The 66,112-nt window shown below is 38.9% G+C and overlaps 1 protein-coding gene across 5 annotated transcripts; it reads left to right on the top strand.

Annotated features, from left to right (window-relative positions):
- Positions 1–37,451: 37,451 nt before the first annotated feature.
- On the top strand, positions 37,452–54,545 carry otud7a (OTU deubiquitinase 7A; the record flags this gene model as incomplete). 5 transcript variants are annotated; one of them, XM_079252434.1, is made up of 12 exons in its annotated part: positions 37,452–37,536; positions 39,666–39,851; positions 39,953–40,171; positions 42,987–43,088; positions 43,572–43,699; positions 44,290–44,402; positions 45,605–45,732; positions 45,821–45,970; positions 50,773–50,887; positions 51,500–51,584; positions 51,905–52,766; positions 52,875–54,545. In XM_079252434.1, the coding sequence occupies 12 exons, from the start codon at positions 37,452–37,454 to the stop codon at positions 53,462–53,464; spliced, it is 2,763 nt and encodes a 920-aa protein (XP_079108560.1). In that variant the 3' UTR covers positions 53,465–54,545. The 5 variants fall into 5 exon arrangements, with proteins under 5 accessions (XP_079108560.1, XP_079108559.1, XP_079108558.1 ...); XM_079252433.1 differs by having other exon boundaries at positions 44,311–44,402; positions 51,905–54,545; XM_079252432.1 differs by having other exon boundaries at positions 51,905–54,545.
- Positions 54,546–66,112: the final 11,567 nt, after the last annotated feature.

Here is a 66,112-nt window from a genome sequence, read left to right as displayed (position 1 = left end):
CATGTTAAAATTTTTTCTAATATTCATCAAAGTTAAAATTGTTGATATATCAAATTACCTTGACACTCCATAGCAGCTCCCTCATAGTAAGTACCAGTAGGGCAGTCTTTGTGGCATGCACCTTTATAGAGTTTGGGACTGAAGGTTGAGCAAGTCTCACAGTCATTTGCCAGGGGTCCTGAACAGCTGCCGCAGGTTGGATGACACTGAGCACAGCGGCCCTCCTCCATGTCCTCATAATAGCCCATGGGACAGCTAGCCTTACACACACCATTCAGCATCAAATAGAGGAAAGTGCATTCTGTAATGATAGGGAAAAGTTGTAACACAATTTGCAGATATTATGGAGCGATACCATACAGTTCGTTTCATGTCGTTAGTCGGCAAAATTTCCAGTCTGAAAGTTGACAACTCACGAAAACAGGTCCTATCGTCGAAGCAAACATCACAGTGTGGAGGACAGCGTCTGCAGGTGCCATCATCTGCTGGGTAGGTCCGCAACGAACAGTTCAGTCTACACGATCCACCTTCTAAGTAGTGTCCATCTATACAAGAAAGGCACTGAGACTTGCTCTCATCACATGTGAGACAGGAGCTGTCACAGGCTTCGCATGAGCCGTCTGAAGTCTCAAAGAAGCCTCTGAAAGTAAATTTATGGACAGCTGATTGGACATTGTACCAGAAGACAAAACTTTATCATTATAAAGTTTTTTTTTTTTCTTCATTCTTTCTAAAACATAGATGATCCAAATGCTTACTCTGGGCAATTTGACCAACACCTCCCCTTGTGTAGCAAAAGTTTGCTGCTGCCTTTGGAACAGCTGATGCAGTTATCACTGCTGTCCACACAGTCCTCACAGTTTGGTGAACAGTCCTCACACAGCTGAGTGGAAGGGTTTGCATAGGAGCCAGAAGGACACCTTACTACACAAGAACTCTCCTGGTCCAGAAAGTATCCTAAGATGCACAGATTCAAACATGCAATGAAGAATAAAAAGTAGGACCATGTTTTTTTTTTTCTTTTTTCTAAATTCTGTATGTTTACCTTTGAAACAAGAAGAACAATCCAGGGCCTGTGGGCCAAAGCAGGTCTTACAGGACGCATCGCATGTTAGACATCCACCATATTTCCCTGAAGTTAAAACAACGAGCAAAGTGCAGAATCTGTGTTACCTTCCTCTGCCATTAGAGGGAAGCATAACTGGCATTAACAGAAGTGTCTTTGGAGTACAATCAGGAAGTGGTCAGCAATATAGAGCTTGATATTAGTGATGAGACAATGGAGGCATATGCAGTGAGATTTTAGCGTCACGGTCAGAATGCTGTTATTTGCAGGAACCTGTCATTACTAATGACAACACCTTGCTCTGTCTTCTGATGAAATCACTGGATAATCTAATTCATATAAGTTTTTTTTTATGCAAATGTTCCATCATAACTCTATCAGCAGTCTTCAGACACTTCTACAGCTTGACTGGAATCTAATGAGCCTGAATGAATTCACTGAATTTGATCAAGAATTTAGATTGTAAAGAAGCTTAAAGGGTCTACAGAACTGTTCAAGGATTTGTTGAATAGCATTTTGTCAAGGCACAGATCTAAAGACTGACAAAGGACAAGAACATTTTACAGCTTTGAAAGTGTCCAAAACTACACCATCATTGTGAAATGGAAAAAAGTTGGAAAAACCAGCAGAAGTCATGGATTGTACTGCCAAACTGAGTAATTGGGGATAATTGATCAAATAGGTAACCAACAACGCACTATGGTTCAGATACTTGATAACATTGAGCAGACTCTAATGATGGATTGGTCAGACATAAAACAATCATCTCTTAAAGAGTGTATAAAAGCCAGCTGGTAGTTTGCAGGAATATTTGCCGAAATAAATTCATTTCAGTTGATTAAACAAAGACTGAACTGAAGCATCAGGCCACATTAACCAACAGAAGAGATCAGGAATTGTGACAATACCATAAAGTCAAACATGGAGATAGAAGCATCAGTCTGAGGGGATGATTTGTTGCAACAAATGTGGAAAATTAAACCAATATCCTTGTAATCTGAGGCTGACTGGTAAAATTGAGAAAACTGGAAAGGGCCTTAGAATTCTCTCTGTACTTTTATAAAACTTAAGCATAAAAACATACACCTCGAAGAAGTAGGAGGCAGTTCAGAAACAGACCTCTAAACATGACAAGCAGTCCTGGCAAGGTGTAGCAGTTGAAGATGAGATAATGATTGTAAATACTAAAAGCAATCGGAGATATAATCAGTCGACTGCTTACCTGGGCATGACGAATAACAGCGGAGCATTGTTTACCTGAATTCTTGATGCACACATTATAGGGACAGCGCTTAAGGTGCCAGATACAAGAGGCAGAAAAGTTTTGCTTTGATTCTACCTAAAGGAAGCATCCAGTTTCCCCAAAGTGTTTTTTCTTTTTGTCTTGTCCAGCATTTAAGCAGGCAAAATAGATTTTCTGGATGCTGTATTCTGCTGGGCAAATTTACTTTGCCAAGGGAAGCATCATAGATATAACGCTCCCCTTGATATTCTGGATTTTAATTTTATTTTTCTATTTATTTTGCAGAATTGTTTGTATTACAAAGTTTGTACTGCTGGACGGGACCGGAGAGGAGAGAAGAGGGACAGAAAGAGAATCGAAAAGGAGAAAACAGAAAACACCTTGTAGAGAGAAAAAGAGAGAAAAAGAAAAAAAAAAAGATTGAAAAAGAGAACAACCATACATTTGTGTGTATATAAGCACACTTATATATACACACATCCATATACCTATACACACTGGAGTCATGTTCCCCCTGTGGGGGAACGAAGCCATCAACTATCAGGAAAACCCAGAGCACACAGGACACACAGGAAGAAAACCAGCCGTTGTTAGTAAATGAACCTGCAGGCTACTCAGTGACTGTGTCACATGCGGAACATACAGAGTGGAACGTGTTCAGAGAAGAGTGATCATGCCAATGTGGCCCCTGCCCACACGCAGGCAAGAGGAAGGCCCGGAGAACCCTGAGGCTCGAAAGTGTTCTTGAGTAAGACATTGAATCCCAAACTTCCACGAGTCCATACTGGACTCAACCATCATTTAAAGGAGAACCACCACCATTGACATCCAGGATCAGCCAGTCAAGTAACATGTTATCAGTGCAATTTATGGACAACATCTTGAGTTTTATTTGATGTTATGGTGTTTGCTTTGTTTTTCTCATCTTTTTTCTTTTATAACAGGGAAGTGCATGCACTAACCCATAAAGATCCTTAACACTCAAGGTAAACACTTTTTATTAGCTGGACAACCCAAAGTAAATACTAAAGTACTTCCTTAAGAGAATGCAAATATATACTTGGGAAATAGTATGCTATTTGGCATAGATTATATGTCAAGAAGGAAAACCTATCACTCTACAATCTTCCTCATACAAGTATGTTATCTCATTTTCATGCAAAAGCACTCATGCAAGTACTACTGATTGTTTTTCACTAAGCCCAGGTACCTAGTGGCTTTCAATTTACTTTTGCAAAAATATACCACACTCCCACATTCAGTCACCCGACATATGGATTTTTCCTTTTATTTCCTTGAGTCTTTAAAGACAATAAACTGCTGCGATAAGCCTTCTTTGGTTAATTATTGACCCAGAACACACTTTTCTAATTTCCGTGTAATTTAAGCCACATGAAAGCACCCACTTGAACACAATGAATGTTTCTCCATGAGAACTGAAATTAAATAACTATTGATCTTATATCTTTATATCATGAAGTGTCATTATCTGAATTATTATTTATTTGGAGCTTAGTCGGTTATTTCTGTCATCCCTGTATGTTATTGATGGTGCCTGTCTAAAATTCCCAACAACTGAATCAAGAAAGTTGTTTTGATTACAAATGATGACATAATGCCTCACTTAGGTTTAGTGATTTTGACAGAGCAGCAACTTCATGGTCCAGAGCTATTAATGAAGGCACTAGGTTTCTTTTTATAATTAAATGAGAATTTGTCAGTGGACTGTTGAGCCCTCTTATAGAGAATTTGAAGATACATCATGCTATGCCACATGCTGTGATGGCAGCATCAGAATTAAGTTCTCATTATTTCTGCATATATTGTCATTACATCCATTAGTTTTTTATTATTTTTCCAAAAATGATCAAACCAAGCAGAGAAGATGGATTTTACTGGGAATAGCCCCACCAAAAGCAAGCTCTGCAAACTGATAAATTTGTATTGTGGAGGTATCAGGGACAGTTTTCCTAAAGATTATCAGTCCAAAGACTTTCTCCATAGTGGCCAAATTCTAATGAAATTCTTAGAATCATGATGTATTCTTGCAGTTCTCCCCAAAAGTAAAGAGTAGATCCTAGTAAAGATCAAAGATAAAAGAGACTTAGCTCTTAAAAGAGCTCCCAAAGTGAGATCTGTTAGGAGCAGGTGAGAGGACTTTTAAGAGGCTTCTGAGGTTCCCTAAGCAGAGGAGACAGTTGTGGACAGATGAGGCAGGAGGGATATTCTCCAAACACTGTATGACAGTAAATTAATTAAATGCTACAGCTTGAATCTATGTTCATGGCTGATCTTATTAGTGACAAACTTACTTCTCCTACCAAACACAACAATGCAATATTCCCTAAATTAATGTTTAAATGAAAGCATTTAGCAAAAGCTAAAATGCAAAACATTAACCCAAAGTGGAGTTGACAAGTTGAAAGTTCAAAGTGCAAAAATGACCAATTTGATAAATAAATGTAACAAACATTTATAACTCATGTGTGAATAGTTTTCACATATTTTGTTAGATCATTTCAGTTTACCATTTACTAGGTTACTATTACTTTAACAGAGTTTTTCTCAGGAAGAGAAAAAGGATCTTCTGTCCATTCTTTACTCAGAGTTCTCTGAGAATGCCCTGGAATCACTAAGATAAGACACCTTGTTATAAGCTAAGTTAGGAGCTTAACATTTTTACTATTTTACTTTGTTGTTCAGCTCTTTGTTTCAGCTGGTGTTGTGTTAAAGCGCTCTATGAATAAAGTTGAGTTTAGTTGAGCTCTGAGAGGATTCTCAGACTCTTTAGAAAAACATCCCCTGCCCATCTAACTTACGATGAAAGCAAATTCATAATTCCTACAAATAGATAACACTATGTGTATTTATTAGGGCAACACTCAGTGGGTTTTTTTTTTTGTTGTTTTTTTTTTTAAAATCACTGTATTAATATTAATGATTTTATTTGTTACTTTTGGAAGTCATTACACACATTTGTTTGTTTTTTACTTGTTTATTGTAAAAACAGATTTGGATTCAAAGACTGGACTACAGACTCAAGGCGACTGAATAAAATATGGCATTCAGACAGTCCAACACTCAACATCAACTTTGCACTCTACTGACGATTAAAGCAACATTATTGGCAGATATCAGTTCTTAGCTCTTGGACCCCTTGGCGAAAGCCTCGGTGTCCATCTTTCATCCTGTCTCTTCTCTGCGCTCTCTTCAGACAGTAAAAACTAGTTTAGTGTTGACTCTTGTCCTATTTCTTGTTTCTTTTCTCTTTCTTTTCCTTGTTTCATCTAATAATTTCCTCCAGGGAGTTTTTGCTGAATCGGCCATCATTAAGCATCACATCATGCTCTGGGCTGGAACAATAAGTTGTATAGTGTGGTCTATCAGCCTTGGGACATTGCAGGGCAAATGACAGTTTCAGGAATGTCAGTAATGAATGCTTGTGCACCATGATGGTTTCATGGTAACTTGCTTTTAACAGTCTGAGTCGCTACATCCAGACTTCAGTTTTTGAGCCTTTTGTTTTGCCATGTTTTTCTCCCTTTTCTTTTTTTTTTTCCCCCCCAGAGTTCAACATTTAAAACTAATGCAAGTGCAGTGGTGTTTTTGTAAAAATTTTTAGTTTAAAAAAAAAAAAAAGTATTTATACCAATGGTTAATTCAACAAACTTAGATTTTTACTTCCTTTTTCCAGACAGGGGCAACAAAAGTACCCTTTGTTGTACCTTTATACAGTCTGTAGACGGACTCCTGAAAACAAAAACTCCTTTGTGCATGAGGGTAGGAGATTAGGAGGCTGGAAACTGTCAGACCACAGTAACAGATAGTGCTGGAAGGCTTGAGTCTTACAAATAAATGTATTATTTCAATATAGTGAACCGCATACAACTAATCAGCACTCTTACTTAACTTTTTTTTAATTTTTTGATGGTTTGATTTTATTTTACATCTTAATTATAATAATTTAAAAAAAAAAAGCTTTACCTTACTTGTCCCACTTACCATCAAAATATTGTCCTAGTGGACAGTTAACCTGAGGACACTGCCCATGCAGAGGAAGGTTACCACTGAGGCAAAGGTCGCAGTCTGATGAATGAGGTCCATGACAGGTCTGACATGAGCCATGGCAAGGCTGGCAGCGCCACCCACTGGAGTCACTGAAAGTTTGCTGTGGACATTGTTTTATACACTCTCCTCCTGACACAAGAGAAACATGCCAAAGGGAAGAGACATTATTGTCATTTTATTTTTTCCCAGCATTAATAATCCGGTTTATCTTTCTCATGAAAAAAAGTTCTACAAAAATCAAGCAAAAACAACAGAACAAATAATATATATATGACCTATGATTTAAGTTAATTTTATATCAGGTGATAAGTTTATTAAGTTGAAAGTTTTTATTTCTAAGCTGCTGAAAAAATGCTTCTTTGTTCCTTCTTTTAGTTCACAATTGTTTGGAAACCCTTCATCGGTCTGCCCCTCTAAATTCCATCTGACTGACCAGGCACAAAACAATGACCCAGATCTTTCTGAAACTGGACCTTGTGATTAGAAGCTACATGCCCACAAGAAATCCACACTTACACTAGTTGCTCTTACATATTCATAAAAAAGTGTATATTAGTATAATTTTGATAGCATGTCAGAGAGGATCCTTCATAATACCGGCCTTTTTTATTCTTCTGTTTAAAATGTCAGACTTTCTTCTCAGATACCTATAGAAAACAACACAGTCCTAATTCCTTTTTTGCATAAACCAAACATTTGCATATGTTTTGTCACAGACTTGCTGACACAAATGTGATTTGCAATCCAAATGAAGACTCGGAGTACCATTGTTTGTCCTCAGCAAGAATGACTCACAAGCACACTGATTTAGAGTAAAATTAAAAAAGCTTTTCTAGAGCAACATAGGGCAAAATAACCGCCTGTAAACTCTTATTTGATAGTAGCAAGGAAAGAACATGCATAAATGATAAGCTTTTTGCTACTGGTACCATTGAGGAAGTAACCAGGCTGACAGGCAAGGCAGTATTTGTTGTTCCTGCAGTCTTCACATGGAGCTGGGCAGGACATACAGACACCCCTGCCACGGTCCTCATAGGTGCTCTGAGGACAATGTCTGCGACACTGGTGTCTGAAACTGCACACAAAAGTCCATTTAAAATGGGTTAATGCTCATCAGCATCTTATGGATTTATAATCAATAACAATTACCTAAACTTGATCCATGTGTGTAAAATAGATTTAAGATTGTATGACTTGCAGTTATCACAGACAAGACTATGTTATTTTGCTGAGCATGCATGCAGTGCAAAAATGGCAAACAAATGGCTGCTGAAAATGGTTGTTTTTATGATGCTTTCAAGGCTTTGCAGTACAACAGTATCCGCTGCTCTAGACAGCTTCTGTCTATGACTCAGATGCTAGATGAATGGAAACCCAACATGCTCTGTGTCAGTCCGCAGCACACCTGCAGCTGCATTGTTGACTTCAATACATCTCTCTACCAAAAAAAAAGTGTATTCAGTCAAACAACAGTTATAATAGCAAACAAAGATTATTATAAAAGGCAGGCATCTTTTTGCACTTTATTGTGGTCTTGCCCTCCTCAAAAGGCTGAATTCTAATTCTTTGTTCCAAAGGGGCTTATATATATTTAATGGACCCTAATGGGACTAATAAGAGTTATTAAAGATAATATGGAAAAAAAATCAAAATGAATTGATATTCTTAAATGCAAAGATTTTACACGTTACTCAAAAAAGGCTATAAGCAAATTAGCCACCAACTTGTATAATGCAACATTGTCTACAGCCACTCTCCTCCATGAGAAAATCTAAGTAATGACATCCTGACCTGCACTTCCTACTGTGTTGCCTTGGATTCGGCGTGAGGATGTGGTGGTTGTTTGAGAAAGAACAGCTGGAGGCGCCACACTGAATCCATCAACTCACTCACAATAGCAGCTGTTGGAGACCAGGATTTGTCTTAAGCTAGGAAACGGTACTCCACTTAAGAATCTGTGCGATGTTTAAGAACCCCTCTGTGTAAATATTAGACCGTTCATTCCAGAGAACACATTTGCATGTTCACTGCAACTGGAGCTGAGCTCTTTTTGTTGAACTAATTTGTTAAAAATAGGTGAAATATGCTGTACCTAGTCTCTGAACTTAAAAAAAAAAAAATCAAACAGACAAATTAAACGGTTTACAGCATCTAAATGAATTCAGGATCAGAGTCACAAAAACTTGATTAATCACCAAGGAGATAAATGTATGTAACATTGGAGATAGTAACAATATTCTAAGTGGTAAAAAGGGTACAAAAATAAAATATTTATATTTTTATGTATGTAATAACCTATTAAATAGCAATCACTAACAGTGATGATATTGATGATACCAAGGTGGCTTGGGTTTGTTCATAAAGGACCAATTGACAAGCACATGGAGCAAGTGGGAGGTGTTGTCCAGCATTGTTACAGACTTAAACAACATCTTCCTCTCTGACACCCCCCTGACAGAGTCCAGTTGCATCACCACAAGGGTTCTGACCATACAGATCAGTTTATTGAGCCAGCAACAGCAATATTTCATTTAACTGCGATCACTTGGCACCTTTGGGAGGAAGGTAAATGCCAACAAATACCAAGCATCCATCATACTGGGTTTATTTTCAATAGCGTTTTATGCAACTGTCACATTGGCCTCAAAGATTCACAGTCATGCCAAAACTGACTTTATCTTTTAACAGTTTGTATTACAACAAGAAGAACCTGGAATAATGGAGCTTTTTTTTTTAATTATTTATTTATGTATTTACTCTAGGGATAGTTGGAGTCTATCAAAGCAAGATTGTTTCTCTGGTTTATGATCATCCCATGGTGTATTAGTTTTCTTTTAATGTTTGCAGCAGATGTCATAAGAACTGTGGCTACAGTAATTACTTTGATGGACTTTCATTTTGAATTTCTAAAACCATTGCTCTTAAAGTAAAAGTTACACACCTAGAACACAGTTGCAGACTGAGCATCTTTGTGAACCTCTGCAAAATAAAAAGGCACAAAGCATCCAAGTGGTGGATTTTGCCTTCAACCCTTATTCACACAACCAGTCTCATGCACCTTGTAAAGTCACATAGTGACTCAGTTCTTAGCTGAAATTCAACCTTTTTTAGATTTTCCTGTATTCTTCCTCATAAAATACTTTTTTAGGTCTCCTCTGAGCTCAAACTGGGGCTCAAGTAACAATTTGTGACAAAGAATGAATGGTAACCTGAGTCACACAATACCAGGAGGCCTGAACTCGGGGGAGAAACACAATTGGAGGTTTGTTCTTGCACTATAACCAGTGTTACTCACTGGATCCAGCTGATAAGTTAACGTAAACAGAAATCCAGGGGAAATTTCATTTAGAGCAAAGAAATGAACTGAAATTCAGTTCAGATATTTAGGTAATATATATTTTCTTAGTTGTTATTTATTTAGAAAAACCTGTTAGAAAGACAACACCAAAATAAGAGACTTTTAGGGTTTTTGGTGTTTTTGCCATATATTTCATGTCAATGATTTTAAAAAATGAGTTAAATGATAAATAAGCATTCATCTAAGTTCAGTTTTCTTTTTGTAGAAAAAAAAATCAAATTCTGCTACAATCTGTTGCTTTTCTGAGTTTTCTTTGTAAATTCAAAAACCCTATGCTTTAAACCAGTACCTTAGCAATAAATCAAAAATGGCAAAATGGGCAAAAAGAAGCTGCAATATGCACACATATTTTTTTTTTTTTAGCACAGTAAGAAAACTTGTTGCATTCATTTAACTGATCTTTAAACGGTACATGTTTAATCTAAACTCTGATAGTATAGAGCAGTGGGATTATGAAAAGTCTGTTTATTGAAAGACAGAGGAAGAAAAGGACTCACAGAAAGTAACCTTGAACGCAGCTGTTGCAGATCTCAGGGTCTTCTGCGTATGAAGGAGAAAAGGCGATTAATTAGAATTCCAAGAGGGAGGTGACTGCACACCATCATCATCATCAGGGTTTTAATACACATCAGTTAACATTTCTATAAAAGGCTGATTAATAAAGCATGTTTACCTGTAGAACATGTTTTGCAGCCCACTTCACAGTTAATGCACTCTCCTGTATCAGGATCCTGCACCTGCCCTGAAACAGACCCAGAACAATGAATGCTTCTCTCTTAAGTTTGAGCCCACGCAGAAAAGCTGCTTTACATTTACCTATATCACACGGAGCCGGTTGGCAGACCCCATTCTGAAGTTTGTAGTGTTCCCGACATTTGGCACATATGTTGCCATCTGTGCAAAGTTCACAATTGGCAATGCAGGGCAGACAGGCATAGTGACCCCTGTCAGGATAGAATCCCCTGGGGCAGTGTGTCCGACAACGACCTTGGTGGAGGAAGCGCTCCTGTCCATCTTCATCTGAGGAGGAAGAGGAGGATACAAAGGGCTTATCATAAAGCCTACTTTATTTTCTCATCCTGTGAAAGTGAAAAATGCAGTTTCTTGAGGTCAATAAGGGGATAAAGGCATGACATGGCGTGGTGAGAAGATGATAGGGTGCATTAGCGACTGGAAAAAACAAAAACAGATTAAAAAGCAAGAGACTTCATGTCATTCACAAATTGTATAAATGCAAAGTAAGGATCAGGATTCTGGGAATTGATCACGTAATAAAAAAAAAAAAAAAAGAAAATGTATACAGCTAGTGTATAGATCACAGCGTGAGATGACTTGACAGGTGATGCTCCTCATAAGGGATTTCATGCACAGACAAGAGATCAGAAGTGCAGGCAGAGACCAATTCTTGTTATGGCTCGGATGGGTAATAGTCAGAGCTGATCCATAGCACCTGAAGTATCCTTTGAATTTAGCCAAGTTACAGCAAAGAACATTTTCTGTTCCATCACTGCACAGAAAATTTGTAAGAAAATGAAATTGTGCAGGGGAGAGGCTGCAAAGAAGCAGACAGTCAAGTCCTCCCACCTACAGTATGCACAGAGAAACATGGCAAATGACAGTAAATCAAACAATACATGATTCATTCATTCATTCATTCCTTCATTATTCTAACCCCTTAATCCGATGAAGGGTCGTGGGGAAGCTGGAGCCTATCCCAGCAGTCTTTGGGCAAAAGGAAGGGTACACCCTGGAGAGCTCGCCAGTCCATCGCAAAACACAGTAAATGATAAGTTTTAATATTCAAAGGTCGTTGCAACCTCATGCATTTTTTGTGGCGACATTAATAGTATTCAATCTGAGGTGTGTTTGATAAAAGCAGGGAACTGCAACAACAATAGCCTATTTGTAGCCCAGGGGACTCCCCCCCCACTCTGATTTACAAAGGCCCCATTCTGACATGATCAGATTACACTGAAAAGTTGAAAGAGAAATAGTCACACCTTCATTTTTTTTTTTTTTACCTGTTTAAAAACGTGACCCTGTGACAGAAAATCAACAAGTCTAACAGTTCATCTTAATGGTTTAGCAACAATAAATGGTTAAACAGAGCTGAGTGCTTCTTGCAGAGTACAAAACCCCCTTGAAACGCTTTGCTTTGGTAACCATTAAATAGCCCTCTTTTGAAGAGGAAAAACAACCTGATTAATGAATCTTAATGGGTTTGCTACAACCTACCCCCAAATAAAAAAGAACAAAACCACATACACACAAAATCACGTACAATGCAAACAAAGAAGAAAAAGAAAATTATCATTTTCAGCAATCAATCGATCATATTTTCTACATTTTAATACAGCCTAAAAGCTGGGACTGTATCATAAAAAAAAAAGCATAATTTATTTTGCAGGTGGACATGTACTGTACTATCATGTGCATTTTGAAGGAAATGAAATATGTGTGAATCTGCCTTTCCCATTGCAAAGCAATCAACTTAATATTTATGCTGCGTTCAAGCACTGAGGAAAATGTAAGCTACTTACAAACTCCACAGGTAGTGCATTCAAACAGCTCGTGACCATCGCACTCGGAGCAGGTGGGATGACACAGGACACACTGGTTTTTAAGCATAAACTGTCCGCTTGGACACGACGATGGAGCTTTACATCCAATAAATCCGAAACACGACACGAGAAAGATGAGGAGCGCAGCGAAGAAGCGCATGGCTGTCGCCTACCTACTGTTGGTAAAAGTGAGGGGAAAAAAACACCAGCGACAAAGACGCACTGTTCGTGTTGCAGGTACACCAGCAGATATATGTGGGGCTCCGTGACACCGGGGAAGATAGACTATAACTTGTTAGACCAGTTCACTTAAATGAGGCTCTGGACAATGAAAGGACTGCGGTGAGCTTTCAGTAAACGATCCTGGGAGGACAGCCATGGTCCCTGATGGATAAATGTCTCACACAATGCTTTGCAAACCAAAGTGCTTGATGTTTGCAAACAGGAACAGCTATATAAGGTTAACTTTTTAGCATTATTATTTACAAGCATTTGTGTAGCACCAAAGCTGTGACATATTGTGAGGTGTGAACCAAATTCTGCCACTGAATTATTTGATTTTTTTTTTTTTTTAAATAGCTTTTCAGCTATTTGTCACTACAAAAAATATAATGTTATAGTTTATAATAGGCAAGAAAAGTAAACCTGTCATATGAAATGTCACATATAAAAATGTTTTTATAATGTGGGTGGGCAAGAGCTTTCCAAAACTGTATCAAGACTGACATATTTAGTTTGAAGGATTAACAAAATAATGAAGAGATATATCATGTAGGCTGTGTGTCAAATCAGGGATAGAGCTTGAAGATAGGGGCTGGATTTTAGATAATAATTAACTGGTTATAAAACCAACTAGTCTTAAAAATCAAAGCTAAATTTATTAAAGTAAACGGCCAATAACATTTTCAATTCATACCTGTTAAACTAGGGGTGTCAAACTCCAGTCCTCGAGGGCCGGTATCTGGCAGGTTTCTGTTGTTTCCCTCTTCCAACACAGCTGATTCAAATCAATTGGACCCAGCAGCTTCTTGTCAACCTAATTATGAACTTGTGAGTTGTGTTGGCGCATGGAGACAACGAAAACCTGCAGGATACCGGCCCTCGAGGACTGGAGTTTGACACCTGTGACTTAAACTAATCCTGTATTATATAACTTTGACTAGTAGGTGCGACACAAAGACTGCAGTTCACTTTCATTCATCACATTTGAAGATTTTATTACTTTCACATTCTCTTCACAACATGCAATCAGTTTGGATAAACAAATATTATCAACTATTTAGCAAAATGATGCTGCATTATGATTAAGAACATGCAGAACAATATCTAGAAGTACATTATATATTCACTTGCACTTGCACATCTGAGCTTTTCCCAGAGGAACTTAGTTTACACTAAATATGTATTAGAAAGTGGTTGATTGTTCTTCGTATGGTGCATGATGATCAGTAAAATTTTAGATCTGGCTTTAGTCTCCCAAAGGCCAGGGTTGCTCATTCCGATCCTACAAGAGCCACAATCCAGCATGTTTTCATGTATTCCTGCTCCAACACACCTGACATAAATCAATAAGTCATGCAAAACTTCATAGTCTGCTAAAGACATATAACTTGATATAGGAGTGCTGAACCTACTATATAGACCAGAATGAGTAACCCTGTCTTATGTGCTAGCACTGCCTCTGTTTCAAATCGATCACTTCTACATGTTTAAACCATTATGCATCTCGACAAGGTGTTTTTGTGACACAAAAACTCACATTTGGGACAAAAATTTGATGTCATTTTAATCTCACAACATATCAACTTAAAATAAAAAAAAGAGCTCATCCTCTTTCAATTCAAAGGTTTTTCTTGGGCAGGGTATAATGAATAAATATCTCATCCTTAACAGGTCTTCCAGTTAACAGATGAACAACATATATGTCACAAGACTTTTTTTTTTTTTTTAACAAAAACTAAGAGAAATGAATTAAGAATGCAAGCAGCAGACAACTGCTGTTAATCAAATGGACTTGATCAGTTGATAATGGCCACTTAAATAAAAGTAAGTTGTGGGATGTGGGTTAGCATGATGCTAAGGTAGAACAACATCAGCAGTTTGAGAAGCGATTATTGCTGCTCATTTGTGAAGAGTTACAGTGGCAACTACCAAGCCATTAGGAATCCAATATTTAATAGTGAGAAAGATTTATTACAAATGCCTAATGGACAACATTCAAGATAACAATCATCTAGGAGCAGATGTCCCAGCAAGTTAATCCAAAGATTCAGCTGTCTAATGCTCTGTTGAATATTAGCTTTAATATTAATGTTAATGCTCATGACAGCACAGCTGGAAAAGGATGGAACACTATGGCATGTTTGGAGCAGTTCCCAAAATCAACCACTGCAAATAAGAACACCCCGACCAAACTGCATGATGGTGGATAAATGAAGGCTGCTTCCTTTGAAGCTACAGGACCTGGACATTGAGTTGACCATGAACTCCCTCTTGATACCAAACTCTTGAGTCAAATATGTTGACATTTGTCTGATGTTTTAAGCTTGACAATGATGACATTGGATTGTGTAATAGAATAATGATTCTGAACACTAAAACAAATGTGCGACAAAATGCCTGAAAACCAATTCAAGTGCAATGAAGGCCTGAAATGGACCATTCAGCCCAAACTTTAACTGAACTGACATGCTGTGTAGAAGTCTAAACAAAGCTTTCCATAAATTAAGCTTCTACTCTTTGATGAATTGAAACTTTTGAAGCATTTTTAAAAGAACTAGCCAAAAAATAATAATAATAATATGCTTGATTTAGTTTATACACACAGCTTCTACATTCTGACTCTTTATTTGGTTGAGCTTAAACTTCCTCAGGCTAAATTGAAATAATAATAATAGAATTCGTGAACATTTGATTTTGGGCACTATTGTGCAAAATATTCCCTTCTCTGTGAGAAATGTTGGTGTCCAACAGTGCCTTCATATTGGACAAACCAACTTCCTCTGTTTTCAGTTTTCACTTCTTTTAGTAAGAACTGGGCTATGGCAAAGGTAAAACACTAACGTTGGCCTGAAAAAGGGAGCAAGTGTTCCATGCTTTCATAACACGTTGTCTTGATTATTACAGCGCCAGGCTTGGATCAATTACAATGCTAACTTGTCGAATGACAGGAACAAAAAAAAGAAAAAAGAAAAAAACTATTTTATGCCCATCTTCCATTTCCTCCACTGGCTCTTGGTTTGGCAGAGGATTGATTTTAAAATCGTGTTTACTTTTAAATGTCCTCATATGGACAGGCTCCACTTTATTTAGCTGAAGACTTACATGCTTATACCCCAGTTTGAGGTCTACAGCTTGCCAACCAATTTCCTCTGGATGTGCCCACAACCAAGCAAACAACAAAGACTATTAAACGTTATTAAAGACCCATCTCTTTTTCTTAGCCTTCGAGCGAAGCATATTTTTCTTTTCCTCAAGGATTCAACGACTGTTCTGATGCTGTTTTACGTGTTTTATCTTTTATGTTTTTGTTTTTTTTAGCATTTGTTATTCTGTAAATAATTTGTAAATCATCAGCCTTGGTTTTTCTTGTTACATAAAATTTACTTGACCTAATTTTAGGACCTTTTACTGAGCATGTAAAGTCATGTAAAAAGGTAATAATAATAATAATAATAATAATAATAATAATAATAATAATAATAATAATAATAATAACAATAATAATAATAATAATATATAATTTATAAGCTTATAGATATATGGTCAATTGGTTAAAACATCATCAGCTCTATCAGAAATGGCACTTAACACATGAACAGCATAATAAAAGGATAAAGAGATAAATGATTAAATGATTTTAAAAACCATAATCTCCTGTTTGCTTGAAGCTATACTGAGTAGGAGAATTATAAGCGATATTAGTTCAGTATTCGCATAGCACACAAGTGTTATACACTATCAACTGTGGTTGCATTAATTTCAGTGACACATGAATGTTTTTTGTTGTAAAAATGTCAGAAAAAGTAAACTTTTATTTACTTTCAGGTCTTAACCATTAAATTTAATGTTTCATCCAAGCAATAATAAAAAACTCCAGTAGCACTCAGGCTTGGTTGTTTTTCTTTTTTCGAGCACAGCGACCTCTGGCGGCGTCCCGTTGGATGTGCGTACGAAGGCGCGTGTGAGGAGCCCGTCACTGCCTGACGTCATGCCGCTCGTGGTGGAGGCGTGGCTTTGTTCTGCTGCAGCGGAGAAACATGACATGAGGATGAGCAAGAGGGAGGGAGGGAGTGAGACAGCCTGATAGGAATAAACGGTTCGTCAGAGGTCTGGACTGAAACGTTATGATGGGGACCAATGACTGAAAACGGAACGGTAAGCAGTTTGACCCAATTTGAGTTATTTAATCATTATTTTTATTTCTATTTTCCAATAAGTACTGGAAGGTTTGTGGCTCCTAATGTAGTGAACACAAAAGGCAGCCACTGCAGACAGGTGCACCTGCCTTTATGCGAGTACGTGCCTCGATGCATTCAACTTTAGGTTCCATGCGATTACCTTTCATTTAGGTCGCAGGAAAATCCAACGAGGCCCAAATCTCATCGACGGTTTGGGACGAGACGTTAGCGAGTATTGGAGTGAAATGCTGTAAACATGGGTTTGCATGCTTAGTCACAGACCTTTGTGATGTGGGACCATACAGTATCATTTTAATAACGGCTACAGATCAGACAGCTGGTTAATTGTTGTGTTTTAATCACAATCTGCATGTGTGTGTATATATATATATATATATATATATATATATATATATATATATATATATATATATATATATGTATATATATATATATATATATATGTATATATATATATATATATATAGATATATATATATATATATATATATATATATATATATATATATATGTATGTGTGTGTGTGTGTGTGTATGTATATAAAAGCTCATTAGCATTTTGAGGTATGAGGCCATGAAGGTAAAAGATTATTTTTGCAGACATAGAATATTAATCACAGAATGATTTGGGCCAGATGTCTTCACATGTTGATGGTGATGATGAAATGCATTTACGGCTTAATGTTTAGTCTTGGAAATCACAGCAGTCTCACTTTTGGCTGCTCATCTAAAAACATAGGGAGCTTGACAAGTACTGCAAATACCTCTGCCTGGTCTCATTCTGGTGCCTTTTCTTATTAGCCTGGATCACAATATCTACTGATGTCTGCCTGTAAAGATAGTTAGGCCAGTGATTCATTGCCGTGTTATTTTTAAACCACATTCGTGTCCCCTGACAAAGGCCTACATAATAAAACTGTAACAGCTTATATTGGGGATACTCTACATTCTTCTACTTCGTTTACAAGACGATGACTTACATCAAGTCAACTTTGGCATCCCAACTTTACTACTTATTCAGCCGCCTATTACTCATGTCTCAGTGCTTTACATAGGTTTGTGAGACAGACATTTGACAACAGGCCAGTGTGATTTAGAGATAGCTCGAATAGTTGGAGCAGAGCTACATAAAAGCAGGGCCCGTGGCTGTCATGGCCAAGCCAGGCCATGCCAGCTCCATGGAGGTCTTGAGTGCAGCAGGGCACTGGAAGAGGGCGCTTGGCACCTGATCAGTTACCACAGTGAATTCTGTTCCTGTTGCTGGCATTTAGCAACAGAAAAGCAGAGCAGAGATGAATGTCGTTGAGCTCGGTTGGGCTTTCATGTCACCGAGGCGTTGCTGCTTCGTCAAACTACTCCTTGACTGATACAAAATGACAGCCTTTTGCAAACATCTGTTCCACTATGGCTCCTACCTATACCTCAAAAACATTACCAGAGGGATCGCACTCATGCTAAAAAAATTAAAAAAAAAGATTGAATCTGTCATACCTGACTCTTAAAGTTTATATTTATAGACATTTTGCACCTGAGAACTTGACAATGACTATGTTTTTCTGCTAAAGTGACATGCACCTGCACCGGGCTTCTAACCTCCTGTTATTTTTCACAAGACTCCCACATTCACGTATGTGTCTTATTCCTCCAAAGTGTAGTCCTTAAAGGACATGCAATGAGTCAAGTGCACATGGTAATCATGGCCCAACCACTGTGTAGCTTTGAAGTGGACCCTCTTCTTGAAACATCTCTACAGGAGGGAATGTAAAGTTAAGTGTTTGTCTGTAGGCAAAAGGAGGTCAGCTAGAGGCCATGAAGGCAGGCAGAGGGGCTCAGGTAGTGATCACCTTTCTGGAGTGTCTGTGGTTTCATCAGATGTGAGCCTGTTGTCTTTTATATTGAATTAAGGACAGCATTTTTATCTCCCTAAAACTTTTACACAATTCTCTTTGTTAGACACATTAATAAATGTGAGCCTTGCAAAAGAAGGAAATAAAAGCTACAAATCCTTACATCAATATTGTCTTTAGCACCATGTTAAGAAGAGGTGTTGTTAACAGCTGAAGGCGGAGCATGAACATAAACTTCAGTTCATCATTTTTCTCTTCTTTTGTAAAGTTAGATTTTTTTTTTTTATATTTACTTGAAAATCAGCCCTTGTGTTTTTAATACTTGTTTTTCAGACTTGGACCACCTAGGAATGACACTTAGTTTGTAATTGTAATCTAAAGGAACCGATAGAACTGAAGGGATTTTCTGGAAATTCATTTTAGTCCATGTTATCTTGACTGCTTATTTGAACCATGGTGAAGATATGTAATTGTGGCCGAAGTGGAACAAGAAATATGACGACCTGCATAACAGGCTGCGATAGACTGACATACATAGCCCTGTCTCATCTTCAGTTTGTCTCCTAATAAATAATCTATCGATTTATCAATATAAAATACCGTGGCATTAGTTAATATGATAGAATCCTCATGTGAAATCTATTTTAATACCTAATTTGTGAGGTTTAAAAAATTAGGGCTGAAAATGTTTCCTTAAGTTAATCAAATTTTGTTGAATCCATACTCAAAACACAAAGCAACCAGAAAGACAATAATACACAAACATTTCCATCCAGTATTGGATTTTACTTTTTAGTTATTTATTTAACAGCATAATTACTATATAATACTGTATTTATATGCTATCTATCTATCTATCTATCTATCTATCTATCTATCTATCTATCTATCTATCTATCTATCTATCTATCTATCTATCTATCTATCTATCTATCTATCTATCTATCTATCATATAATACATATAAGATTAATGGCCTTTTTCTTTTTCTTTTCTTTTCGTTTGACTTTTTCTTCAAAATTGTTCATGTCCTGTGAGATGTCAGAGTGCATTTTAAAGCAGAATCAGAGTGGTTTATAAACTGTTTTGGTTGTCCACACTTTCAAGGATTAAAAGAGACCATAGGCTACGTGTTTATGAAAATATAGAAAACATCATCTATTTTGATACTAATGTGACACAACTGGAGTTGGAGGTTATATTGTGTTCAAAGGGTAATTGTCTTGTTACAACGTATGTAAGTGTTAATGCAGACGTGCCCCCTTCACCTAATTTAATGTATTTTGCTTCCCGCATCTGGTGCTGAGTCTGGGAGCAGAGTGGCTGCTGGAGACATCTGCCACTGCAACATTCCCCTCATAAGGCCTGGAGGGTGCAGCCAACCCCTGTCCTGCCTCCAATCAGCAAGGGAGCAGTTTCAAAATCAAACAGAACACTGTTGCACAAGATAGCCTCTGTGACTCAATTTAGATTCATGCAGGCCTACAGCATTGGTCATTTTCATGTATTCAGAAAAATAGGTCAGTTTTTTTTTTTTTCTTTCTCTCCGTGCAATACCCAGCTGCATTTGTTGGAAACTCACTGTGCCTTAACTCTGTCACCTTTATTTCCATTTCAAATAAAAATGAGAGCAGAAACGCTGCTTAGATATAATCTTAAGACCAAAAAGGAGACTGAATTTTTGAATAATTGAATTAAATGTTTTACAAACCACAGTTATGGAACACTGCAGTGCACAACTTAATGCAGCTTTTCTTTTATATTTCTTCCATGTAGTCCCTCTGACAAGATGAAGAAAATTAAACCCAATGTTCCTCAAAAAGGTAAAGAAGTACAGTAGTTTAAAGAGGCAGCTTTTAAACATCCAGCAGCAAATGGAGTGCAGGTTTGTTCTGATTATTTGCCCTGCAGCGTTTGTCTTTTTTCCCCTTTTTTAGTCTCCCACATTTTCTTAGTTGAGTCTGGGCCAAATCTGTGGGATAACTGAACATACCAAAGACTTTCTGAGAACCCTATTGTTACAAAACTTCCTGGTTGAGTTTGAGATTAAGTATTCACAGCAGGATTTTAGGAAGCAGATAAAATTGTGAACCATTTGTAATGATCATAAACAGACATAAATAAGTGTCAAAGCACATAATCTCAAAAGCAAACATGTTTGTAACTTGAGATAAGAAACACACAAATGCAGAAAGAAAATGGATCTTATTGCAATTTTGTTGGTTATTATTGGTATTTTATTTCATTTCATCATTCTTTTCCTTTAAAAAAACAACAACAACAACAAATCTGAAAATAGTAGCTATTTTATATCTTCTTTGTCTCTTGCTCAGTCATTTTAAACATAAATATTCCCTAAATCTGCAGTGGTGGAGGAATTCACAATTTTTTAGTTAGTAAAATACCATTGGAGAAGATTCTCCACTGTGATTCACACTAATTGAAAATTAAAAGTAGTGGTTTACTTCTGTGATCCTTGCTGAAAAATGCCACTTGCCAAAAATGCACAAAATCTTGGCTGTTAAGTTAAATATAGTGTCAACTTTTTGACTGTAAAAATATATTTTTGACTAGTTTTAATGGTACAGGGACATTTATTATGTACATTCCTGGAGTCGTCATTACCCAATCAACAATTCAAGGCTTAGAAATGGGACTTCAAAACTTTTATCTTTTGGACGTTACATCATTTTACAGCAACATTTTCCTTTACAGGACCAAACACCAACAGCTGTATGTCCATGCATGGGCAGTGTAAAACATGCACCTTATCTGATTCGCAAAAAACCCCCCGAAAAAGTGGATTATCAAAGGAAGGGGAAAATGAAATAAGGAAGAGCTGAGAGGACTTAACATCAGACTGACTTTTACTGGTTGGACAGAGCTCAGAGAGGAGGTAGGATAGGAGAAGGATTAGGGCTGAGCAATAAAGAAATTTAATCCACAGGCATATTTAAACTGTATGTTTCTTTTTACTTATAATCAGTTTCTGCTCTTCTGAGATAAAAATATATATATATATAAGTTAGCTATGAGGGCTAAAAATATAATGATGGTAAAATAGTTGCTAATTAATCATAAATAAGGCAACCTGTTCAATAAAGGGTGATACTTATTTGAGAAATTTTGCCCTATCCTAAGAAGGATGTTGAATTTGTTGCCATTATGGGGTGCCTCAGTTAAGCGCTGTGGCTTTCCAACCTGAAATATGACAAAGGGAAAATAAACCAAGTGCCATTATTCAGTCTGTGTAACATATACATCCTAAAAGTCTGTGAATTTAGTGGAGCAAAACTAATATATTTAAATGCAATGTTATGAAAATACAAAGTATAAAATTAAACCACCAAAGTAAAGTGAAATATCACTCCTACACACTCATAAATTCCATGATTCTGATTCACCTATATGGGTTCAGACTGTGGGAGGAAACCCACACAGGGGAGAACCCAGCTAAGGAAAGAATACTGACCACCTCCAAAGAAACCCATTGTAATGAAATTTGAATTGCATACATTAGGTGTTTCTTTCCTCCTGTTAGCAAGTAAATCCTTAACATGAGAAGAAAAAAAAACCTCCCAAAATAGCAAGTATACAGATAATAACTGGTTTCTTAATGGGCATTTATATACAGAAAAAAAGAAAGTAGCCTTACAAGTTTTAAAGCCATTTTTCTTTATAATAAATGAAGAGTTAGGCTATGTAAGGTTGCTCTCTCCACCCACTACTTTATACATCAACCTCCATAATCAATGCAAAAGTGGTGACACACAGTGCAGTGTTCTTATGATCATACGTGGCATTGTCAAAACATTTTCTTCTAGAATTTCCAGTCATTGTGATACTATTTATGAAAGGATAAAGTTGTTCTTTTTTAGGTTTATTTTTAAACACTTGCTTTTTAATGACTGGAGAAGAGCTTTAGCTGCAATGACGGCAGTCATTTTCAGATTAAGTGTCTGAAAAATGGCTATTGTATTGTTTTTAGAATGATGTTCATATTTTGGATTAATGTAATTGGTTCATTGACCATTGATCATTGATATATCAGTGTAATTTGGTGTATTGTTACACTCTTACCATTAACTGACATGAATTGGAGGTATCATGTGAGTCGGTCTGGATTGGCCTGGCTGTGATCTGACCAACAGGATACAACACTTTGCCAAAAAAAAAACAAGTTGACAATAGATGATGAAAGGCTTTCTAGCTGTTCTAGCTAGCAGCTTAGATGTTGACTGTAGTTGTGTGTATGTGTGTGTTTCCAAGTATGATTTTTTGAGATGGAAGTTGTGGATAGATAAGATACATCAATGTAAACTATTAGATTCTTGTTCTGGGTGAAGATGGATGTATCTACTACAGTAAGCGCATACCAAGCGGCATCCTACCGCGGTTAAAGGTGAAGCCTATGCGAAAGTGCCAAAAATTGCAGTTAAATCCCCATCTGCAAGGGGCTGGCGCCAAAACAGCAAATTCCAATAGAGTTCCATGTTAAAAACGCCAACTTCACAGCAGAAGTAAACATTTTTACAACCTGGTTCAAAAAAACATTTTAGGTTTATTAGGTCAGGTTTCCCTTCATGACAGTTGTGGGGGAGTGCATTTTTATATAACTAAGTATTTTAACTAAGTATTTACTATAACTTGAAATTCTGCATAATTGGGGCCGTGTCCTTTTGATTTACTGGTACACAATCCTGCAAAACCGTAGTTTTTAGCCAGTTAACAGTGTGACTTAGTTTTAACCTCTGTTAGCTGGTTAGCTCCCGTTAGTACTGGGTTAGCTCAACTAGCTCTACAGACAGGTTTGAGTTTGTCAATAATCCACCTCCACAATCACAGCCCCCCTCTCAGCTCTTCCCTTTTTGCCCATTTTCGTATTTTCTGAGAGCGACTGTATGTGTGATGCTTATAAGATGCCGATGGTAAGAACTGCCCAATAAGCCTTAATTCAGCTTTTTTGAAACCTATGGGTGACGTCACGGAGGCTTCATCCATCTTTTACACAGCCAATGGTGCTTATCCACAATTATCACAGTTCTGCAGGTGATGACAACCTTATCAATCTATTATCATATAGATTGAGTGTGAGCTGCATGAAGATATTTTCACTGATGAAAGATGTGAAATGTTTTCACGTTTAGCACAGACAAGGCTCTCCCACAACACAAGCTGTGATAGAAAATCCCAGCTGGTTTCAGGTAGCAGTTCTGAAAATCCCATGTGGAATCAGAATAGAAATCTTCAGATAGCAAGCATTATTTTGTGTTGCTGTACATTTTCTACATCCTATTCTTAAAATGACCCTCACTGAGTGTTTGACATGTCTAACAAGGCCTAAGTGTGAAATTCATATCTACACCTTATTGGGTCATTTCTTTCTCTTTAGCATCTCCTGGTAATTAAGGATGAAAAATAAGTACATTTTCTTTATTGTGTTGGATTATGTATTTTGTTATGAAAGCCAGGTTTTCTTTTTTATAAGTCCTTCTTCCTGTCACATCTGTCTGCTTGTCTGCTTGTGGCACTTTGTCAGAAACAGACCAATAAGAGAGTATTGGCTGTTGTTGTAGGACATTTGAGGTGACTGACATTTTTAAGAGGGTTATGATCTTGTTCTGTGCCCCTCAGCAGCCAGTTTTTGTTTGGATGTGTGCCTTGGACACAGCTCAGCTGCTGCTGTGTTAGAATATTAGAAACACAAAAAGTTGCTTTGCCAAAAATAATTTCTGTTCGCTGCTTGTCTTGATTCATGGGGTCTATATGTTGTATGTATGTATATATATATATATATATATATATATATATATATATATATATATATATATATATATATATATATATATATATATATATATATATATATATATATATATATATAATGTCACATTCACCCATTCACGCACAAACACACATACTGCACTACATTTTATATACTAAGTGCTTTTTGCTCTGTCACACACATGCGTGCCCCAATAGACACCTCTGGAGTTCAGTGTATTGCCCAAGGACACTTCAGCATGTAGGGTGAAGCCTGGACTTTCAGGTTGGCAAACGACTGCACTTCCTTCTGAGCTACAGCCGCCCGAACAAGTAAATAACCCTCACCGCGCTCTGCTGTTGGAAGTGCATACACTTGATACTAAAACCACCATCTGGTTTCAGAACCAGTGTTTAGTTAGTTACTTCTGGCCTATTGTAGAAAGACATTCAACTGAAAAATGGCAGCTGACAAGAAGAATGACAGCAGGCCTGTCACGATAACAAATTTTGACATGCGATTAATTGTCTTAGAAATTATTGCGATAGATGATAATATTGCGCTAAGTGATTATTGTTGTCATTTTGAGACCAGTTCCAACTTAAATAACAATAATGTAATAATAATGCAAGTACACCCTTTTAAAGATCAACATACTTTCATTTCTAAAGAACATTTAGCTCGATGTGCAGACTAGTTTATGCTCATCCAGTCCCCAGGGTGCTAAAACAGATCAGGATTTCTCCTGGGGTTTTGGCAGCTTAGTTATCTGGAATATATGGTTTCTAAACATTATGTAACACAGTTACATAATGTTTATGGTCAAGCTCATATAAGGGGACATGTTTGGACTTGACCAAAGGTGGAGAGGTAAAATTGAATGTCTTTGATCGCCTTCATTCAGTATTAGATTTTTCATGTCATCGTAAAGCTGTGGAATTGCTGTTTGTCACATGTATGTTCATCCAGACAATTCATACTGGCTGTGAAATGTTTGCAACCTTTTTCAAAATGTCACCTTTTTTCACAATATTAAAGGGCAGCATTGCTTCACCAACCTGAGTGCACATCATGTCCTGTTTGTATTTAATCTGTCAGTTAAACACCCCAGTAATCGTGGACTGGCGGGAAGATGGAGCTAGCCTGATGGTTGTGTTTTAAGTATGGATGGAAGCTTGTTGTATTACTGTGTTTAGCTAATACTGTCTTAAAACAAATGTGCCACTCAAGAGAAAAAAGAAAGACAAAATTAAAATGATTGTGTCTGGCAAACTCACTGCGCGCAATTTTTCTTATCATGCGATTAATTGACTTATTTCTTTTTGCAACAGGCCTAAATGACGAACATCATTTTTGGATTTATAAAGAAACTTTCTAAGATAATTATTGCCCAATCAATTTTATTGTCTCATTAGATAATATGTAGGCTTTCTACCTGTGCATAAGCTGTAACATACAGGAACTTTAAGAAGGTATTTGACTATCCCTTCAATAAATATATAGTAAAGGGCTATTAAAGCATTAATTAACATTGAACTCAAATATTAATGTGATGATGCATTTCAGTGGAAAATGACAACAGTGTTCCAGCCTGTGAATATGCTATGCTGGCAGAGTGCAGTGCAGCATTGAGATGTGACGTGACATTATTGCTTTCAGTAGCATCTTTCTTGCAAAATTAGAAAAGCCGACTTTATTTAAGTTTAGAATTCTAGAGAAACACGAGAAACGTAGAACAGTGACATTAAACAATTCATTGTCATACTGCCTTTTTTTTTTTTTTTTAATTAATTAAACTGGAATATATACTTTTTATGTGTTTTCCCTGTCAGTCTTGCTGTATGTTTGATTGTGTGACAAACTAAAATTGGCCAATAATGCCAACAATGTCTCACAAATCCAAATTGTTTAACAGTGCAAGCTGAGGCCAAGTCAGCATTCCTTGCCAAGAAATGTCATCACATTCCCTGCTGGAAACGTGCCATACATTCCACAGACTGCCAATAATATTGTTTCAATGCGTAAACATACACACGTGAGTGCTTGTGTACACTGTGTTCTTGGTGAGGCAAACAAATTCACCACTGGCACAAGCTTGACAGAGACTGAGGTTGACCAGACGATATGAAAACTAAAGAGCGACGCTTCCCTTCTGCATTCAGACTTGTAGATTGGACCTTGTACTTTCATTCAAGAACTGCAAATGCATGGAAGTGCTTAGTTTGCTCTCTGATGTGTCATTATAACATCCCATTACATGAATTTCCTGTACCCATAAGGTGGGCTGTGTTTTGAAACATGCTAATAGAGTGTGCTGATTATTAAGTATTGATGCAAAGTGGAAATTATATGTTTTCCTGGAACTGTGCTCATTTATTTCCCCAACATCAATTACCACAAGCTGATCGTTTTTCCATGACTGTGTTTTTCCAGCTTCTGCTTTTTGTTAATTGAATTCATCTATAGTGGCAGTACTTTCTTGAAATAGTTTTGTTTTTGTCTTGTGGTAAGTTAAAATGTGAGATCCGCTGGTATTGCTGCACGAATAACAGCCTTGTTTTTTTTTTTTTCCTCGTAGACGATAACTATGACTGCTTGATATTTTGCTGTGCACAAGCATGTGAACACAAATGGGTTGGGAATGAGTGCCGTCTTTTATTAGGCTTCTGTGTTTTGGCAGCGCTTTGTGGAAGCACTTGCTCTGTTAGCTTCGAGATTTGGTGACATACTAGATGCACGCTGAGCAGCAAACCAACACACACATCAATGGTTGCGTCCTTGCACACTCTCACCCACTCCAGAGAGGGGTATCATGGGGTGTTTTATCTGAAAGTGAACACGGCCGTTTCAGCTTGTGGTTGCTTGGCCCTGCTAGCTGCAGCTCAGCTCGAACGCTTGCAATGAAACCACAGCTGGCTCGGCCAAGATGTGTGACTGAGCCAGAAAAGAAGATTTTACTCTCTGCTTGGCCTGAAGAATCCAAAATATTCTGTCCAGCAGAGAGGGGGATAATATTCTTTGAGGTTTGAGTTGCTCAGTTTGTGTTTAACCAACAAACCTGGACTGGTCTCCTGCCACTATTTTGCAAACCTTGCTCAGGTTTTAAGTTTCTGTGATGCTGATTATGCATCAGACTGGTACTTCCTGTCATACAGGGATGAATGTCCTGCAAGCATGCTTTGAATGGTCTTTCTTATTTCAATTTAGAAGGTTTGTTAGATATGATCTCATCTGTGTATGAAGAAGTTGCTGTTTACTCTCTTTAATTTAAATTAATATTATTTATTTTACAATTTCACAGAGAAAACAGATGCCAGCTGTGAGATTGTTTTTCTCAACCAGTTTGGTTAAAGATAAAAAGAAAAAGCCTTGCAGTCTTGTCCTCTCTTCTTCTCTAGCATTTTGGTTGAGGGCTGACAGCAGATGTTCTGCCACTGGCACATTCACCAGCAGCATGTCTCCATGTGACATCCAGTCCTTAAAAAAAAGGTTTCATCCGCCATCATTGGACTAAACAAATTTACACTTTGTCAAGTCATGATGGTGCTGCAACAGCGTAGGGCACGAGAGCATTTACTTTGTGTTCAGTCGTGCGTCACTTCACTGACACGTCTGCATCTCTTTCCAAGTCTGTTTTAATAATCTAATTTCTTTTTTAATTCAGCCTTTTTTACATGTAATTTTTTGTAAAATTATGTGCATTATAATTTGCCAACAGGTTTCAGTCCTTTTTTTTTTTTTTTTTTTTTTTTTTTTTTACCCTAACTGAGTGTATTACAATAAAAGAACGATACTTAACTCATTTTTTATTTAAAAAAAAGGGTTTTACATCAAACTGTTTCCCATTTTGTGTTCCTGAAAACAAGAAAACAACCTGTATAGACCAGGGTTGTCCCTTTATGGTTCTTGGAGGCTGTGGTCCTGTAGGTTTTAGATATTTCCTGTTTTTACACACCTGACTAAGATTAAAGCATCGGCTTGAGCTGAACTTGACAGCAAGCTGCTGAAGGGCTACATTTAAAGGTGGAGTATGTAGGATTTTCAATATTTTCAAAATAAATTAACTAATAAAATAACTACAATCATAATTAGATAGTTTTTTGAACATGTAGGTTCTAGTCTCTCCATATTTGATGCGTTATTAAATTACAAGTTTAATTAATGACAATTGACAAAAAGCACTTTTTTTTTACTGGTAGGCAAACATTTAAGAAGGGTCTTTGTGGGGGGAACATCTAAAATCTAAAATATGCAGGACTATATGACTAACAATGGACATAAACTAACAAATTCTGTTTGAGCCTGTGTGTAAATGGGTGAAGAAGCGTTTTAAAGCAAAGCCCTCTCAGTGATTTATAAGACTGAAAAAACATATAAAATACTGTGCACCATTTTGATTGTTACAATTTTTATTATAATTAAACAATGAGAGAGTAGGTTTTCCTAATTTTTTAAGCAAACCATAAATAATCAAAATTGATGTTGATGGTTTGATCAAATATCGTTTTGTTTTTTTTATCATGATAACTGTAATAGATCTGTACTTATTAAAAATTATCATGCCAAAGCATAGGTTACATAATATTGTGGAGGGAATTACAGGGATCCCAGAGTACATTAAATGCTCAGCCTTCATCGTAATACAAATCACCAACAACTATAAACCAGTCACATACAGCTTGTGTTTATTGTGAACTGTTTCTGAGGTTTTTAAGTAAGTTTTATTGTTTATTATTTTGTTTGGCATGTGTTTGCATGTCTTAATTGTTTCTGCATCACATATAGACTGTTTGCCATTTTGTTGTTGCCATTCTGTAATTTTTTGGAATATGGTTCTCGCTCTTCATCACTGTCGTTTTTTTGGAGGATTGTCTATGTGTCTCCTTCTTGGACATGTATATCCAGGATAAGACAACAGCAAAGGCCCCTTGTGTGTTTGGGCCTCTTGGGCCGTCGCCCGGTAAGATGAATCAGTAATCTGTCTCTGGTTCATTCTGTTGTTTCATCCTTCAGCTGCCTAGCAAACTGCATGCCTGTTTGCTGTTTGTTGATTAAAAATGCGTTCCAGGGATTGTGGGAATCTGTATATAGAAGAAAGTACAGCAGGAGCAGACAAAGCAAGTGAGACTGAAATAAAAAGAAAAAACCTGGCTTTTTCTAAAGCACAGATGTTTTTCTTTAACAGTATCAGGATGTTTTTAGGCACCAGCACACAGTCCCCCTGCTGCACTGATTGTCTCTGATATGCACATTAACTCACATTTAGCTAAAAATGAAAAAAAAAAAAAAAAAAAACAAACAACAAGAAATAAAAATGGGCTTTAAAAAAAAAGCATATTTACAATAACAGCTACAAAACTGCTGTTGACCTTTGTTACCCTACATGATTTTGCCGTTATGGAGGAGATGAAATGCAAAGCGTAGACTCAGAGTTTGTACAGTATGTTCACCTCCCACTTACTTGTGTATCAGCCTGAGACGTGGGTGATCGCTGCTCACTATGGAGACAATTATCTCAGCTATAACTCATCCTGTTGCTGTTAAATGGCTACATGCATATTCACATGGTGTCACGGAAAAATGATGAAGAAAATTTGCAGGCAGCTGGTTTACAGCTTATGGATTTGTATTGTATGGCAAATCGTCAGGATTAGGTTGTACAAAACTGAGCTTCTTGTGGTTGCCTGTATTCTTCTGTGAAGCTGCAGTTATTTTATTTAATAATCCTAAATAAACAACTTTTACTGATGATTTAAAGTGACAAAACAAATGAATGAAATAAGGGGAAATAAGTAGGTGGGACCTGTATGCTTCCCCCCCCCCGCCCGCCCGCCCCATGACATGAGTCTTATTACGACTTAGACAACAGTAAAGACTGTTAGTGGAAACATTCACAGAGGTAGGCTGGTTGTGTTGTGGTTGAAAGTACATCATTTTAAATGGCATTCAATAAAAAGCGTCTTTGATCCTTAAAATGTAATAATGGCAACATGCTGCTCTCAGTGGGGTTGATTCAACAGCTCTGTGGGTGGCTTATTGACAGTAGTTTATTCTGCATGGTTCTGCAATCAGTTTATGGCTGTTGTACTTGGAAAGGTAGTAAGATTTGATATATTAAGAAAGTTTTTCATTTATATTTCAAATGAAAACATCATGCTTGATGCTTTTGTCAACATCTAATAAAACCTGGCTTTAAATGTGACATACTTGAACTTCAGGCCCGGTAAGGTGCAGTGCTTGTTGTGTTCTAGGGTGCAGGTGGATAATTCAAATTTTTTTCCTGTCTGATGATCGAAAAAAACAAATCCTCAGTCCCTTGTTTTTACAAGTCTACACATGGGTCTTATAAATATGAAAGGACTGCGGGCAAATTGTTTACATGTTGGTGTGCAGCAGTGGGCCTGAAAGGTTAGAACAGAAAAGAAACAATGAAGTGACTGTGAGACAGAAGGCATTGTAAGACCACATTTCACATTAGGTCTAAAAATACAACTGCTGCAACCACAAGCTCAAAGATAAAAACCAACAGCTCTTCCTCACTCAGCCAAATGTCTTTAGGTAACTTACACAGGAACAACATATTACCTAGTGTTGAGAATTTCTTTTATGTAGTTAAAATATGATGATGTTTTTTTTTCTTTCTTTCTTTTTATGGAAAATTGAAAAATGAATTTCACTTGTAGAGTTTAGCCCTATGATTTTTTTTCAAATCATGGAAGGATGTTGACAAGGAAAAAGTATTCAGACTATTTACTCCGGTGATTGTTACAATAATACTGCGGACAAATACTCAAATATAAGTCTAACAAAGATAATAAAAACATGAAGCAGATCCTCACATGAAGGGTCCAATAAACCTAAGAGTGTCAAATGCAAGTCAATTTTAAAAATTCATTCATTCATTCATTCATTTTCTGAACCGCTTGTTCCAATTCAGGGTCGCGGGGAAGCTGGAGCCTATCCCAGCTGGCCTTGGACGACAGGCAGGGTACACCCTGTACAGCTCGCCAGTCCATCGCAGGGCCAATTTTAAAAATAATTTAGAAAATATTTATTAGAAGGAGAAAAATGGCAACTACTGTGAAGACTACCTGGTTGCTTTTTTAATTTATCAAGGAACTAAAAGAAACGCAAAACAGCTCAAATTGTAAAGAACGTTGCATTTCTCATCGTTGATGAAAGCAGTTGGTGTTTTACTATACAACGTTACAAAGCTTGATTAGTAATTTTCAGAGAATAAATGGGATTTATTCTATCAGTCTGCTGTTGATACACAGTAGTGATCACAGCTGAAACATGCTGAAACACCGGCTATGTCTGCTGGAGCTGTGAGATGCAGGATGCAGAGATCTGTCCATACCACAACACTGTCAGCAATAAAATAGTTAGATTTAAGATGAAAATATTAATACTGGCGACCTGTCCAGGGTGTACCCAGCCTGGCATAGGCTTCAGCTTCCCATGACCCTGAATTGGACTAAGCGGTTAAGAAAATGGATGGATGGATGGAAATTTTAATATTTGTCACAATGCTAACATAGCTTACTCATACAGGCTTCATTATACTTGTCAAGGGCAGACATCCCCTCTGGCTAAAGCATTCTTTTTCTTTTTTCCAGTAGACCTGAAAAATCTGCTCTGTGGTTCTTAAAGGTTAAAAAGAAAACCTTTTACTCATGTCTAATCTTTTCCAAACAAGCCTCGCCATTGTCACCAGCCTTACCTGTCAACGGAGGTGTTCTGTCGCCAACTTGTGGCCCTTCAGCTCTGTTTGATGCTTGTTATTCTTTTCTCTGCTGTCTGTTTCACCTGTGTTACTAGCATCAAATCAGAAGTAGCAACAGCACCGGAAATCATTTAAAGCCACTTTAATGTACCTGCCTGAAGCACCTTTTTAATGTCTTTATCAGCTCTTCAGCACCATCTTTACCTTGGGTCACATTGTTCTGTCTGTGGCTCTAAGCGTCAGCACTCCATCTCCTCTTGATTTTTATTTTATTTTTATTATGTGGACTCAGTCTTGTGAAATTCTGCTCTGACTCACTGATTGGCTGGAGCACAAGAATGGATGGGACAAACATATGTGGGTAAAAGTCAACTGATTATGAGAAAGAAATATGTGAAATGATTGATGTAGCATACCAAATTGGTTAAAAAAAATCCCCCATTCCTCCCTCCAGTACTAGCTAAACTTTTTAAACCTGAGTCTTACAGTCAGCCTAAGCTTGTTGTAATTTGGACGAACTTGTGGCTTTTACCCATTAACACACATAATCGTACTTTTTACCTTAAAAGATCTGTCGAGTAACTCCAACTTTAGTGGAATGTCCTCCTCTATTTCAAGTCTTCTAAATTATGAACTTCATCCAAATATACCTAAAATAAAACAAAATTCTACCAACATCATTTTGTCAGTTTAAAGGCAACAAAAAAGTCATCAATGTTGTTAGTGGTTCAAACCACACATCATATCATCCATTGCAAAGGCTGTAGAGTGTAACATGGAAAATACCAGCGATGGGTAGCTAAGATATGCTGTGGCTAAAGTCACTGTGAGAGCATGCACAAATAAACAGAATACACACTGCATATGAAACTGTCTTCTGTTGATGTGAATTATGCATGCTGCAAAAGGGTATTTCAGTAGCACTTACGAGAGCTTTGACACTAACCCATCAGCATTTGGCAGTGTCTTGCTAAAATGCTGGTGAGGCATTGGTTGCTGCGATCCATTGGATGTTGGCTAAATATCTGCTGATTCATTTAATATTCCAACTTACTTTTCTTTTTCACTGTCCCTATACTGTATGTGTTTATCTGCACACACTACTAAGTAACACCACTGCTTGCATGTTATTCACATCACAAAACCTAAGAGCAACCTAGATTATTAAAGTTCAGCTGCATTTATGTTGTTAACTTCTTTTTTCACTTGTTAAGGTCAATTTATATGAACTGAGATTGAATTTGATCAGATTGTCTGGGCTTTATTAAGCTCATCATCATTAAGCTTAGCTGTGTAATTGCAGGAAATATGACATCAGAGGAAGCTACCGATAATTATGTTATTTATGATGCCCGCTCCAATTTGATTTCTTGCTTGTGTTGTTCTCATTCTCAAATGTAAGTCGCTTTGGATAAAAAGCTTTCGCTAAAAGACTGTAAAGAACAGAACGTGTCAGAAATTCAATCATTACATTGTAAAACTCAAACTGTGAATTGATCATTTTTTACATTTCTTTCTCGTTTTGGTGAGAAAATAGTTGTAATTCAAAATGTCAAGTTTACAAATCAGTTGTGCAATGAAATTCCTCAGTTGAGACAAGTTCATATAAGCATTTGTGCCTCCTTAATGCAACAAAGGGCTGTATGCATGCTAATATAGTTGTTCAAGTCCTGGGAACATGACAATATGAAAACATACTAGTTGCTAGTGCTGTATAAAAGTTCTTACACATTCTGCAGTGATCTGATGTCAGTTGCAAACCACTATTTAGCTCAGATAACTTTCATGGTTTCAGGTATGCTGAGTAAAAGTTTGCATTTATTTAGCAAGAAGCTAAACAAACAATGTTTAATTAAAAAAAATGTATAACTGAATATATTTGTAGTATAGTATTAAATGTAGGTTTTGCCATCATGAACACCAACCGGATGAATTAGCGCATGAGATATTTTCAGTATCTCTGTATTTATCAGAATGTGCATATAGTTTATAAATTTAAAACTGTGTTCATACTTTTACCTCGTATTATTTTTTTTTATAAATTGATCCAATAAAAAATAAAAAATAAAGTTTCATAGGTGGCAAATTTAGTAACATTGTTTCAAAATTACATTAATTGATAAAAGGAATTTATATATTTTTATTAAAAGAAGAAATACTTATTTTAAGTAGAAATTTTTTCATAAGGGATGGAAAAGTAATGAAATATTAAGCATTCTTGTATGACGCAAATTAGTTCTATCTACCAGGTTTGGGTGTTTGACATCTTCTACTTAGACAAAATCTGTTGCAATCCTGTATATAACCCAAGATTTCCTCACTCAACATTCACTTACTATTATATATTATTCATTAATAGTCACATATATGACTTATTGCATGCATCCTGGGGAAACATACAAAACAAGAACTAATTCAATGTTTTTATTACAAACGAAATCAACGACATTTATCAATAAAATACCTTAACTGTGCCAACTAACCTATTATTTAACTGTTTAAATATTCTGAAATTCATAGATGTTGTTGGTTATATCACAATACAAAGCATGTACAAAGAAAAGAAAAGCTTCTACTTCAACATATATTCATGTCAGTCACAACTTGAGGGGTTTGATAAACCAAAAATTGAAACTACAGTAAAAATTGAAACTACAGTAAAACATCAGTGTGTCTCTGTTAAAGGAGTAAACACCTGAAACAACTGTCCTGATAAAATAAAATGATGTTATCATCAGTTTTAAAAGATTTAATAAAAACATGTGTTGTGCTGTAGTATGAAACACAAAGATTGTTGATTTTGTGCTGATAATCTTTTGGATTGTTCTTTATCATGTGATGAAAAAAAAATCAAATCCCTACGGGTAATTATTTCAGGTAAAAGATGTAGGTGTAAACGAGAAGCTTTTGCTTCCTCCTACATGAAGGCCAACTGCTTTGTTTCAACTGTATTTTTTTTTTTATCCTTATTTTTATTTTTAACACACCAACTGTATTTTGTATTTGTATTTTGAATGAACAACTCATTCCAAACTTATCCTACCAGAACTAAAAGTCAATAACTTTTTAAATTTTGGATAGTAAGATCCAATATTTTCATGTGTTTTAGGGCTCTCTGCATTCCCAGAGTCTTCCTCTCCTCTGCTGCTGCTGAAGCCATGGACTAAAGCTGCACCTGGTCCTGACGGTCCTGTGGTCATCAGATGGCTTCTCCCCAACTGTCAGCAAAAATACAGAACGTAAGTTGCATGACTAAAGTAAAAAAAAAAAAAGAAAAAAAGGTTGTGTGTGTGTGTGTGTGTGTGTCACAGAAATGGTCTCATTTAATTGTGCACAACTGTTTAAAACTTTAAAGCCACTTAGCAATGCTGATATGTTCACTGAATCCTATAATGCCTTCACATTCCCAGAAGCCAGATTTACTGTATGTGTGACAAGTCTGTGAAATGTTATAGTGATTAAGAGCAAAGTGGACAGTCTGAGGTTTCTGTGGCCCACGTGGTTTTACGTCAAACAGAAAAACACGTTTTGTGGTGTTTATGAGTCATAATTACCTCCCACAGGGAAAGTGATCTGAATAGAGCTGCTCTTAAGGGAAAATATGAGGTCATTACTTATAATAATCTGCTATTTTTGTGTCTTGCTCCACGCAGCTAATCTCAAGGATTTTTGTTCTGCAAAGCAATATTCTGCTTGATGGGCAGCCTGTTATTTTGCACTTGAAAAGTTCAGCCCTCAAGTGTAATTATGCACACATGTTGTTCCTTCAGTCGTCTTATAAGGCTAATACTCCTAGGTTGTGTTTAGACCCAAAAGCACCAACATTTGACTAAAATAGTTTGCCCTTTTGGGCAATGACATGTTATTTATCAAAATAAATACAACATATAATATCCGCTTTGTTTTTATGTTATATCACCTTTAATTTTTATTTTCTTTACCCTGCTTGGTGCTCATAGAAATGGAATTAATGAGCTTTTAGCTGGAATTCTGGACTTTAAGTGGATACCACACGCCAGTAGTTACATTACAGACCTGATGTTCCACTTCTGAAACTGGATGTTAACCCCTTAGCCCCCCTGTACCAAGGGATGCAAGAGGTTGGCAGTATTCACACTCTAACTGAAGGCAGGTTTAAGGAATTTCAGTGTTTCAGACAAACATATTCTGGTGTCTGGCAAACTTTGACTGCAACTCTTCCAACTGGCCAGTGTTTTCTTAGACTCTCTCAGTACAGTAATGTGCACGCAACACAATGCATTCAGACAATAACTAGGTCAGCTACACTACAGCTTAAGTGAAGCTTTGACTCATTAATAATGCACGTGATAAAGACTAAAGTTGCTGTGTCTTTAAAGATATTTTCTTCTCTGACGCCAACAATCAAAAAAACAGCCAGTTGTGTCCTTTTCCTTTTTTCTTTCAGCCTGAATGAGAAGACGTTTCAGATTTTATATGTTTGGGTCGAGGTGAGATGCCGTCGCTGTCCTGCTGTCCTCCGTCCTGTTGTTAGTCTAATATGATAATGCCTTGGCCACAGCCTTCGGACCTCTGGTCTGTTACACAAAGCCTTGTGTTCCAGTTTCAAACCTGTAGGCGTTTGCTGTTTTACTAGCGATGCTCTGAGCTCGGTCCTTCTGTCACCCACACAGCCTCAAATGGAATGAAAGCTATGCATGGACTGATTCATTCCATAAACCGAGGGAGTTAATGCGCGCATCCTAGCCATGTTATTTATGACCTAACAAGGCTGTGCTTGTTGATCATTAGAGCTATAGTGCTATATGGCTAGGTAGTAAATGTTCTCCCCAGCTTGTGTCATGCTAAACAACATCCTGTCTGGCTAAATAAAAAACGTCAACAGGCTTTCCCTCTTGGATTACAACTAAACTAGTTTATGTACTAGATCACATGCAGAAACCCCTTGCTCACCCTAAGTGATAGGATGGATCTAAATGTTATGATGATCATGGGCAGAGGGCCAGAGCTTTTGGAGATGAGCAGGTGTGTCCTGGATATTATCGTGAGCTGTGTTGTTATTATATCTGTGATGCTGGATATTATGTTTTGACTGTTGGCATTGGCTGGGAGGAGTGCTGGGAGTGGAGAGCTCCTCACAGTACCATGAACTGTCAGCTCTCTGAAGCATTACTCATCAGTATAAACAGGCTGAAACTACTGGCTGGGGCTTAAATTAGAGATGGGGACGTTCGGTGAGTATTTTCTTACAGGGGTTAGTCAGGAAGGAGGTTTTTAAAGGTGTGGCTGAAAAAGTTGACAAGCAGCTGAGCTGACAAAGCTTTTATCTGTGGCTACTTTTGCACCCTCAGATGAGAACGTGAAGGCTGGCGTCCACCAAGGCCACCGCTGCACCTTGGGCAGCACACACACATGCTCACATGACTCTGGACATGGACGCGGTCCTGTCAGACTTTGTTCGGTCCACGGGGGCAGAACCGGGTCTGGCGAGAGACCTGCTGGAAGGTAAGAGACTAACTTACTTTTGTTAAGAGTGTCTTTAAAGTTTCTGCTTTGGTCAGCTGCTCTCCGTGGTCTGACTCAAGAAGGCAGAGAGGAGGAAGAGGAAATGAGAGAGAAGAGAGACAAGAGATGGAGGGAAAGAAGAGGAACCTGAAATAGAGGGTCTTGCTGATTTAGAGGGGAGTGTGACAGGTTTATGATGCACTCCCCAGGGAGGGCTTTGTGCCCATTCATTGGAACTCATTGAGGAGCAGAGTGCTCCTGGCACTTGTATTGCTTAGATATAGTGCCATTTAAAATAGGCGAGCGAGTGGACACAACAGAGAGCTGGTTGATGGTCAGCCGAATCAATGTTATTGTTGAGGAATTTTCCTGAAGAAGTTTTAGAAATTTTGCTAATTTCACTTTGACCAAAGGTAAAAAGCGAAAAAAAATGCTCAAACTCTAAATGCAGGGTGAAGAGCATGCGTCACAACAATCCGAATTCCAGTAGGAGAGGAAATTGTCAGCGTGTCTGTAATAAAAAATCCCTTTTTTTCCCCTGTTTGCATGAAAACACAGCAAGTGTCTCGTCTGGTAGAAGAGTTAAAGTGTTTGTCATCTGCCTCTTCTGAATCTGCTCTGACACAAAGCCACAGCGGGAATACGTGTGACACAAACTGACATCAAACAAGACAGTGCACTCCGAGAGGACAGGCACAAACCTGGATGTCCTGTCTCACTATCCCCATCCCACCCTTTGCTTCTTTGCACTGATGTTAGCTTTCAAAAGCTGCATTGACCACCTGCAGTGTTTACAGAGGGGAGATGATGCTGTATGTGGTGCTTCCCTCTAGAGGCTTTTCGAGGTACTGAACCATCACCAAACAGACTGACCTATGTTACATTTTTTTGGTTCAAGGGAGAAGGTTTGTCATTTTTAGAGAAAATTAAGTGTTTTACTTCTCCTATTTGCTTATTTGTTTAATTAAAGCAACAGATCTACTCTGTAGAGAAGATGTCCTTTTTAAGGTGTTCCATAATGGAGTGGGAGATGCTCAAAGCTGTAATGTTTCTCATGGATTGTGATGATGTATGCCCATGCTGCAGATTAGTTTGTCAATGATCTTTTTGCTAACAGCAGCCATTAACGATGAAGGCGCTGAAACAATGCTTTCCATAGCAGCATTTTCCAGCCAGTGCATTACGTGCTGAGTGGCTGTGTAGCCAGACTGTAAGTCGTATTCCTGGATCTGTGCTGCACAAGCCGCTGAAATCCATTCAGCGGAATCAGTTTTGTATTGATTGGTGTGAGAGCCAGGGATTTCATGTTTTCAGACTGTCAACAGTGATTCTGTCTGGAAGTCGGAGAGCAACTTCCTCCAGGTCTCTTATGCAGAGAGTCGATTAAAGGACACTGTCTCACAAACACACCCAGGTTATGTGCCGTGTTTATAGTTGTTTTGTTTTTTCTCTTTTTATATAACTATTTATTTCATAAGAACTGGTTTGCAGATTGTTCCTGTGGCGCTGCAAGAAGTCACACTGAGATATTAAAAGACTGATTTGTGTCTCTTAAACCTGGAGGGGATTTTATGTTAGACAGCACCCAGAGGAGACAACTGTGTGTGTCTATATGTGCACATCGGGATATTGCTGTCAAAAGGTTTTGTCTGCTTTGTTGTGTTCATTGTTGTGGCACCAAGCTCAACATCTTGTTCTTCCTATGATTCATCATGCTGTGCTGAGGTAAAAGTTCTACATATATCCTACAGATCAATATGTTGATCAAGATGTTTTTCTTTTAGATTTAAAGATCTGAGGTTCTTGATTTGTTTCAAAAACATTAAGCCAAAAAAGCTTGTTTGGTTTAATTTTAGGCTAAACTTTAGTATACTCAGCTTTCTTTTTTTTTTTTGCAGTGTGTGACAGTTTTTCTCATCAACCTACACAGGTATCATTTACCTCAAGATAACCCCATTTACTGTAAACATCAGTACACAGTGTCTTGTTGCACAAACTGTTTTGGAAATATGGAAACATTTAATAACTCAATCTTCTATAGAGAGTAAAATTAAATCGTTATAAGCAAACAGTGTTTAATCTTGGTTTGTCAGGTTTGGGCCAGTCAGATTTTTACTTCCATCCTGCAGGTAAAAACTGGGACCTCAGTGCTGCTCTAAATGACTATGAGGAGCTTAGGCAGGTCCACACTGCCAACCTGCCGCAGGTCTTCAACGAGGGCCGCTACTACAAACAGCCCGAGACGCGTGACACGCCCACTCATGTCAGCAAGATCGACAAGCCGTGTGCCCAGAAGCAGGAGGACAACGCGCAAGGTAGCAGGACAATTTTGACACTGACAGATGTTTTTTTTCTTTTTTCTCTGAGCATGTGCTTCAAACTTTGCCGTTCAATACCTCCTTGTACTCCCTTTTAGAAAAGCGTCTGTCCCGTGGGATCTCCCATGCCAGCTCTGCGATCGTCTCTCTGGCGCGGCTGCAGGTGGCCAATGAGTGCACTAGCGAGCAGTTCCCTCTTGAGATGCCCATTTACACATTCCAGCTTCCAGACCTCAGCGTCTACAGCGAGGACTTCAGGAGCTTCATAGAGAGAGATCTGATAGAGCAGTCCACCATGATGGCTCTGGAGCAGGCTGGTAAGTACTTGAGGGTTATAATAAATTCATTTAATGTACTTCTCCTGCAACTGATACATGATATGTAAGAAAATGCCACGCATTTCCCTGCATTACCTATTACCGGCGAAGCAGCAAAGGTTAATGCCAGTGAGAGATGCAGACAGATGCACTGGGTGAGGCTGATGCTGAGCAGATCAGAGCAGCGTCATCTGGAAGAAACACAAAAACAACTAATTCAAAGCGTACCACATCCCAGGTGATTCATGTCCCAGCTGATACTTTGAAATGAAAGAGAGGAGCTTGTTAGAAAAGTTTCAAATCTACCAGAACTCTTCCACACAGCTTCCCCAAATCTGATCACAATCTGGGAACGACTACTGAAAAGATAGATTGGCTCCGTTGAGCATCTAAACATAATTATAGACTGCAATAGCTTCATTTTAAACCAGTTCTTTGATAATTGAACTCTTTAGTCATAAAAATCACAAGTGCAGAATTAATCCAAACTAAAGGCCTCACAGACTGGCAGTACTACATATCAGATCCTACCATGGGATGTGTAGTAGTACAATTAAAAAAGGTCCATTGAAGTCTAGGAGCCAGTTGTGTACTGGCCTCACTTTATGGGTGGTTAGTTCCTAACTGTAAATGTTTACGTGTACTGCTTGTGGATCACTCTTTGATGGGAAGTGATAGCAGAATATCTTTCCTGTAAATTAACTTGGATAGGTAATGAGAAAATGTAAAACCAGGAAGCGGAAATGAAGAAGACTTCTGCAGTTTGATCAGCGCTAAAGCCAGAACTAAATCATTCTGAAGTTCCCGTGTTATTACTGTTGTTAAATATATGAACCAGTCAGTTCTCTCCAATCTCAGCGCACTATGACTCAGTGTGCAGCGCTCAGGGCTGTGAAACCGTCATCTTTCCCACAGGGATGTAGGCAAGGTGGTGATGAAGCAGAAGCAGAAAATATAGGAAAAGTAACACGTTCAGAGTGATTTTTGGAAGTTCGCTGCTTATCTGAAGGGTGCTGAGAGCATGCAGCTAAAATTGCCCTTAAAGTTTAGTTTTACTGACTAATCTGGAGTGTGAAAGTGATAGACATGTGAAATGTACAGGAACACATTATAAATGTCCTGTACAAAAGTAGTTTTTGTTGTGTCTTTTCTGGTACAGCTTCATTTTACTGAATTAAATGTCTATACTGTCTGCATGTTATGTAACTTTTCCTCCTCGTAAGAGATCTGAGAAGTGACAAAACTCTCAACTCACATCAAACAGAGTTATCCCATAAGACATCCACTCTATCTTCTTATAACGGCTTGTTCATAGTTTCATAGACACTTAACACATGTGTACTTTCTGTCTAATGACTCATGCATAATGACAAAAAGTGAGTAGATGTCTTGCAGCCTTACGGCCTGACCAGTCTGAACACACTGGACTTTTCAGGAGGTATTTCAAAGAGAAGAGAACAAGAAGCTCAGCAGAAGTGTGCAGTTTTAAACAAATGCTTTGTTGTTGTTGTTTTAAAACTTTAAAACATGTAGACCTCATTTAATGGAGCTCTAAAATTCTATATACACAGAATATGGGCTCTTTAAAGCTGGGGTAGGTTATCTTGCTCAGAGACATTTTCTTTTATTCTGGGTGAAGTGGTTCCTTGTCCTGGTTGTAGTTTATACATTTTGTAATCATGAACAATAAAAAAATATATAGTTAGACCCCTCAGTTTACTGTAAATCTGTAAAAATTCTGACCAGTCAAAACGTTCGGGCCAAATTGAAGTTGTTCATTTCTTATATTTCTTAAGCTTCTTCTGATAGCCACACCCTGCATATAAATAGCGTGTTAGGATGAAAGTAGTGAAGAAGAAACTCAGAAGGCAAACATGGCTGAGAAAATGCAGGAAGGATTTGCTGGTTAAGTTAGAGGTTTATTTGCCGCCTCCTGCTAAACAGCCGAGAAAGAGAAAATCGTTGGTGGAAAAAGCTGCAAACTACAAAAACACTTGGAGAGCACAAACCTCCGCCGTGGCCTTTAAAAGGTTCCTGGGTCCAAACGGCGATCCAGATCCCCACCAAACTGAAATCTGTCCTTCCTTTTCACATTTCCAACAACTCTTGCAAATTAATTAAATCCATCCATAACTTTATAAGTTATCTTGAACACAAACAGATAAACGCCGGGAAAAACAACACCTCCTTGGTGGAGGTAAGAGAAAAGCAATGGGTCACGCAAGGAGTAAAACCAGAGGAGAAGGAGCCAAGAGAGGGCTCCCCAACATTACCGACCCCAGCTTTAAGGAAGATGGTGGGATCAGATAGAGGGACTGTGTTTAGTTCAACATGATGGATACTAGCAGTTTCTAATCAAAGTCAAATAACAGCTTCTGATTCAGAAGTTGGTTTTTGGATAAAACACCTCATTTTAAAAAAATGACCCATCCAGGTTGTTACCCTTAGGAGACATAGATGGAAAGGAATAGGAGATCTTCAGTTTTACTTAGTTTTGTAATTAATGATTTAAAAAAATGTAAAGACTTTATATAAAGATATCTCTTTTGGTTGCATCTCTGGAGTTTTGAGTGTCATAGTTTATTTTTTGTGCATTATAATTTTTTCATTGTGGAGATGTTTATGAACTATTCATGTTGTGGTTGTGCAACACGGCATCCCCAGCGAGATGCTGTGTGGACTGCGACTGTTGGCGTACACTTAACTCTGCCTTAAAGATTGAGTTTAAAAATGGGATTTCCTGTCTCAGTTCTTCAGTTTTGTGTCAATCATGTTTACAAAAGGATCCTCACGATGCACTGACTGGGCTTTTCAGGTCGTCTGAACTGGTGGTCCACCATGTGCACGAGCTGTAAGAAGCTGCTTCCTCTGGCCACCACCGGCGATGGGAACTGCCTCCTGCATGCTGCCTCTTTGGGTGAGCTATTTGTTTTATGTGGAATCTATATTATCATTTGCATGCTGCTGGCTTTCCTGAAAAGCAGCCAGTGCTGTGTCACTGCTGCTGACTCAAGAAAATGGAGCGAGGAAGAAGGCGTGAGAGCTAAATAAGTGAAAGAGAGGAATAACTGACATACTTTGCAGGAGACTGTCAGCTGCTGAATTTAAGAGATGACAGCATCTTCAGGTATGTGCTAAAGGACATTTTCGTCTCCCCAATGTGAGGACTGCTTGAGCTGCAGAGGGCCAGCAGGACCAGAGTTAATGTAATCTGCACTGACAAGCTCTTTCTCTTGAAGACGTTCTTAGCAAAAGAGCCGAGGTCATCTCCAAATGACAGCATGAGCATAATCTCAGCGCATTTAAAATCAACATCTTGTTTCAGTCAGCCCTGCTGGTTTTGTTCCATACACTTAATCGCAGCTTGCAGTAATGTGTCATATGTTTGTGTGTTGATCAGGGATGTGGGGTTTCCATGACAGAGACTTGATGCTGAGGAAATCTCTGTACACCATGATGAAGAGTGGAGCTGAAAGAGATGCTCTGAAAAGGAGGTGGAGATGGCAGCAAACCCAGCAGAACAAGGAGGTAAAGAAAGGGTTCATCTTTTCACACCACACTTTTTAAATGCATAGCACCATTATTAAAGGGATGGCACAATAATATTAGCAAGTTTTGAAGCACCAATTTGATCTTTTCTGCTGAGCAGTACTTGATTTTTGCTGATACCAAGTGTGCATTAGTACTGCAGTTACACTGTTCATACTGTCAGATCCTCTGCACTACCTCACCCTTCTCCTGATGTTCATGTTGTTTTTTTCTCCTGATGTTCAAAGTTTTTTAAATCTTTTAGAAAAAATGTTGCCATCAAAGATAGTTCAAGCAGGAAGTAATCCAGATGCTTGTATTTTAAAAAGGCTGAAGGCATCCTGGTAGTCTAGTTGTCCAAGGCACACCCCATGAAACACAGCATTTTGATGAGTGTAACCAGGTACATCTTTTCTCCAGTAAACTGTATAACATGACATTTACAGAGAAATTGTCCATGCGCACAAATGCAGGGAGCCTTAAACAGCTTTAAAAAAAAAAAAAAAAGATGCAGACCAGTAATAGTGACTGTTGGTGTGCAATGTGCGTGCAAAGCTGAATTTAAATTTCTGGGTGTGTTTTTGGCGTAGTCGGGGTTGGTGTACACTGAGGAGGAGTGGGAAAGAGAGTGGAACGAGCTGTTGAAGTTGGCGTCCAGTGAACCTCGCACTCATCTCAGCAAAAATGGGAACACCAGCGGAGGGTAAGATCTTCAACTCGCATCCCTAAAAAAAATCCCACAAGCATTTTTCCCTTGAACCACCAAGACTCCTCAGATGTTACATCATTTAACCCGAGTCCTGCAGTAGCTGCACTAAAATCACTGCGTGATGTAAAAAGAGTGACAGAGAGTAGCAGTGGCGGGTTAATGTAGCTTTCATCCAACGCCACACATTACAGCTCTCCTGCTGGGTTTCATAGTCGTGTGTGTTGAAGCACAACAGAAGGCCAACTCCCAATTCCCACTCTGTTCCCACTCAGACTGATTCTCTGACTAACTGCCGTCTTCACCGCCTCTCTCCCTCCCTCTTAGCAGTGTGAGACTGTGCCCTCTACTGGCTGCTACATGCACCAATCATTTCTGCTATGACAGCCTCTCGTGAGCGGGTGGTTACTTTTAGCTGCAGCCAGTTGCGTAAATATATGTAAGAGTGACTTCTTTTATGCTACAGAGGCGGATTGGAAACTAACTCTGGTTTCCTCTTCCTACGCAGAGAAGTCTTTTGTTTGCCTGTGAAATAAAAGGGCAGATGTTCTCATGTAGGCATTTAGTAGCTTGTTGGGTGCAGTTACAACAACTGTGTGCAGAAAAGTGCGGAATTAAAATACTTTTCTTTTTTTTTTTTGCAATCAGAGTTAAATCATTTGACATATTAAATTAATCACCATATACACAAAATTGTATTCTAGTAACAGTAACCGCGTATTATCTTTACATGACCTGCCCAGTACAAAGCCTTCCATCACTGAAAATATCACTTTCAAGAGAGTAATTTAGTCATTTCATCTGGAGGTTTGAACCTCTCATTCAGTGTGATAATAATACAGTAATAAGGTTAGGGATGTCTGATGGTCCTAGTGTGAGATGAGCCTCGGAATAGGTTGAGTGGGATCCACATATTAAGAGGCTCTTTATTAGAGGGAATTTGGCAGTGTGGTTGTTTGTGTGGCTGACGACTTAATTGTTCTACATCTTCTGGTTCCCTGGTGGTTGCATGCTTGAGAGCTCTGCCTCGGCTCTCCCTTTCTCCTTCTCCAGCTCTCTTTTATTCAGACACATCTATAAAAAGATGGATGTAGTCGTCCTGCCTGCTAAGGGCAGCCAAAGTGGAAAATAAATCCAAATACACAGATCAAGCTTGCAAAGAATCAGTATGTACATTTGTGTTCTGTGTTTTTCTGTAGGGTGGATAACTCTGAAGACCCGGTCTATGAGAGTTTGGAGGAGTTCCATGTGTTTGTGTTGGCCCATGTGTTGCGCAGGCCGATTGTAGTGGTAGCTGACACGATGCTCAGAGACTCAGGAGGAGAAGGTAGAACCAGATCCTGGCATGAACTTCCATTTGCACTGTGAGGATAACCATAAAAGTTGACACCACCATCTTCTTAAATAAATTCCAGCTTTTGCTCCCATCCCATTCGGAGGGCTCTACCTGCCACTGGAGGTGCCTCCAAGCCGCTGTCACTGCTCCCCTCTGGTCCTGGCCTACGATCAGGCTCACTTCTCCGCACTGGTGTCCATGGAGCAGAGAGACCAGCAGAGAGAGCAAGGTAGGCAGATGTCCAGCATCACACAACTACGTCTACAGTCTTCATAGGAAAACAACTGTTGACCACCTCAGATTTAATGTAAAACCTTTCCTTAACCTAACCTGCCAAAAGGCCTGCAGTTGCAGCTGTAATGATGTGCAATAGCTCATCAGTCTTTGCTTTTAACCTTGTGGGTTGACTGCAAGTGTAAAGGTGGAGGGGTTTGCCTGTCCTGCTAGAAGTGAATAATGTATAACACAGCAGTCTAATTACTTGTGATCCATTATTAAACCAGGCCACTTCAAGCAGCATCAAGCAGGGAGCGGCTTGTGTGGAGGAAAGTGGACATCATGCTGCTTCTTATTTCTACAAGCGGTGCATTTCTCTTTTGAAGTGCTGTTTGTTAGTTTACTTTTTTTTTATCATGGTAGTCTGTTTATGTGTTTATCTCTTTCAGGGGAGTTTGTAAAATGGAGTTCTGCAGAGCATATTGATTGTCTTAAGTTGTGGCTCGGGAGAGCAGATTTTCCATTGTGTTGAGTGACTCTTGTTTTTTGTCTTGTTTTGCCCATTCAGATGCCAGTACTCCCACTCCGGATGCATTGCTTATTCTCGAGGTCAGAGCATTCCTCACATGGAGTTCCTTTAATTGACAAATAGAGTGGATCTCCTTGACAACCAGTCTTAGCAGTCACGGCACTCTTCTGTGTCTGGCTCAGTGGGTGGAACTCGCTTGTCATTTGTGTGGGCAGTCGGCCAAATCTGTCTCCGTATATGTTTCTCACTCAAAAGTAAAGACACACTTACGCAAATGGTTTCTTACTTCCTCTATGTCTTCCCCCTTCCACTTCTGTTTTTTTTTTTTCCTTCATATGTAAGGTCTTTTTCTTTGCTGATAAACTCTAACTTAGTGATGAAGTCAGCGTATGGCCGCTGTCGTCTGGCAGACACTCATGATTGCTGAGCTGCCATCTCTGCCTTGAAATCAGCCCCTTTAATGGCACAGTAGCACATCAAAGCCAGCTTACCCACCAACCCCCAAGCCCCTCGGTATTTCACTGGGCGTTTCAGTGTGAAACGTGAGGTTTCTCTTTTCATCCACCAGATGGTGCATATGTTCAAATAACCCGGCGCAGTTCAGTCACAACGCTACCCCATGGCTGTACGTTTTCATCCGAGTACATTGTGTCCTGTGATAAGATCAGAAAGTCGGCCGTCTCTCTTCAGGATGTGTTTTGAAAACACTCGTGCCCCTAACAAAGTGATCATTCATGTCACAAAGCAACGGTGCATTTTAAGACTTTGTCCCGCTTGCGAATGCAACAAAGTGGGATTTCAGTAAGCATTGCTGAGTAGTCATGCTGCTTTTTGAATCTCTGAACGGATGCCAGACAGGCGGGCCTAATTTTCTGCTGCCAGTTAGGGTAGGGTGGCCCCAGCCCGCCCATGAACCCTCACCACATCACTGCATATGGGCAGGGTCCTGGGCGACTGTGACCCTGACAAACCCACCCTCTCTCCTGACAGTCAGGCCACTGTGTGGATGTCTCAGGTGGATGGCTGCTGTTAATTTCCCCCCGACTCAGCAAAGAGCATCTGAGGAACTGCTGGCCTTGTGTGTGTTCAGGTGTCAGAGGCTGACTTAGAATACTGGCTCTTTCTTCAGCGCTCTGTGTGGAAGATTATAGCAGAGACCCTCCAAGTAACCTGACTCTAAATCTCACAGACAGATTATGCTTCTCCTTTTATGGGCTGCTTGCATGGCATCTGGGGCAACGTTGATGATGGATGTTGAAAAAAAACAAGGGAGGAGTGAACGCAGCCAGAGGTTATTGCTTTGAGATCAAAACTTTCTTTTACAAGTGTTTTTATGAGCTCATCCCAGAAGAGCCATCAAGTAGTTTTCTCAAAGGGCACTCAGGTGAACCAAGAGCCCGTGGGTGTGTTTTCTATCCAGTCCGCTGCTGCTCACCTGCTGCGTGATAATGACTAGCTCCTCAGTAGATGCTGCTGCCTGTCTTTCATCAGCTTGTTTGTGCTTCTGTGGTCAAACGATGTATGAGAAGAATTGACCCTCTGGAAAACTCTGGAGCTATTTCAAGCGCTGGTCTCAATACCAAAACACTTCTCGGTTTTCTTTGGCATTCCGTCGTGAAACTTCTAACACTCATTCGAATGAAGAAAAGGGCCGTCCTTTATACAGAGACCACCTACCTAAGAGTGTGGTGTAACCATGCAGTTTTGGTCAGGGGTCACGTCTCTTACATCTGAATACACCCAGTGTTAAACTCACCATGCTGTCAGGGTGATTAAGGCAGGAAGGCCATCTCTGTTGAAATTCTAATTGCCTCGTTGTAGTCTTACTTCAGATGTAGTGTGCCTGTAATTGGCATCCTGATTGTGTTGTTAAAATCTTCTCAGGCTTGTTGATATGCACGGTTGCTGTTTGCTCTCAGTAAATCTGCAGCTGTGCAGTCTGACCAGATTCAGGAATTTGTGCATATTCCAGTTGTACAAATTGTTCTTGAGTCTCGCTACAGAGAGAAACATTGGCTGAGTGTTCCTGCTGTGAATAAAACCTTTAATAGGTGACTTTGTCTTTCTAAGAGGGTGAAAGAAGAGGAAGGATCCACCCTCATACTGTTCTCATGATACAAGGCACGATGTATTTGCGGTTCTTGTTTTGCAAACCAGAAAAAAAAAGGCGAAAAGAGGGGAAAAAAAGATGTTTATGTCCATTCAGATTCTATGAATATATGCTGAGAAAGCTTAATTTGCAACAGCTGTTTCCTCGCAGGTTACACCCAAGTTTGCTCGCCTTCTCGCTCTTTGGAACTCTCTTGAGTCAAGTTGCAAACCGAACACAGCATGGCAGACTGGCTGCTATGTAGCCGAGTACACGGCTCACATACCACAGAAGGCGATGATGTCATGTATGCATAAGTTATGGGGATTGGTCATTCAAGGACAACAAAACAAGGCTTCCAACAGTGATAGTAAATACATTACAGCACACTTTAGTCCCCCAGAGCTCAATTGGCAGTGTTGAATCTCTGAATCTGGACCAGCTCCAAGCAGGAACAACAGCTCACACAGCACTTTAGAATGGCAAGCAGGGAGGACAGCTGCATCGTGGGAGCCAGGACGCCACCTCACAGACCTCTGCTTGCCTGCTGCATGACCCGAGTGAGAACTGAGTGGGAGCTGGTTCACTGTCTACTGCCTGCCAATGTGTGTGTGTGTGTGTGTGTGTGTGTGTGTGATCATGACTGAATTTTCTGGGCAAGACTGTTCTTGGAAAGGCCCTTCATGAAGAAAACGACTTTTCCTCTCAGTTTACTCTGCTGCCATGCTAGCGCTCTTATGAACTGTTTCAGAGAGGTGATGTAAAATGAACAGTATGTTGGAGTTTTAGGATAAACTTGACATATGAGGACATATTTCTGGACAGAACCTTATTTGTCATTAGTGCTGTTAGTAATGTTCTAGCAAGGGTGTGTCCAGACAGTGTCAAGTGTTATCACAGTAGATTTACCTCCACCATACTGAAGCCTAACATTGTGCATAACTAGAAGAACTCAATAGGAAACACAAGAAGGGGAGACTTTGACCTGCAGTGTCCTCTTGGACGCAGGAGAGGAGAGGGCTGCTGGGGTTTCTGTGTCTCCATGAAGCCTGCAGAGCACAGCAGCCTATTGGCAGTGGAAGAAATGATGACACCAGGAAGAGACTAAGTCTTCCATCTGGGTCTGACAGTGAAGGCTGGAATGTCCTCAGCCTGAACAGCCTGTGTCTCTCTGCAGTCATGTGGACAACAGCCCCCACACTAGGTAGCCTGAGGAGAGCCGTCATGTGGGCCAGTGAGGCCCAGCTTGTTCTCCTTGTGCTGTTGTTTTAAAAACGGCACCCACGCACGCTCACAAAAACATGTACTATAAACGTCTGCCTGTGTACACTGTGAGCACGTTTCCCACGAGAGGAAGCCCGGGTAGGTGTCTGTTTTATGTTGTGTGTCCACTGATTAGTGTTGAAAACCTCTTCCTGCTTGTGAGTAGATGATCATATCAGAGGGTGAATGTAAATTATTTCAGCAGCTTTTATCGTGCACCGCTGTGTCTATTACTAAACCAAATAATGCTGTGCAGCCCTGAGCTACTGTGGCCCTGAGGTTTAAAAACCCGCCAGATAACATTGTTAATGCTGCGCATTTGGTTTTTATTTAGCTTATTTTATCTTTTTAAAATGTTGAGGCTTTTATTTTATTTTTCAATTATATTCATTAATAATCAAACTGTTTTTAACAAGGTAATCGAGGAAGTTCAGCAACATAGTAACAAAGAAAAGTATTTGGGAAAAAACTCACCAGAGTGCATGTGCAGATGTTGACATGTCAGGAGTCCAACCTTCACTGGAATCTCTTTTTGACAAACCAGTCCCACCACAAGCTCCAATAGGTAGCTGTGTTGCATCTTTTGGGTTTTATCATATTTAATGACTAAATGCTCCAGATATATGACAAAACAGGTTTTTGGTTTTTTTTTTCATTTATTTACCTCATCATTCAAAATGGAAAAGTAGACCAACCAGCCCCATCTGTGTAATAACAGAAAGTATCATGTTTGACTTTGGTTTTTCTCTGTTTGGATGAATTGCAATGGTTACAGCCACTTTCCAGTGGAAAACGATTGGATGATCAAATATGCCCCCAGGCACGGTGGTATTATGTTGTCATGTTAGCTTGCAAGAGAAACGGTGGCATGCGATGTTGTTTCTGTTTGGAAAGCTGGACCAAGCTGATGTTCGGATAATCTCATCTCTTACAGCTGTTATCCCTCTGACCGACTCGGAGCACAAGCTGCTGGCGCTCCATTTTGCCGTAGACCCTGGCAGGGACTGGGAGTGGGGGAGGGACGACAATGATAACACCAAGCTAGCCAAGTAAGTTCTGTATACGATATCACCGGGTGATGCTTATCAACAAAGCACACAGGGGCATTGCACAAGCAGTGAGAGAGAAAGTGAGAGAGTGGAAACTGCAGACCAAGGCAGTTCTGTCAGTCCACCCACGAGTCTCTGTGTGGAGGATTTAACTGATTATGAGATCTGGGCTCAGGTCACTTCAAAGAGTGTATAGTGAGAGAACAAATCGTGAGTCACGTCAGTCATCCATCGCGTTCCCCAGGAATGGCCTCTCCAAAGAAGCAACACCTTCTCTGAGTTTAACAGAGTTTATGTAAGGAGTTCTGTTTCACATTCCTTCCAGTCCGGGGTTTAGCTTATCCTTAAACAAGCTGCAATATGAACAATGCCGATACACATAGAAAAGATGCTCAAACCACCTCCTAATACCTCCTCTTTATTATTGTAATGAAAATATTGTTTATTCACTGCTCAACTTGTGACTCGTAGCCGATGCCTTTCAGTTCACTGTTTCTGAAATACGAAACATGGCCACTTAGAAAGTCGTGTAAACCTTTTCTCAAATGCATATTTTGTGAAATGTGCCACACGGCTCTCTGTCGTTGATGACGGCTGCATGTTCTTCCACAGTCTTATCTTGTCTCTGGAGGCCAAACTCAACCTGCTGCACAACTATATGAATGTAACATGGATCCGAATCCCATCTGAAACAAGGGTAAGTGTTTCTCTCACATGTGTGTTGTGTTTGTTACGGTTAATTTAGCTTTGGAGAGACTCCCTCATTCCAGATGTTCTTGAAACCCCAGAGTCCAATCAATCAGTTTTATTTTCTGTCAGAATGCTATAATCTCTGGTATTTATGCGTGTACTGGTTATGTGTCATCAAAAATGGGCAATTGAGTTCTTTGGGGAGATTTTTTTCATGAGGAGGATTTTAATAGCTCTCTCCACTTCTTCACCAGCTCCTAAATTGTGAATTTAATTTTCATTCTATATTTTCTTTGGTTTTTCTGTGTGTCCTGACTTTTTTTGCAGGCTCCCTTGGCTCAGCCAGAGTCTCCCACAGCCTCTGCAGGTGAGGATGTCCAGTCTCTCGCTGAGTCCATGGACTCTGATCGCGAGTCTGTCGGCAGTAATTCTAACGTCAACACTGGCAAACTCAGCAAGGAGAAGGACAAAGACAAGCAGCGAAAAGACAAGGACAAGAGCCGGGCCGATTCTGTAGCGAACAAACTAGGAAGCTTCAGCAAAACATTGGGTATCAAATTAAAGAAGAACATGGGGGGTCTAGGTGGGCTTGTGCACGGCAAAATGAACAAATCTAACTCTGGCTCAGGTCGTAATGGAGAGAATGGAGGCGAAAAGGTAAAAAAGAAGGAGTCCAAGGCAACCAAGGGAAGCAAAGAGGAGTCGGGTCAGTCTACAAGCTCCACTTCCTCTGAAAAGGCGACCAGTCCTTCCCCTACGGACAGGGACAGACCATCCAGCTCGTCCCCAACTGAGAGACAGGACAATTCAGGGAGAAGCTTGGGGGACAAGACCTTGGAAAACTGGAAATACAGCACAGATGTCAAGCTCAGTCTCAACATCCTGCGGGCCGCCATGCAGGGGGAGCGCAAGTTCATTTTTGCAGGGCTTCTGCTCACCAGCCATCGACACCAGTTCCATGAAGAGATGATCAGCTACTATCTGACAAACGCTCAGGAGCGCTTCAGTCAGGAGCAGGATCAGAAGAGGAAGGAGGCTGAAAAGAAGCCCCCTGCTGCCAGCGAGGTAGCTGTGAAGAACCCTGAGCACGAGAGCGTCTTCCAGAGGGAAAGATCGGACAGTTCGCCTCCGGAGAGCTGCTCTCCCGTCCTGCCCCACCACACCTACAACAACTCACAGCCTCTTCATGGCCTCAAGATGCAGGGCCGAAACAGTCCTACTCCTGCAGCCCCTATAGTTTCTGTCCCAGTCCCTCCTCTCACCCCACCAATAGCTCCACACCATGTCTCTCACCCAGCCCCAACCCCAGCACCTTACTCCTCCCCTAGCATTGGTGCTAAGAGAACTGGGCCTGTTCCTGTGTCTGCTCACTACAGCCATACACCCCCCATCCAAAGGCACAGTGTGATTCACTTACAAGATGTCAAAATGCAATCCTCCATCTTCCAAGATGAACCCTATAAACCTGTTGTAGGCACCCTAAAGACGTGCGCCACCTACCCTCAGCAGAACCGCACACTCTCATCCCAGAGTTATAGCCCTGCTCGGCTGTCAGGGGTCCGCACCGTTAACACCATGGAAACCCTGGCCTACAACATGCCTGGCGAACACAAGTCCCACACCTACACAAATGGATTCAATGCGGGCGACATTCAGGACTGCCTTGAGTTTGCTGATGAGAACAACTCGTCTCACACCTGGCTCAACCAAGACAAAACCAAAGGGCGGAGCTCTGGAAGCCCTTTGTACTGCTTTCAGCAGCGCCGCTGCAAGAGGGAGAACTGCTCCTTCTACGGGAGGCCGGAGACAGAAAACTACTGTTCGTACTGCTACAGAGAGGAGCTTAAACGCAGGGAGAGGGAGAGCAAAATGCAGAGGCCTGTATAGCCATCACCGCAACATCAGCCAGAACACGGCCATCGGAGACTAGAAGGAATAACACCATCTGCGCTCTGCATTTTCAAATTACGCGAGGGCGAACATTTCCCTTTTTTTTTTTTGGTATGTTTTCCTTTATTTTAAGTATACTCGCGTGTCCCCATTATCCTTCCCTTGTTAGCAAAGATTACGTTATGATGGGGGAAGTAGAACTTGAAACCGGAGCAGCTTTGGCCAGATGTTTTACTTTACTTCTGTCTCATCGAATTTAGTCTTTTACTTGTTTTAGAGTAAAAGTCATCCCTGTGATGTAATTTTTCTGTATGTGAAGGAGAGTTCTTTATTTTTTTGAAGTACAAATGACTTGCATCTCATCAGGAAGGAACATTTTTAGATATTTTAATCAGTTTGAATGCAATACCTCTGCCTGGTTCTCTCAAAATCTCTGTGGAAAATTTGTAGTTGTTTTGCAATCAAAAGAAATTTAACGGGGGATTAATATTAGACTTTAAAGCAATAAATTGGTGATTTTTTGCTACACTCTCTCCCAATTTTTGTCTATGCACCAATAATGTAGTTACTGTAGGTTAACTATGTCTTGTAAATTGTAAAAGAATGTCACAGTGTGCTTTTGTAAACAAATTTGAACTACAGGAATTCAAATGTAAGCATTATAGATTGTAATGTTGGATTAGGATGAAGGGTAAAACTGTCATTTGTTAAGTGTACCTCTGTTCCTGCCATATTGGGAGGGGTTTCCTGTGTCATGATTGGACTCAAAATATTGTGCAAGATTTCATTTCACATTTGCGCCCCCACAAGCACTGCCAAGCTGGCTTCTTTAGAAGAACAAATTACAGTCCAAATATTCCAAATATTTCTGTGCCCAACACCAAACAACGTGCGTAAGTTGAATTGCTTATCAAATATGCAGTGTTTGTTTTTGGTGTGTTTCTCTGAGTTGCCTGTCGATTACGCTACTCGGTAGATGTGTTAGATGAGATGAACTGTGAGTCGTGAAAGCAGACTGATGTGTAATTGTCTGAAGTGTTATCATGTGTCTCCCCCCCGCCCCCATCCCTTCCTTTCTCCACACACAAACACACAACACACACAGACACATCACAATGTGCAATCATGCTAATAGCACTATGTGGTGACCTGCAGTATAAACGTGTCACCGGTCCAGTGTGAGATTGTTCTTCTTCCATAACTAGAGGCCGTTAAAAGAAGCACCTGCTGCTATGAGCACCTCAAGCCTTTGTGATCATCAGTGCTTTAACCAATCAGTGGGATTTGAAACAAACCCCCAGGCCTCCAAGTGCTTTCTGCTCATTCAACATGACTACTGTAAAAGATGCGGTGTTTGTGTTGCTGTCTGTTCTGGTGATGCTTGGATAATGTACCATGCTGTCCTTAACGAAGTGTGTCCTGGCCAAGGATGTCCACTGCTCCCTCAGTTTGCTTCTGTCTCTCTCCTGTACACACTGCAGTGTTGCTCCTCTTTGTTCCTATGTGACTAGTTCATGGACTCTCACCATGTTAGGACTGTAAGATATGATTTTGTATTCCTTTAAGAGTTTTACACTACTTTAAATTATTAATTTGCACATTAGGTACATATGTACATATGAAAAAAAAAATAGTTTATTGTTACAAATCTGGTGTGTCTGTGTTATTTCTTTTTGCTGCACAGTGATCAGGACACATTTTTAAGAAGCTTATTTTAATGCACTACATTACACTTTTGCTATTAGTTTGCTTAATATTTCGCTCTGGTTTTTTATTGTTCATAGGCAAATGAGATACGTTGGAATTGCGTTACAAATGTATCAGATAATCTTATATAGTTGTGATATTTTCTACAGGAAACTGAAGATTTCCATTTTAACAGTTGCAGCTTAATCAGTGCTTGAAGTTACCCATTATCCAGTTGAGCTGCAGATTAGTGCCGCATTTCCATAAAGCTGCAAGACTTGCATGAGAGAGATTAAATGAGCAAATGTAAAGATCGGTCTACTCAGAATATAGAGTTGCAATCAGCTCGCATAAACAGTCATAACATGTTTTTTGTAACGATGCTGGATTTTTACCAATCAATGAAAATATCAATGAAAAAACATGTTTTGGACATACAGTACTAGTTTATCTTCAGCAACATTGGGTTTTATAGACTTCATAAGTTAGTTATAACTCAGCTTCTGCTGCACTGGTATATTTCTTGTCCAATTTTATAGAAGTGCAATCTTTATAATCATGGACAAATTGATTTATTACACATAATGGGATTTTTTTTTCTGGTGTAGAATTTGGATCAAACACAAAAAAAAAACATCTCACAGCTTGTCTCAGGACTTTAAAACTTGAACTAGTCCTGGAAATAAAATAATTTATTTTGACCTTTTGGACATGTCAAAAGGTCAAAACAGAGGTAGGAGAATACTTCCATCAAAACTAGCTTGGGAATGCAGAGTGATTTTGTGAGCTGCCAAGTAGGGCAGCATTCCAGGCCGAGAGCTGCAACAGCGTCTTATTTCTCCAGAGACACTTTAGTATTGTCAGCAGGATTGACACCAAACTGAGAAACAGGCATGTAAGAAGTCAGAGAAAACTCTTCTACACTTTTTAAGAGTGTCCTCTACTGTCTGACATGGTTAAAATGAAGAGGAAGGTTTTTTGCATGAAAGCGTTTTAAGTCAAACGGCGATCAACACCACAAAACTGACTCACAGGATATTCTAAGAGATTTATTTGTCATCACAGATCTGCAGGCTGACATTAATTATGGCTTCAATTAATCTTTTGATGCAGAGAAAAAAGGAGCTGCCCATGAAAAAACCCAGAAAGAAGAGTTAAGATGTCTGCAAATAAGTTGAGAGACTAAAAAACATCATTTTAACCATTTTTAGTCAAGAGCCTGAATGGTTTACTGCTCTTTGAATGATTTCAACTCGTAACATTTCTGCAAGTTAAACTGTAAATACTTTTGAAGCCTTAATCATTTGCATTAATTGTCATTCAGATTCTACATGAGGGACTAGGCTGAAATCTAGTGTTGAATGGTAGTATAAAAAAAAAAAGTGGGCTTTCGCCTGCGCTACATGAATAAAATCATGATTCAGTTTGGACATCACTGCATGAGAGCAACAACACTCAAGAGACCCTCTACGCCTGAGCACTGTCACTTCATAATGTTAGGTAAAGCCTATTTAAAGGATCCATTGCACATTTTCTGTCTTATCTGCAGCCTTGAATCAATATATCCACCTCAAATGTTAACTAAAAAAAAAAAAAAAAATGTTTTGGCCTATTCATCTTTTAGTATATTTATGGGGTGAGGGGACCCTCAATCTTTATCTTTTAGTTTCCAACATTTTTTTTTATGAAACTTGGCAGTTTCTTTTGTTAGTTTGTTTTTGTGGTAAAAGGCATCATAATCTAGTTAGCGGAAAATTTTTACCTCACATTTTTATTTTACCTCACCCCTTACATCTGCATCCAGGATGTACTGAAAAATATACTACAATGAGGAACTTTTAAACAACATTATCCATTATCCAGCCATATCCATCATTGAACATGTTGCAGGTAAATGAGTAAGCCAAAACCAGTCAGAGGTGCCCTGCTTTAATCTTTCTTGTGATGGTCTGTTGTGCCGTTCACCTTCCTGTTCTGGATACTATTCTGCTTCCAACGTGTGCAGTTAGATTTGTCATGCTCATAAAGTTTATATGTTTTTCCAAAGACTTCCCTTATGCAAGAGTAACACATTAACAAGCCCCTTCCCACCACCCTGTGGCAGGACCAATCAGAAAATGCATCCCCAAATCCTCTTTTTCATAAGAGGATGCTACCTCCAGGGGAGAGCTCTCATTGTTCTGAATTAATTGCAAACTATTTGGGCGTATGATGAGTGGCTTGTCTAGAAGAACCAAAGATTATAAATGAAATGTCTGGAAATCATCATGCCAGTTCCACTTGCAACAAGCAGAGGTAGCAGAAAGTTCCTGGTCCAGAAAGTAAAAGTCCTGCCATGTTTTTGTATCTACCTGTACATTTAGAGCAGGTGTTTTCACTAACAGGCTTGTTTTCCTGACAAATAAACTCTGCTCATTAAATTCAACTCGTTTGGTGACTGGTCGGAACAGCTGCCGGATAGGACTTTTACTTTCTGGACCAGGAATCGCCACCTCTGCCAACAAGATATGCATGTGTCTTCTCTTTGTCTGAGCTCATTAAGGAAGAATGAAGTGAAAAGACTGTCATCTGAAAAATCAAAACATGAGGTGTTTTATTTTTTATGGGGTTTTATTTTGGCAAATCATGGAAGCTGCATCCTCCAAGCTAAAGTGATCACCCACGTCATGGTATCAGTGTGTTGTTCAAAAGTTTGCATCTGTGGGGTAAGTATTTGCCAAATATCATGGATAACTGTCATATTTACACGAACAAGACACCATCTATGCTCATTAATACAGATTTTAGAATGTTTTGCCATCCAGACAATGACTTCTTCAAGAGAGGGCTTCCTTATAGACTAATTTCAGTATATTGCAAAAACAATATTCTTGTTCCCTTTTTATAGATAGCATGTTTGGACTTGTTCTGACAAGTCCAGACATGCCAAAACAACTGACAAATAAGGCCGCTAAGCTATCTATGCTAATTAATACAGATTTTAGAATTACATGTTTTGCCATCCGCTGCTGGGATAGGCTCCAGCTCAACCATGACCCTTACTTGAATTAAGCAGGTTCAGAAAATGAATGAAAGAATAAATGTTTTGCCATCCAAGAGAGGTCTTCCTTATAGACTAATTTCAATATATTGCAAAAACAAAGTTGCTTAACTGTTCTGACAAGTCCAAACATGCTATCTATAAAAAGGGAAATTGGTGAAATATGAGCTAAAGACAAAACAAAAACAACAACTGACAAATAAGATTTGTCAAATTGCTGAGCAGTTGAAATTGTTCATAAAAACATTTTATTAGCTTTTTGTTAATAAAAAAAAAATAGGATTGAGAAAGACGAAGCAACAACATAACTTCACTCTGAGATCATACACAGCAACTGCATTTTTACACAGCAATGAGAGAGGCAACAGGCTGTCATAGTGATCTGAAATGTAAACAAATCAGCCCTTCTTTCTAAGTTTGAGGCTGTAAAATGCAGGAGAGGTAATGGACTCAAAATCTTTTCTTTTTCATTTAACCATCCATGAGTGTGAGGCACAATAGCTGGGCAACTCCACCAGGCTTGGACTTGAAGTTGTTCAGCCTGCAATGTGCTGGATTAATTATATGGTTCTGAGTCTCATGACTGATCTTTTGGAGACAATAACATGGATCATACTAATTTCTTTAGGTTTTATCCCTCTGCACAGACCATAGATGCTAGTATTATAGAATGGCTTAAGTTTTGAAGATGAATTATATTTGCACATTACGCCAAGTGTTAACAGACAAAGGCACTTGGGTGTCTCCGCAGTCTATCCTGAGCTCATCTGTTACACACTTTCCATAACAAACCGAGTGAGATAGAGAGCATTGTCTTATTTCTTGGAACTCTTTTTCCTGTGATTTCCTTTGAATTTGCATGAGGGACCTCCTTTCACTTTCCAAAACGACAAAGAGCTCTAATACATACAGAAGTCGTTGGGATAGCTCTTTCCTCCCATGCAGCACAGCACAGCCTCCTTCTTCTTACATGTACTAAACTAATTTCTAAGCAAAAAATCTGAAAGTCTGGTTTCCAGTTTATCTGATGCGTCTGTCTCCTCCCTCACATAATTAAAATCCATTAAAAGCATTAAAAGGAACACAATGGCTCATAAATATGTATTCTTATGGTAAACTGTAGTCTCATTAAAATATCGGATTTAAAATGTGAAGCAAACGCACATTTATAATGTGCATATTTCAGTCCTATTCACACAATTCTCCAAACAATGCTGCCTCATTAAAGACTGGAAGCCACTCTACCTGATTGTATTTACAGGTTTGCTTTCAGAAGGGTTGCTGCCTTTGATGCCTCTGCTACGCTGGATGGTATGCCAATCCCATTCCCCCTCCCCTAACCCCCCCCCCATTGCTAAGCCTTGTTCTCAGCCAGTGCCTGCCTCCAATGTCTGAGCTCATCCCACCCGCTCTGCAAAATCCAGTGCCAGCCCTGCCATGCGCTACGCTTGAGAGTGGGTGGCATCACATGGCCCTTCATCCTGCCTTCTGGGGATTGGCTTAGATGAAGGTGCACACACACTTTGGGCCCCTGAGTGATTAAAGCTTTGACTGTGGCTGTTGCTGACCACCTCTCTTCCTTTTTTCGCCTATGAGAGAAACTCTGCCAATCCACAGAATCAGAATTGCCCACACACCTCAGTGGAGCAGACCCTCTTCCAGCTCACAGAGCCTCCCACGCTTTAGACTTTGAGTAAACTGGGTGCACCAATCAGCGATGATGATAGCATCACCCAAACCCCGCTTCATTCCTCTCTTCTTTTTCCACTCTGTTCTTTATTTTCACTGAGATAGTGTACTGAAAATAACAAGGTTCAGGATCTAGGCCTGAAGTTCCTGCTGCATGAAGGGTCCCACCTGATAACTGGGTGCTGATTATCAAAAGAAAAGATGTGACTGAAAAGATAAATCAGTCAAACTGAAACCACTTCCTCCACCTCCACATCCTGTCTGCAGGGTGATACCAGCAGAGATGTGTTCCCACTGCTCATATAACTGTCTGTACTTTGCCCCACATCTGCAGCAATATACCTCACTAGAAAGACATGAATGTCTCATCTTGAGAATACACACCTGCTTGAAAGATGTAAAAGTCAAAGAGAATAAAATGTCTCACCCACACAGCCAACAAAACTTAAAATCTTTTTTGGTAAAAACAGAGAGATGTGTGAATTATTTCAGTCAGTGCTTTCCTGAGGCACTGCATTTATAATCTATCACTGCACAACCAGAAGCGCCACAGTCACGCTGGGAAAAAATACAGGATTTATATATTTAGAAGCTCAATTGTGATTGACAGGATTTCCCTACCAATATTCAAAGCAAAAAGCAATCAGAAAAAAAAAAAACCTGAAATATAAACTCATTTATCTAACATTCCCTTACTGTTGCCACCCAAAATTACAATCACAAACAAGTTCTGGAAACATGCCTACTGTCCTAGTCCACCATTATGTGGTGGTGCCAGGGGTGGCAGCTTGTCTGTATGTGTGCTCCAACCTGCCAGGAGACAGGAGGTATACAGCTTGGGCTAGAAGAATACCAGACTCCTCATCAACAGTTTTAATGCCTGCGTTCTTCCTCTTCCTTCCTGTTTCACTCCACATTGCATATGATTCCCTCTGAGCAGGAAAGGCCACCCCTGTGATTTCTCCTGGTGCTGGTGGCCAAATTTGGCCGAAGAACCATTTTAGAGTGATATTGTGTCAAAGCACTCTGCATATTTTAATCTGAAGAAGGCTGAAGTTTGCAGTAAATCATTAATCGGTAGAAAGTTTCTGTTTATCTGCAGCAAACGAATCAGTCTGTTTTGCCTAAAACACAATAAGGAAGGAAGGAGTCCCTAGCATTTGCTGCTCCACCCATTGTTGATACCCCAGCAGTTACTGTAAATATTTGCATGGGTGAAATGCGGGAACAAGGTGTACTTCCTGTTGCAAGAAAAATACTGAAGCACAAGGCAAGCTTGTGAGAAGAGGCAGTCTAAGTGAGGAATATCACTCCACTCCTTTGTACCTTTGTACAGATTTGTGCAGCAGCTCTAAAAGTTTACAGCCACACTGTAAAATCTAACTGCTTGACTTTACTGAAAAAAAATATGCTACACATATATATGTATATAACTTTTCACAATGCACAGATATGAAACACTGTTGGTAGAAGTCCATCATAAATCAGACATTAAGGAGAAACAAGTAACAGAAACCAGAAATTATTTTTGCTTTTAATAAATAAAAAGCTCTTGTTAGTATTACCATTAGCTATTGCAGTTCTTTAGTTTACAAAATGTTTTATTTTTAATAATTTTTAACTCTCTTTTTAGTTTAGTCCACCTAGTACGACAACAACTCATGATGCCATCTGTCTTAAGCCCACAATTGGATGCTGGGCACATTTTGAATGTCAGTGAATATTTGTCTATCATGGTGGGACTCCACCTACAATCTTTTGTTTTTAACTTGATTTTCTCTGATTGGATGTTTAACTTTGGGAATGAGTATAGGATAAAAAGGCAGCAATTACAACACAGAGTTAACTTGTAACTACACGTCACATAATACCTTTCCTTCCTTGTTATCATTTTTCCAAAACAAACCACACTTTCAGAATAACATGGGCATCTTGAGTGGAAAAAAGTTGATTGCCCGTATGTATCTGAATTATATTTAATCTCTATATTCTTATATTTTACAATGCTTGGAGGTATTCATTTTGCTAGATCCTTTGCTAAAAAAAATGTGCAAGTGAAGCAAAGAAAGACATCAAATAATGTTAATTGACTTATTGTTTGTTTCACACTAGTTTGGCGTGAAATCTTTAAGAAAATACCTAACCTCCGATATTGTCTTAGACTGCGGGGTCAGTATCGGTGAGTGGTTTTCACCTTCACTTCTGTCAATGAAACAAATCTCTTAAGTCTCCTAAAGGTCAGCAGGGGGAAAGATGAATAAAAATTACTCTTAAATAGGTTCTTTTTTTTAAATAACAGGAGTTATAAATTGTATATAGTACAGTTTTTGCCTTTGTAGTTGCATTTAGGCAAAGGTGTCACTTGTAAAGTAACAAAAGGGAAACACAACACACAACACAACACAACAACTTGTGGCATCTTATTTTATGAATTTATTTCCAAATGTAAACCTCACTATTTCATGCATACAAGTTATGACAACATACATTTTTGAACAATCTGTTATTTTTCATATTTGCATAGGACATGGTCACAATATATCGTCTAACATGTAAAAAATAATGCCATAAAAAGGTACAGCAGAGCAGCTAAGACCAGCACATTAAATGTGTGTAGAATCCAAGGAACTGTACAACTGTAATACTTGAACGTAGTGATTTTGGTTTGCTGAGAGAGAGAAAAAAAAAAAAAAAATACTCAAAACAAACAAACAAAAAAAAGAAAGTGACACCTGAAGGTTGAAGTGAGGTCATTGGAGAATGTACTGGCCATAGCTGAGTGGAGAGTTATTTACAGAAGAGATTATACTGGTGCTTTAAGAGGGGAAGCAGCACCATGGAGTCACTACAACAGGCAACTGATGGTGAGGGGCAAAGGAGACTCACACAGAGGTATCATCAAGAGAGCAACATTACACTGAGGAGGTACACTGAAGACAAACAGGTACAGAACCAGGAAACAGAACCAGAACCAAAAGGCTGGTGAAAGGCTCTCTCTATTTGTAGGTAAGGTCATTGGCAGCACAGCGTGCTGCATATCCCGGAGCAAACTAATCCTTTAAGGGCAACAATATCCAAAAGACTTTCTCTACAGTAAGGAGCAGATGCTGCACAGTTCAAGTTCAAGCAGCTCAGTAAGACCACACAGTGGCAAAGAGTACCAAGAGATCAGGTCTGCTTCTCTGCCATGCTGCACTTTCTTGCTGCTCCTTCTCTTTAGACTCACTCAGAGTTTGTTTGCTGATAAAACTAAATGAGTTCTGCTCATTCAAGTTAATTCTTTAAGTTTAAAAAAAATACCCACTTGAGATGTAGAAAAAGGTCCATATCAAGCACGACATCCATTTATCAGCGCATACAGCGAATAAAATTGAACCCAGAAGCACAAACAGTGTTGGATTCAAAACTACTGCAACATTCATCTTTCCCTTCAAAGCCTTTGGTAACAACGATCAACAACCAATCTATATTTTCATGGCTGCCTCTTAAAAAAAAAAAAAAAAAAAAAAAAAAAAGAATAAGACCCCTACTTTAAAAAGCCTTAGGCCTTTGTTGTGAGGGAAGACATGCTCTGTAACTTTTAAGTATTGTAGGTATGGCTTGGCCTACACAATGGGCCTAAACAATGTCAGACAATGTGGGAGGAACGTACCTTGTGCACAACTCACAATGTATAAGACCTCACAGTTAGGACAGACTTCTATTCATAACCTACAAAAATGCATTGGGTCGATTAAAGCAGCACAAATATAGCAAATGCAATTTTCAATCCTTTGGAATGATTGAGCATCTATTATCATTAAGACTGTTTTATGTCAAAAATACCTGCAACAAGCTATTATACACTGCTTGAGTACTGAACAGAAAACAAAAAAAGACTCAATTAAATAATGAAAACAAAGCTACACATTCAAAATGTTTACAGAAAGCAGAACAGAAACGTAACTCTGAACAGCCGCATATCAAATACACAGCGTTGCTTCATTAAATCCTGTACAAACAAGAATCAGCGTCACTCTATAAAACTGTACAAGTTGGTTTAATGTGTGACAGAAGCGAGGTTAACTACTCTCATCATTTGTATCCTCTTTATGAAGTTACCACTATAGTTTTGGCACACAGTCGCGTCTATAATGCTTCATGCTTCTGCTGAGACAGTCTGATCAGAGACACACTGATGTCAATAATATGAACTTCTTAGATGAACTGTTAGTTGTTTACATACTTGGCAACAGTTAATTTGCATTTATAGGATTTATACAATCAGAAAAAATATTAACCTGCACACTTATATCATGAAATCTTGCATTTCACCATTGCTTAGGTTTTCTTCTCATCTTTGTTAACAAAAAAAAAAACAAAAAAAAAAAACAAACTGATTTTACGGTGATGACAAGCGTAAAGTTTAATTGAAAAAGATTTTTAAGCCCAAGACTTTCTTGAGAACAGAATTATTTGGATGTTTGAATATCTTTTTGTAACATAAGATTAGTCATTACTGGAAAGATTACTAGTTTAATAAAAGCGGGGCGTGCAGGAACTGCTAATATGGGATGGGGATGTAAAAATGGAGCTGTGTTTTGCTTTGTTTACACAAAAAAAGTCTCCTTATCTACTTCATTCAAGTAAGGGACAAAACAAAGCAACAAATACTTGTGCTACTGATCAAGCAAACATGAGCTACTATTTTGAAAAGATATGAAGGTAAAACAAACTATTTTAAGAGGTATGATTTTTTTTTTTTTTTTAATTTACAACCTTGAAAACAAACAACAATAATAATAAACATTATGACTACACCGCTAACTCACAATGCTGTGGTCTCTATCTTAATGGAAAATGTTTAAAATAATGTAAAATAATAATAAAGCAAATAAATCATCAATCACTCAGTCTGAAAATGAAATTTAAAGAGCTCAAGAAGCCCCATCCCCCACCGCAATGTTTTTTTTGTTTGTTTGTTTTTTTTTAATGTTTTGTTTTGTTTTTTAATATATTCTTTAAAGGAATTCCTGGAGAGCAGGCAAACTGGAACAACCCACATCCTGACATCAACAAAGTATTAAATGTTCCTGATTAAATGGGTAAATCCCATCGATGGAGCAAAAATTCTCATCTGAGCAAAACTGGTGCTTTTTAAACAACTCTACTAAAAACAGTCAACTTTTATGCAGTGATTAGTTGAAATTTACCTGAAAACAACTATAAATCTAGAACAAAAAGTTTGTGAAAAAACTAAAATAAAAAAAATAAATAAATTTAAAAAAAAAAGAGTGGACCACTAAATATCTTTCTTCAAAGAAGTTAATAATCAGACAACAACAGCCAGTGCAGTAAAACTGGACACGTACAAAACTGTGTTCAATGGCCTTTTGTGTTGGAATTATTCAAGTACATTTGTTACAGTGAGATTAAAAGTTTTGAGACAAGTGGACGCCTACATGTCACCGCTGCAGTCTGGATGGATGGATAGACTGGGAAATGTTTGTACTGACAAAGTCGCTGTATTTTCAGACGGTAGGAGCTTTCAGTTTTGTAATTCCACTAACTAGGTTAAAGGTGTTTAAAGGGGTGTATCGCTGAAAACAGCTCCAAAGGACATCAATAGTAGGACTGCAGGATGTTCTATGAAGACACATGAATGGCAAAAAGGGGTTTGAGCGTGCACTGAGGAGTTCCTGTGTTTCCAGTGTGGTCGGACACTGACCTGCAGTGAACACTAAGCACCCAGGAACAGAGAGGGGAGGCAGGCTGATATATGTGTGCGGAAACTGATTTTACAACAAAATCCACAAACTGTCCCATATCTGCTTGGCAGATGTTGACCCTGAGGAAAATGTGCAGATTACAGATTAAAAACTGATTAATGTTTAATGGCGAGCTACTCAGAATAGTCCTTTTTCTTTTTTTTTTTTTTGGAAGTTTCACTTCAAACCAGCTCAAAAATTAAACTGCAAATAAAGAAAAAGTAAAGGACAAAACATAAAAAAAAAAAGTTTGACAGAAATTTGAGAGTTCATCCTTAAGAAATGGTAAACTTGACTCTTAATTCTGTCTCTGAGAGCGGCTGATTAGTGGCATTCAAAGTGTCATCTTGCAGCCTGGAAAACAATCTCACAACTCCGTTTTTCTTTCTTTGTCATGGTGATGTTTTTGAGGAAACCACTGCATTTGATCTAAATAAGAAATGTTTTCTTTGTGGAGAATGTGACAGAGAGGATTCATCTCAA

Source organism: Telmatherina bonti (genome assembly GCF_933228915.1).
Source record: "Telmatherina bonti genome assembly, chromosome: 2".
NCBI classification, from domain to species: domain Eukaryota; kingdom Metazoa; phylum Chordata; class Actinopteri; order Atheriniformes; family Telmatherinidae; genus Telmatherina; species Telmatherina bonti.
Note: the sequence above shows the minus strand (reverse complement) of the source record. Positions and strands in the feature narration are given on the sequence as shown.